The sequence below is a fragment of the Lactuca serriola genome, chromosome 4, assembly GCF_051521515.1.
Source record: "Lactuca serriola cultivar US96UC23 chromosome 4, Lser_US96UC23_V15, whole genome shotgun sequence".
Taxonomy (NCBI): Eukaryota; Viridiplantae; Streptophyta; class Magnoliopsida; order Asterales; family Asteraceae; genus Lactuca; species Lactuca serriola.
Window position 1 is genome coordinate 114,778,460 of NC_136411.1, and position 72,089 is coordinate 114,850,548.

The 72,089-nt window shown below is 35.7% G+C and overlaps 3 protein-coding genes and 1 long non-coding RNA gene across 4 annotated transcripts in view; 1 reads left to right on the plus strand and 3 right to left on the minus strand.

The window, feature by feature from the left end:
- Positions 1–28,025: 28,025 nt before the first annotated feature.
- On the plus strand, positions 28,026–29,928 carry LOC145100315 (uncharacterized). The gene is made up of 3 exons (XR_013704966.1): positions 28,026–28,125; positions 28,467–29,515; positions 29,606–29,928. It is a non-coding gene; the product is annotated as an uncharacterized LOC145100315 (long non-coding RNA).
- Positions 29,929–37,537: 7,609 nt separating this feature from the next.
- Positions 37,538–39,151, minus strand: LOC145100316 (uncharacterized). The gene is made up of 4 exons (XM_079037634.1): positions 38,966–39,151; positions 38,739–38,809; positions 38,434–38,514; positions 37,538–37,739 (listed from the first exon to the last, which is right to left on the minus strand). The coding sequence occupies exons 1-4, from the start codon at positions 39,078–39,080 to the stop codon at positions 37,722–37,724; spliced, it is 285 nt and encodes a 94-aa protein (XP_078893760.1). The 5' UTR covers positions 39,081–39,151; the 3' UTR covers positions 37,538–37,721.
- Positions 39,152–39,567: 416 nt separating this feature from the next.
- LOC145100317 (syntaxin-125-like) lies at positions 39,568–40,768 on the minus strand. Its single transcript, XM_079037635.1, has one exon. The coding sequence runs from the start codon at positions 40,623–40,625 to the stop codon at positions 39,726–39,728; it is 900 nt and encodes a 299-aa protein (XP_078893761.1). The 5' UTR covers positions 40,626–40,768; the 3' UTR covers positions 39,568–39,725.
- A 25,050-nt stretch (positions 40,769–65,818) lies between these two features.
- Positions 65,819–72,089, minus strand: part of LOC145098740 (QWRF motif-containing protein 3-like) — a 7,850-nt gene continuing 1,579 nt past the window's right edge. The window contains exons 2-7 of the mRNA XM_079036348.1: positions 69,075–69,589; positions 68,374–68,493; positions 68,154–68,270; positions 66,534–66,623; positions 66,334–66,441; positions 65,819–65,892 (exon numbers count right to left, since the gene is read on the minus strand). Of these exons, the coding sequence (XP_078892474.1) occupies positions 65,830–65,892; positions 66,334–66,441; positions 66,534–66,623; positions 68,154–68,270; positions 68,374–68,493; positions 69,075–69,589 (1,013 nt within the window). The 3' untranslated portion in view covers positions 65,819–65,829. The remainder of the gene's footprint in view (positions 65,893–66,333; positions 66,442–66,533; positions 66,624–68,153; positions 68,271–68,373; positions 68,494–69,074; positions 69,590–72,089) is intronic.

Below are 72,089 nucleotides of genomic sequence, written 5' to 3' on the forward strand. Positions count from 1 at the left end.
TCCCAAAACAACTTCATCAAATTAAAGATTAAGGTATTGTAGTTGACTATTTCCATTTGTGTTTTTTTTCTCTTGTTTAGTGAGGTTAATGGGAAGGGGCAAAATACAGACGATGTTTTAACTTCAGAACAAATGGCGCCACGTGGGCAACTTGTTTTTGCAGTAGGGATTGGGGCATTAGTGTTTGTTCCCGTGTTAAAAGCTTTAACTGGTTTACCTCCTTATTTGGGTATGCTATTTGGGCTTGGAGTTCTTTGGATTCTAATTGATGCTATCCACTATGGTGAATCCGAAAGACAACGGTTAAAAGTACCTCAAGCTTTATCACGCATTGATACTCAAGGAGCTCTTTTCTTCCTTGGGATCCTTTTGTTTGTTAGCAGGTATGCACTAAAATTGTTTTATCTGTATATTCAATGATATGAGAAGGACATTTTCGTCTTTTGGACAGACAAAAGAGTCTCTTTGACTCTGTCCCACCTTTTTGGGTGGGATAAAAAGTTGCAGCTTTTTATCCTATTAGTCCAACTCCAATGCATGCCACACATAATACAAGGCAGTTGTGAAAACCTGCCTTTATGAAATTAGGGTAAATTTCATTTTTCACCCATGAAGTTTACTACTTTTTATGGATTTTGTATATTTTTTTAAACAAAAATTCATCGTCACTACAAAGGTTTTTGTCATGCTTGGGTTTAACGGCCATAAGTAAATTTAAAAATAAGAGGAAAATGGTAATTTTGCATTGGTTTATCACCCTAAAAGTAAATTTAATAATAAATGAAAATGTAGTAATAAGGGCAATTACTAATTTTTCATGGCTTCAATGGCCAAAAAGTAAATTTAATACTAAATGTAAAAAGTAAGGGCAAAATATTAATTTTGCATGACCCTAAAAGTAAAATTAACACTAAATGTAAAAGCAAGGGTAAATTAGTAAATTTTAGATGACAAAAAAACCTTTGTGGGTTTGATCAACGTCAGAAACAAAATAAGAAAAGCTGGACCAAATCCATAATATTTAGTAAACCACAGGGACCGAAAATGTAAATACACTTCTGACTTGGATTTCTTTTTTCGTGGAAATCTTGAAAGTGTAGCCTTTCACATTGGTTTGCTTCATTAATGAAGTTTATTTTAATAATAATCTTTAATTAACTTTTTTGGCACTATATATTTGTTAACAGACACTTCATCAAATGTATATAATCAATGTTGGCCCTGGTTTTAGACTGCTTTGGAGTACTGTAAAGTCATTTCTAGATCCCAAAACAACTTCATCAAATGTATATAATCAATTCTGGCCTCGGTTCAAAGCGAACTTGGAGGGTAATCAAACTCTTTTTTGCTATTGTTATCTATTTATCTGTTCTGTTATATATTATCTAATGTTTGTTTCCTTATTTCACATTGCAATCTAGACATATGGTAGCCTTCGAGTCCCTATGAAGGATGAACTTCAGTTAGCTCCAGGTGGTAGTTTCACAAAGGTAACTATCATCTCTTCTCAAAGAAAATGATCCCAATTTGAACATATATGGTTATAATTGAACATGTTGATGTATTTGAGCCCAAGAAGCAAAATATAGACATAAGGCAACTCAAATGCAAATTGAAGGATATCTACTTTCCATATATCCAGGTTTGTTGGCTTATACATAACACATGGATGATATAATTTGTATTATTGGATTATAAAAATAACACCATTCCTGTTTACAGTGTGATGAATTGTTCAAGAAAGGAAGAAAAATAATGCCAATAGAATTTCAGGTTCCATTTTGTTTCTTGTACTTTAGTTGGTTCCTTTTTTTCTTTTGTTGCAAATACTTTACCTAATCGCGAACTACATTTGTTATTAATTCAAGTTTGTGAGACTTGTGCACTATTAATTTCACCTGGTGAAATTGATGTTAACTCTTTTTATCTTGGATTACTTGATTGGTAGTATAACAACCAAATGTCTCATTTTCATTAATTTGGCTAAAAAACTATTTTTATTGCCTATTAAGTCACTAAATTAACATTTTATGTTAAATATGTCACCATGCTTACAGTTTTTTCTAACTTCCATTTTTTTATAACATAATAAAACCTCACTCACTGATGTCATCTTTTCTGACTTCCATTTTTTTATATAATTTTTATTTGGGTCAGGAGGCTGCTGATGACAAAGCACCACACTCTGAAAGAGGCATCAAGTCACATGCAATTCTTGGTAGACAGGTCAAAGGAATTGTCACAGAGCAGATTGTTATAATGCTTCACATGTTTAAAATAGCAATTTACTTTCTTTATTTTGCTTCTTGTAACATTATATATTGTAAGAAATAGAATTGTATGACATTAAATTTTATGCAATGGATTGTATTTTTTTTTATATGGTATTTTATTTCTATTATGAGACAGTAAATGCAAATTTAATTTAAAAATTAATAAACATATAATTTTTTTTAAACATTTAAGTTTACAATACGCAAAAATGTGTGTCATCTTCATTTATGACATGGCCTTTCTTGACAGGGGTTTTAATGATACGCATTGTGTGTCATTAACACGCGCGTCGTAAGGTTACGACACGTGAATGCATGTCGTCTTCCTTTATGACAGGGCCTTCCTTGATACGCATTGCGTGTCGTAAACGCGCGTCGTAATTGCGTGTCGTAAATAAGCGTCATAAATGCGCGTCGTCTCTCTTTATGACAGGGCCTTCCTTGACGTGCATTTGCGCGTCGTCTGAGCCTTTTACGACGCGCAATGAGCGTCGTAAAAGGTTGTTTTTCTAGTAGTGTATATATGTGTAAGATGAAAGTAACTATGCACTCACCTGATTAGATGGTGACTCGGCACTAGGACAGCGCTTCGTTACTCTGAAAACAATTTTCCCTCGACAAAACCTAGTATAAAAACCACTAGGGTTTAGTCTGACGTTAACCACGACTAATTAATAATCTAACTATTATTATTATTATTATATAAGTGCGACACAATACTTTTCACCCACTATATACAGACGAGGTCAGACATGGAACACCGGAAGGCAGGATCATTTCGGCATAAAAGCACTTCTGAATCCAGCAACCTAAGCGGCCCTCCAAACTGGAACCCTCGTACCGCGAGTGGTTAAAAGATATTATAACAACGCTTAAATAACCCATAATAATAGCCTAAATAATTATTATAAGTTCCTAATAACGATACTATATTAAAACATAAGCTATACTAGAGGTAGGGTAGGTATAGTTCACTTACAGCGGGTTTCCTTGGAAACCGGGCTCCGCCAAAGCAGAGTTTCTGAGCCGAAGGCTCTTCTTTTCGGAGCCGCCAGGCACTCCGGTGCTTCCTCCTCATGCTAGGGGTTTCCCTAGGCTTTTTTTTTGGGGGGGGGGGGGGTTGGGAGGTTTAGAGAGAGTTTCTAGAGAGAGAAAGAAGGGGTGAAGGTTGAGGTTGAGGATTGCCCCGACACCTCTATTTATAGTGCTCCTGGAGCGTCACCATATCGTGGTGGCCCTCACCACGTCGTGGTGTTGCGTAGGCTCCAAGTTTTCACCTGGTGCTGACATGTGGCATTGCACACAGGGTGGAAATCAACCAATTTTCAAAAATTCATAACTTTTGCATACAAACTCCGTTTTCGACGTTTTATTTTTCCACACGTAGGTAAAAACAAGATCTACAACTTTCATTTAAACTCCGCCAGCTAGTTCTCGGCCGATCTTAAATTTAAAAGTAGGAGGAGATTAGACTGTTAAATGACCGCGGAGAATTCGTAACTCCTTCATACGTTCTCCGTTATCGTCTGTCTTTTTACCGTTGAGTTCCTATTAAGGAGATCTTCAACTCTCATTTAGGTCGCGTAAGCCAAAAACCGCTCAAACTAAAATTCAAGTTTCGGGTCGTGCACTGTTTTCGTCTGTCTTTTTATCGTTGAGTTCCTATTAAGGAGATCTTCAACTCTCATTTAGGTCGTGTAAGCCAAAAACCGATCGAACTAAAATTCGAGTTTTGGGTCCTGCACTGCTAAGCGAAATCTTAGAAAATTCATAACTTCCTCATACGAAGTCAGATTTGGGCGTTCTTTTTATGGACGCTCTCGGTTTAACATATACTATGACTTTTGTTTAGATTACTAAGGTTAAAATTTTCTCTATCGTAAATTCACTATTTACGCTTCCCGGTGTCATGTCGGTTTTGCCGTAAAACTTCGACGGGCCATAACTTCTTCGTTATAACTCGGATTTCGGCGTTCATTATATTTACGGAAACCTTGAGACTTTTTCTACAAATTTGTTAAGACTATTTATTCTAAATAATATTTTGCCAAAAATTCATTTTCGACACTTATTGCCTCTAAATTGACTAGCCCGGATCTACGAGCGTTACATTATCTTCACTTGATTTGGACCACGGTGTCCTACGTTTTCAGCTTATGAACCAAGATCATGCCTTGTCCTTAGAACAAATCAACGCCATAGTTGGGGCCCCCACAGAACACACCTTTGGCCCCAATGACCCAATCCCAGGATACAATGATCTTATATGGTGGACCGACCTTACGCGTCAGCTTCCCTATGTCTCAAGTTTATCTAAGGCCTCATCTCTCATCCACCCTGTGATGAAAGCGGCCCACAAGATTATTGTTTCACTTGTCGTCCCTAGAGAAGAAAGAAGCACCATTAGCACTCTTGATCTCAAAATACTCTATGCGATGGCCCACCCAGACGATAATCTCATTCCTCACTATGGCTCATTCCTTTGTAACAAACTCACCCGCCTTAGCACATCACGGTCCGGAAAAATATCTTGTGTTGGCATTGTCAGTTTATTTGCCAAAAGTGCTCCAGTCCGGGCCCCATATCCCGGAACTCACCAACCTCTGCCCGGTGAGACCTACCTTACCACGAGAGTTCTTGAGTCTACGAGAATGTTTCGGGCGGAGGAAGAGAACCATAATTGGACTGTGGGTCAAAACCATGATCCAAGGCTCCTCATCACCCCTGAGAACCGGGGCATCCTTGCCCTCAGGCGTCCTAACAACTTCATCGACTGGAAAATCACGCCATATCTCTTCCCCGAATCCTTCTTCGAGGAGGAAGATGAGGAAGGTGGAGAAAGTGACAAGGCTGACGAGAGTGACGGGGCGGCACCACAAAACTCTCCTCCCATGGGTGGTGCTAGCTCATCTCATCATGCTGCACACCCAACATATCACCATCAATATATGGATCAATTCCAATCGATCCATACTCGCCTCGACACTTACCATCAAGATGTCATGAACCTAACACAAAGTTTTTCCGCCTTCACCACTCAATACACTCGAGATCAAGAGCGTAAGCGCAAACATAAGGAGGACTTTTGGGCTTGGACCCGAAATCCCAGCTACTATCCTCCTCCTCCTCCGTAATAGGTTGTTTCGCCCTCTCCAAGCATCGGGGACAATGCTTATCTTTAAGCTTAGGGAGGGGTAGAGTTGTACATTAGGTGCATTTTCATGTTCATATCCATATTCATGCATGCATATTAAAAAAAAAGATTTTACCTTTCTTATTTTTATTTTCCTCGCATTCTGCATTTATAAAACCCAAAAAAAAAATTATCTCAAGTTTTTGCATTTCATCATTCTCATGCATCATCATCTTATAAAAAAAAAATAAAAAAAAATGTACGATATGATGACACACTTTACATACGATAGATCCATGAAGTGGGAAAACGAGAAATCAAATGAAAAACAAAATACTCAAAGCGACCAGATAGTTGCCAGAAGTGTAGAATCAGTTATCATAATTAGGGGACCCAAACACCGTAATTCGAGACCCCAGCCTTAGATAATAAAAAAAATGGCATACTGAAACGTTTTTGTAGGTGGAAATAACAACTTTAGGATGATTTGCTTCTGGATGTTTAAAGAGAATCTTTATCAGCAACTCTGGACCCACAGAACACTGACCTATTTGTTGACACGCGTTACCCTCGCGGTAATAGAGAGCTAAGTATCAGATCCACACAGTCAAGAAAGAAGAATGGGTATAGCTGTCATATCCAGTACCCAAATAAAAAAAATCAAGCACTTAATTGAAGAAACTTTTAGAAATTCAAAAGTTGATTGAAGAATTCAAAGCTCAAAATGAAGATACAAATCCAAGTTCAATCAAAATCAAAGCCATTTCAAAGTCAAATCTAGTGAATGAAGAACTGTGTGATATGATACTTGAGGCTCTCGAAAAAGTGAAAGCATAGGAGTTGGGCCCCTTCGGGTGGGCTCGCTGTTTCAGCGAAAGTTGATTCGCCGTGATGGGTTCTTAAGGATGCGTCAATTCTGATTCTTGGCCATCTAGTCTTAAGTACATGAGATCCAGACTGTGTTCTTTTCGCCCATAAATCTAATTAAGGTATGAAGTTTAGATAAAACTATGGTTGGATTATTGGGTTACATTGTTTAGGGTCTTCCTCACTTTAGGAGTTTGTGATATGTTGAAGGTAGCAGGATGGTCGCCTAGGTATTAATAAAAGGATTACTTGTGTTCTTAAATTTTTCTTTGGTTCATTTTTTTGTTCCTTAAGTATCTTTTGTACATATGTTTCTTTTTCATGGTTTTCATTGCATGAAATCATTCCTAGACTTTAGGATCTTTCTGTCCCTTTTTGTTCTACGTTTCTTTTTGCCATCTAGAAATCGTCATGTTTCGTCTGATTCTTGTTCTTCCTTAAGGACAAGAAAGGTCTAAGCTTGGGGAGATTTGTTAGGTGCATTTTGTGCACCTTTTTGCACACTTTTTAGTCCCTTTTCATACATCTATTTAGCATAATTGTTCTTCATTTGTCTTGTGTTTCATCATATTCATGTTAATCTCTAGAACAACCTTATTTGCACACTTTTATGTCTTTTTCAGATAAACCGGAGGTTGGAACGCGCTTTGGGAAGTGTCAGGAAGCATTTGTGAAGATTTCGGAATGATTGGGCGAAGAACGGAAAAGTTGAAAAAAAATCAAGTTTGAAATTGGAGTTGCGAAGGAACACGGGTCGTGTTGACCAGAAAAGAAGATGTTGTTAACCATGCTGAACATGGGCCGTGTCATTTTTGCCTTATGCTCAACACGGGTCGTGTTCGACCCAAAAAAAACCAACTTTTGGCAGTTTTTCCTATCTTTCATATTACGGGTTGAGGGTCATTTTTGGGGAGATACAACATATCAGAGCACATTTTAAGAGGGGATTTTGAAGGCTTTTGAAAGGGTTTGATCAGTAATCATTTGGAAACATTATTTCTAGTATTTGTAAGTTATAATTGCACATTATTTCCATCTTTTAAACTTGTGATCTTGTTCTAGCCATGTGTGGCTAGAACCCTAGTTTCTCCAATTTCATGTTTTGACTTCTTGGTAGTGACTTCAATCATATGACATGATGTTTGTTCTTAATTTCTATCTAATGAATTTGATTTAGCTTTAATCGAATGTTTGATTCTAATTGTGATTCTTATTGGCCATTTGAATTAGGGTTAGGTCATTCAAGTTATCTCTTTTACAAAATTTGTAATTGTATTGTGAAATTGAGCAAGTAACAAGCATTAAATTGATCTCTATTGAATGAATTTTGTGTAAATCTTATTCATACACTTTTACACTCCCGAGCTTGTGAGGAGTATTGAGTGTTGTTGGGAATATTAACACAAAGCTTCATGCAATCTTTTAATCTAATTCTAAGAGCTTGTTTAGATTAGGTTAGTAAGGTTAGGGTTAATCAAAGAGCTTGTTTTGGTTAATTAATGTGGTGAATGGGAAGTGTTAGAGCTTGTTAACACTTTCAAGTACCAACTTAGATAGAACTGAACAAATATTGTGTCATTTTTAAATCTCATTGCTAAGTTGTTATACATGAAGTTGGAGTCCTTACAAAATCTGAATTTAATTCACCCATTTAGCTGATTACTTGTGTTTTTAATTTTTTTGTTTAATCATTGCATTCACCCCCCCCCCCCTCTTTAATCTTTTGTGAACAAGTACCTTGCGCAAAGCGTTATTAGACCGATTGTCCCGTATCTCTGTGGATCGACCCTACTTGCCTTGTACCACCTTTTAGTGCAATATAGTGGGATTCTTTTGGAGTATATTGTACGCCTATTATTTGTTGGGTTTGACACACCTAACACGGTCCAGGACTTGTGCAACCCACAATTTTTGCTACTGCTACCTTTGAGCTTAAGGGACACATCATTTTCACACTAAAGGATATTCCATTTTCTGAAAAAGATCATGAAGCTGCATACAATAACGTCGATGAAGTCAATGACATTGTTGACTATTTCAACATTCCCAATGTACCACGAGAGACTGTCTTGTTAAGAATGCTTCCAGTTACTTTTAAAGAAGCAACAAAAGATTGGTCGAATGCACTTTCACCAGGTTCAATCACCACTTAGGCATTGATGCGTGAAGAATTCCTCCAACAATTGTGCCCACCATCAAAAGTTTCTAAACTCAAGAAGGCCATAGCTAATTTTGAGCAACAACTGAGGGAGTCTTTGTACGAGGCTAGAGAGCGATGCAAAGGGTTAATAAGAAATTGTCCCCAAAATGATCCAAATGAGCAACAATAAGTCTCGATCTTCTACGATGGGGTGAACGTCACGACATGGCAACTCCTTGATTCTCAAGGACCTTTAACAAAGAAGAATAATGCTTAAATTAAATAACTAATCGAATGATTTCAAAGAGTTCACGGGAATATCACAAATCTCCTAATGATGGAGCTAGAGGGATCGGGAATGGTGCTTCAGGAGATATGGCAGCAGTATTGGCAATGTTAAGTAGCATGGATAGAAGAATGACTCAGATGGACCAACAAATGCATGCAATACATGTGGGTTGTGAGAATTGCAATGGGCCACATTTGACAAAAGATTGCCATTTGGATGAAAATGGGAACAGGAAAGCTCAAGTTACTACTCAAGTGGAGACTGCTATGATGAAGATTGGAGGAAGCCGAAGGAAGAATGGTTGCCATATGATTAGTATAAAAAGCAAAAAAAAAGTATAAGCAAACCACCCGGGGCTTTTACCAGAAGGAGCAGCCTTAAACTTAGAAAAAAGTGGACTTGGAGTCAATGCTTCATATATTCATGGAAGCTTCTAAAAAATGCCATGATGCAGCTGATGCTACCATGAGAAATCACCAAGAATCCATTAAAAATATTGAAGCTCAACTCCAGAAATTATCTCCAATGGTTAACGAGCGGTTACCTTATAAAAATCCTGTAATAAACCGCAACCACATGTCATGGTCATCATTACTGAAGAAGACACTATTTCTAAGTTCTTAGAGGCCTTGGAAGAAGAGACAAAGCAATCCAAATCACAACCAAAGCGGATGAAAATTGAAGATTTTTTTTTTTGCTGAAATACCGTCATCATGACGTGAGGATTCAAACCTCACGACGAGGTCTCATTCTGGGCAGAAATTTTTTTCTGGTGCTCGAGCTTATCAACCTTCTTTACCATTTCCTTCTCGATTCAGAGTTGACCCGTTGGAGCAAGAGCATATCAAGTTTATGAATCAAGTTAAGGGAATTTTGATCAATACTCCTTTTATTGAATCTTTAGTGAAAGTTCCAGAATATGCCAAATTTCTTCAAGATTTATTCGACACTCGCCAACAACTGGAGAAGACCTCCAAGTGTAGTTTTGTTGATTATGAGGACAAATGCAGAATATGAAAGATCTAGTGAATCATCATAAAAATCATGAACACATGGAGTAAATAAATCTAGGTTTAGATCTCATTAGTATTGATAGAAAGAGTACAAATAGGTCTTGTAAAAATTCTCTCTCTAAACTAATGCTCTCATACTTGCTTACATAATGGGACTCACTCACTTTCTATTTATAGGAAAGACTCAACCCATTTACACATACCAGAGGGTAAGCACTAACACTCCACATCAAAGCGTGACTTTGCATACTAACATTCTCCCCCTCAAAGTTAGGATTGGATGTCCCGACTTCAATATCCAACGAGCTCGCACGATCAAGACCAAACTCCCCATCGAAATGATACTGGTCTTCAAATCCGCAAATGAATACCCGAAGCTTCGAATACCCACTCTTCATTCTCCCCCTTTTTATAATAAAAAATGATTATAAAACCCGTTAAGGGTGAGAAGCGTTCAAGGATTAATCTTCACATAACTGCCCCTTGATGTGTGCCAAAAATGAAACACCAAAAAACTTGCATGGAAAAACAATCACGAAAAAGCCTTGAAAATATCCAATTTGTGAAAATTTTCGACTTTTGAGAGAAATGTAAATTCCACCATTTCTCATAATTGTTACCCCAATTTCGATGTTGGGTTATTTTTGCCAACATTTCGAAACATCAAGGACTCACTTTGAAACTTCTACATTCTTCACAGTTTTTGTCACCATTTCGAATCTGGACCAATTGTTCCATTTCGTGAAAAGATTAGGGGTCCAATTCGAAACTTGCTTGGTTTCTTCTTCAATTCGTTAGACAAGTAACGAAGTCTACTGAGACAACCCTTCGCAACCTTTATAAAAAAACGAATCCATCAACCCTTCGTAAATGAATCCCTCATTATCAACCCTTCTTTACTAACTGCACACCTTCCATTCGCTATTAGACAAAACATCTTCCCAATTGAATCTACCAATTTCGAAATCAAAAACCAACCCTTCAAAATTGATTCTCATCGACCATATAACCAAGGCTTCGAAACATCAATTGACAATCTCTTTGATTTCATAGCCTTCGCAAACAATCGACTTCCAATAACATCAATCGACATCAGAATAACGAATGTCAAACCAAATACCATCGAACCACAAATTTGTTCGTCATTGAACAACTCTTCCCCAGTTCGTTCGCAAATCCAACCAAAGTCTTCGAAATCAACCTCTCAGCCTTCGCTGTGGACAAACCCAATCATCAACATCAACCCAAACTTTCCCATAGCTAAACTCCAAACCCAATCACATGTTGCGAACTTAAGAAACTGTTCGCATCGACCGATCACATCGACAATCCAAACCTCACGTTCTTTGACTCTGATGAGTTATAAGAACTCTTTGATCGATTAGATCTTTGTAACAGGTAAATAAAGAACGTAAAAAAAAGTGAGATAAAACACAAGTATGGATCTGAATGAGTCGAATGATTAGATTAACTCAATCCTCAGCAGTGCTCGATTAAGAACTTCCACCGTAGAGGATTCTAGGGTTACAAAACAAGAACGATGAATACGCTTGAAAATACTTATCTAATCATTTTTTTCTAGAATGCATGCAAGCATCTATTTATAAAAAAAACCCTACATTAAAACTCACGGATGGACAGACCCATATCGGAGACAAAACTTGGACTAGCTAACGAGCCCAATAGACGCAACACTAAGCTGGACCTAACAATCTCCCCCTTTGCGTCAATTTGGAGCGAGACTATCATTTCTTCTTGCTTGGACCAGCTGCTGGAACTTTCTTGGTTGTATCAAACAGTCGCGAGATCAGGGCGAGGATTTTCTGTCTGATGCGAATGTACCATTGAATCATATCATCAAAGTACTTCTAGTCATCCGCCGAATTCTGCTTGCATCGATGGATGATCCCTAAGACATGTTCCAGACATGCAATGGTATAGAGATGTTTGTCTGCCAAAGCGAAAAGACATTTCTGGCCTTCGTTTCTGGTAAACATAACGGAGTTTCTCTTTGGGTCTATCTTCCCCATCTGCATCATGTTTAGGTCACTTGCTGAGCCAACGGGAGATATGGTAGGCTTTTTCTTGAATACAGTCGCTATCTCCTGATCCATCTTGGCGACTTCCATAATGTAACAAACAAGCATCCTCTTGATGTGGTCGATGATTGGACTATATTCTGCTTCATTAGTAAGAAGCATGTTGTGCAAAATAATCCAGTCGTATGGATTCAAGTTTGGAAGATCAGCAAGCGAGATGGCATGTTCGGTCTTGGCAGATCCTCTCAGCACCTTAAACCGAACGTTGTTGAAGTTTCCTTCCTTGTACGGCTTTAGAACCCGAACATTGATAATCTTCTGAGCGCTCCATGTTTGGTACTGTGGTTGAGCGGCCCTCAGATAGAATTCGACTAAGTCCCTGTCAACCTTTGGACGAGGATGAGGGAACTCAGCAACGTTGTCAAAGGCATGGAAGACAAACGCCTTTCGGGTCAATGGCATGTCGAACTGAGAATCGATAGTATTAGAACGATCTAAAGAGATCACCGGTTCTAGCCACAAGATGTTGGGTGTTTCGATGGCTTCTTTCAGCAGCTTCTCAAGAGTCCAAGGAGGAAAAAGAGTTTTCCTGCTCTCGAGAAGGTCGTGAGCTTCTTTCTGTCTTCTTTCGGCTTCTTCAGCCTCCCTAGCTACACGAGCACTGAGATCAGCATCTTTATCTCGACCATGCTTCTTCAGAAGGTCGGCAATGGTCTCCTTATCTTCATCATCGCTCTCCTCAGCAATTTGATTGCCCTTGTCTTTAACACCCGAACCTGAGGCTTGGCCTGTAGGAGGAGGTTCGGTTGTGTGAGTTGTTGTTCAAGAAGGAGGCGGTTAAGACACATTTTCTTTTTCTCCCCCTTGTTTCGGAATGGACACGAAATCAAGGAGCCCTTCAATCTTGCTCAGGAGAGAGAGGGTAGGAGCAAGTTTTTCAGCAAGAGTTCGCCTGACAGAATAGTTGAGTATCGGGTCATGTGCTTCCAGGATGTTGGATATAGCTGAGTGGACATCCGAAACACACGAAGAAATTATCTCTCTTTCAGATCGAAGAGACTTAATCTCCTTTTGTGAGTTGGAGAGTTGAATACTCTTGACCTTAAGAGCGGTGGTCTTCCGAGCAAGAGCATCCATGAGGGAGTTCTCAGCAGCTAGATCTTCTTGAAGCTTGGCGAGGCGCTCCTCAATGGTTGTCTTGAAAGCTGAGTTGTCGTCTGAGAGAGTTTGACGAAGAGAAGCAAACGATTTCAGCTCTGATGCAATTGATGTAGCCAGCTAGTTGATAATGGGTTCCAGCTTTGTTTTGGTGGATTCAGCATTTTCCTGTAATGATTGTAATAAAGAAGACGCATCAGTGAATAGTTTATCGACTTTTTCGGTCGCTGCCTCACAGGCTTTGGTTGAGGCATCAATGGCTGCAGTAGTGGAGTCTAGAGAGACTTGATGAGCTTTGGAAAAAGCATCAACAATCTTCTGAATGGCAGCTTCAGAGATGGAGGACTGGGATGAAGAAGAGGAGGCGATGAGCGAATCGATCTTGTCGTGAAGCTCCTTGAGATGCCTCTTTGTGACAGGAGCACCATCATCGTCATCACTTTGAACTTGAAACAGACTGTAATAGACCGAATCGAAGGTCATGTCCTCTCCGCCGAGGAATGGTTATTCACTCTCTGCCGCATGAGCAGGAGATGAGGGTGGTGGTGCGGGTGGAGGCTCGGTAGTTGTAGTAGGTTCGAGTTGGGTGGTATGTTCGGTAGTTGGTGTGGGTTCGGGGGCTGAAGTGGCTTTGGGTGCGTCAGTATGAGCCCCCGTATCAGATACGTTGGTTCTTACTTCTGTAGTGGTGGTGGTTGCATCGGTAAAGATGGGTGGGGGTATTAGGATGGAGGTGGATGGTATTTGAGTGGTGGAGGTTATGGGGGGGGGGGGGGGGAATGGAAATGGGAATGGTAATAGGTGGAGAAGAGATTGGAGAAGTGGAAAAGTGAGCTTCAGGGGTAGGCGATCGTGGTGGAGTGTTACCACAAGGAGATCCGTCAAAGGCAGAATTCTCTTCCTCAGATTTGCTTGAGGAGGAAGCGATTATCAGCTTTCGCCTTGGTTGAGTTTTTCTCTTCTTCGGCGGAGGAGACTGAACAGTCTGTGTAGTTTTACGCTTCTTGGGAGAAGGGCCTTTCGCTCCCTTACCAACGTGCTTGTCTTTGCCTTTGTCAGTTTTCTTTCCCCTTGGCGCAGGCTTGTCAGCGTCATGGATGGACTTGAGCATTTCAGGAGTAAGCTCTCTCGGACCAGAGCGTCGAAACTCCTTGTAGGTCCAAATAATCCGGCTGTCAGCAGGAACATCTCCATACATCGTCTCTGGAATAGAGCCAATGAATTGAAATTTTGAGGCATCGGAGACAATGATCTTCGTGGTATGGAAAGTACCAATCGAAGACATTGGAGAACCAGCAACAATGGGGACTTGGTACTTGTCCATCACCCATTTTGTAATGAGAGTCCAAAATCGAGCATAGGAAATCTCGGAATGCCGAGAAGTAGAAGACAGACTCTGAATGAGCTGTTGCCATAGGACCGACCCATAGTCCAAGGTGATACCGTTGTAGATCCCGTACAGAATCGTGATGAACAGACGGCTTGCTCCTTCTGATTCAGCACTGCGTTCAGATAGCCCCTTGAACAGCACTGTAAATAACCCATTCCACTGAGGAGGCAGGCACGATTTCTTGAACTTCGTAACTGTTGTCAGCACCTCAGTATACCCCATGTTGTAGAACATAGAGAACATGTGACCCACCGGAATCGATTCAGGGTTAACCCTAGCTGAATCAGGTTCAAACCCTAAAATTGAGCAAAACCTCTGCTTGGAGATGGACGCCTTGTGATCAAGCACGTCAAAGAAGATCCTGTCGACTGCCTTGTCGTAATGAGCAGTGGCGAAAATTTGAGACAAGAACTCCATAGGAACTGCTTCAACTTTGGTGAGAGCAGGAGCAATAAGCGAGTACTTGAGACATTCGATGATCGGGAACATGAAAGCGTCATAGACCTGAGGAGTAAGATCTATGATCAAACTCTGTTGGGACGAATCGGCAAGATGTAAGAAGTGGCATGAACTGATGAGGAATCCGCCATTGTTGTGAAGAAGATGGGAGAGATGATGAACAGTATAATTCTTGAAGGTTTTCTTGCTCTCTGAAATATGGATGCAGTAAAGAGGTAAACAATGGTTTACGTTACCTTTTATACTGTGGGTAGAGGAGAGAGAAGAATCTGTCCCAAATCTTCGAGGGAAATGTGAAGGGTTTTCCGGAAGTGATGGATGTGTGACAGTTATGAGCACCGATGATCACGCATGAGAGAGAGTGTCAGTCCCGATTAACACGCCTTCCCATCAGGCACCGTTTAGAAATGAAACGGTTCCACTTCACACGCCTGGCTGTCAAGCGCCGTTTGCAATTCAAATCGATTGGACTCCCGCCTGAGTCAGCATATTATCATCTTATCCTTTTAGAGTTAACGTCATCTTAAAGCAAAGTTGCCCGCGTGGATCAATATTAACCACAACCCTTTTATTACTTCAAATCCCATTTAAAAATGATGCCATGTAATTAATGAAACCAGAATTGTGGAAAATCAAAAAGATTTTCGTGCTTAGTGTGTAAAAGAAAAAGAAATAAAGCAACACATATGAGGGATTTTGTGATGTAAATAAAGACACAAAACAATGGATCCCGGGCACGAATCTCTTCCTTCAAAGTCAAGAGAGACCTTAAAGTGTTTGTGTGGTTTCCCGTTGAATAACGATCAGACGCTTATTAAGAAGTGTTGAAAGGCTTCTTTTAATTAGGCTTATTTGGGTGGCTTTCGCTTCAGTTCAGAATTCCTGATCTTGATATAAGACAGAAATCGAACGAAGTACTTGTGAGACCAATGTAGTCTGTTGAACAAGTAGGTTTGAAATAATTTAAGTGGCTAGATAAAATAGTTTATGTAAAATCTCAAACAAAATTTAAAACTGGATTCCAAGGGAAGAAATGTTATAGGACGTAACAATTTCATAGGAATCACTCAAAAGAAAATTAGAGATTTGACTTTCCATCCTCATAGATAAATCCGTCAATTCGTTAGTGATAGCTAGAGCAAAATTGATTGATCACCGTCAATTCATAGTAGGTATTGAATTGTGGGTTTCACTTAGTTCGTAGTGACACGAAGCTAAGATCATAAACACAAAAATTATGTAACCATAAACCTCAGTGGTAATTTCTGAGAGTCTCAAGGGTTACGTTTATGAAGCGAATGAGATGGAGAAAATCAGAGTAGATGGTGTAGAGAAACGAAAGTACCTCTGCTGTTAAAATAAGGACCAAGCAGAAAACTCTTATCTCATGTGAGAAGAGAGTCAGGTAGCTCATGATTAGAATAAATATGGAAGCCTAATTGGGTAGACAAGTTTTGTATGTACCAAGTCAGTAAGGCTATTATTCAGAATCAGGGGAGGCTTTGGACACATACAACAGCATACTTCTAGGGACACTTAACTAGTGAAATGATTTCCCCACAAATAGACACACAAAAAGATAAGACACAAAACAAAACAAAATAATAGAATAAATAAAAAAAAATTGGAGTTTTTGAATTCACGAATAAAAAAAATTATTTTTGGAATTTTTGGTTTAAAGAAATAAGACACACAAAAAAAAAATTTGGAACCAAACCCGAGCGTTCGGTCTATTTCGGCTAAAAAAATGTGGAATCGAACCCGAGCGTTTGGTCTATTTCGGTTAGAAAAAAATAAGTTTGAAAAAAAGAAAAGATCTTTGAAAATAAGTGAAATGAATTTGAGAAAATGATACAAAAGGTTTACAACCAAAGAAACTACCTTAGAGTGATAAGCGACGATCAGATAATACGACCGAACCCGAGCGTTCGGTTCATTTCGGTATACCAGAACAAGATGCGAACCCGAGCGTTCGGTTCATTTCGGCACACATGAGACCCGAACCCAAACGTTCGGTCTATTTCGCTTCCAACGTTTAATTTTGAGAAGTAGTCTTTGGTACTGAATTTGATTCCATCATTCCTAGCCCTTGTAGAATTTTGTTGAAAGATGCTTCAGGAAGAGCTTTGGTGAAGATGTCAGCCAGTTGATCAGTGGTTCGAACAAAGTGAATTTCGACGTTCCCATCTTCCACATGATCTTTAATGAAGTGATACCTCAGTGCTATATGCTTTGTCTTGGAATATTGCACTGGGTTATGATAGATCCTAATTGCACTTTCTGAATCGCAATATAGAGGGATATTTTTCATATTGAGACCATAGTCCCGGAGCTGGCTTTGGATCCAAATCACTTGAGATATACAGGAGGCAGCTGCGATGTACTCTGCTTAGGCTGTAGACAGAGATACACATGTTTGTTTCTTTGATTGCCAGCTAACCAACTTCCCGTCTAGGAATTAGCAGCCTCCAGTGGTGCTTTTCCTGTCTAAACCACAACCTCCAAGGTCTGCATCTGAGTAGGCTTGAACGAAGAAACCTGAGTTTGATGGATACCATAAACCGAGAGAGGTGGTTCGTTTCAGATACCGGAGAATATTTTTCACTGCAAGCATATGTGGTTCATGAGGATTCGCCTGAAATCTAGCACAGTAACACACAGAAAACATTATATCAGGCCTGCTAGCAGTGAGGTACATCAAAGAACCAATCATCTGGCGATATAACGTAATATCGACTGCCGGTTTTTCCAAGGATGGTGTGAGCTTGGTGCTGAATGCCATTGGAACTTTAACCTTTGAGTCTCCCATCATGCCAAATTTAGCAAGAAGAGTCTTGGTGTAAGCTTCCTGGTTGATAAAGATGCCTTCGGGTCCCTGTCTAATATTTAAACCAAGGAAAAAGTTAATCGGACCCATTGAGCTCATTTCAAATTTAGTCTCCATCAACTTTCTGAATTCAGCTGTTAAGCTAGGATTCGTTGAGCCAAAGATGATATCATCGACATAGATTTGAACAATCATAAGGTGGTTACCTTCCTTCTTACGAAAGAAGGTTGGGTCAACCGAACCTTGTTTGAATTTTGACATCTTTAAAAACTAGGTTAGCGTTTCATACCATGCCCTAGGTGCTTGTTTCAGACCGTAAACCACCTTGTCCAGAATATAACAGTGATTGGGGTACTTTTCATTAACAAATCCAGGAGGTTGATCCACGTAGACCGTTTCTTCAAGTTCTCCATTCAGAAAGGCGCATTTCACGTCCATTTGGTAGACCTCGAAGTTCTTGTGTGCAGCATAGGCTAGAAATATTCGAACAGATTCCAGCCTTGCTACCGGAGCAAAAGTTTCCTCATAATCAATACCTTCCCCCTGGCAGTATCCTTTCACCACGAGACGAGCTTTGTTTCGAATCACATTGCCTTCCTTATCCATTTTATTTCTGAATACCCATTTGAGACCAACAACTGAGGCATCTTTAGGAGTTGGAATGAGGCGCCAAACCTTATTTCTTTCAAACTCGTTGAGTTCATCTTGCATAGCTTGAACCCAGTCAGAGTGATCAAGAGCAGTATTGACTGTCTTCGGTTCAACTTTTTAGATGAAAGAATTATACATGTAGAACTCTACTTTGGAGAATAAAGATGTTTGCTTTGCCTTCAATTGAGATCATGTCAAGACCTTTTCAGAGACATTACCGACTACCTGGGATACATGATGATCTCTGGTCCATTTAACAAGAGGAGGGTAATTTGGATCATAGGATGGATCCAATTCAGTATTCACCATTTCTTCCAATTCAGATTGACTATCGTCATCGTAGAACATATCGGCATTCTCCCCCTCGACTGATGAGCTTTCCAGTGTAGCTGGACTTTCTGGTGCTACAGGACTTTCGGGTATTGATGAGCTTTCCGGTGTAGAAGGGATTTCGGGTGCAGAAGGGCTTTCGGGTGCAGTTGAGCTTTCGGGTGGAACTGGAATAGAGTTCTCCCCCTCAATTTGTGAGCTCGATTGTTTTGAAGGAGGTGGATTCTCCCCCTTAACTGAAGCGCCATGCTTTGGAGGTTCGTTTAGAACATGTTCTCCTTCACCCATTCGTTTGGAACAATTGAGGCCGTGACTTGACCTGTTTGAGTGAAAATCTCTCCAATTGCTTCTTCAGTGGCCTTTAGCTTCTTGACGTAGCTGTCATCGAAAGTCACATAATACGTTTCTTCAATCTTCCTCGAACGCTTATTTAAGACCCGGTATGCTTTTGAAGTAAGTGAGTATCCCAAAAAAATTCCTTCATCAGCTTTAACGTCGAACTTGTTACGATGTTCTTTGGAGTTGAAGATGAAGCATCGTGAGCCAAATACATGGAAGAATTTTACGTTCGGCTTCCTGTTGTTCATGATCTCATAAGGAGTAAGAGAAAAACGCTTGTTGAGATAGGACCTGTTTTGCGTAAAACATGCTGCAGCAATAGCATCAGCCCAGAAATATAAAGGTAGAGAAGCGAAACTTAGCATTGTTCGGGCCGCCTCACACAAGGACCGGTTTCGTCTTTCGACAATACCGTTCTATTGAGGGGTGTAGGGGGCTAAGAAGTTGTGACTGGTTCCTTTTTCTGCCAAAAAGTCTTCAAATTCTTTGTTTTTGAACTCCAGTCCATTGTCGCTCCTGATGTTGCGAACAACTTTTCTCAGTTGCACTTCAACCTGCTTAATAAACATCTTTAGCTTGAGAGTGACCTCAGATTTGTGCTTCAGAAAGAACACCCATGTAAAACGTGAAAAGTCATCAACAATAACAAGAATATACTTGCTACCGCCAATGCTTTCGATAGATGATGGACCACATAAGTCAATGTGAAGTAACCCAAGTGGTTCAACAACTTTAGTGTTTATAATGGATGGGTGACTTTGACGACTTTGCTTCCCCATTTCACACGCAGCACACAAATGTTCTCGATCAAACTTGAGCAATAAGAGACCCCTAACATGACCTCATGTGACAAGCTTGTTGATGTCTTTGAAGTTAAGGTGTGAGAGCCTTCGGTGCCACAACCAGCTTTCGTCAGAATGTGCTTTGGATAAAAGACATATAGTTGGGTTTCCTTTGATAGGTTTGAGATTAAGAGGAAACATTTCGCCTTTGTGTTCCGATTTGAGAATAACCCTTTTTGATTCCTTCTCTATGATTTCTGAACCTTCATCATCAAATGAAACTTTAAGACCGGTGCCTCCTACCAGCTGAGACACACTGATAAGATTATGCTGTAGACCTTCAACATACGCCACCTTTCTTATTGTGAAGTCTCCATTGGTTATCATCCCATAACCCTTTATCGTTCCATATGAGTTGTTCCCGAACTTGACATTCCCACCATTCTGAAGAGATCGAAACTCCCTCAGCTCCTCCTTCCTCCCTGTCATGTGACATGAGCAGCCACTGTCAATGTACCATTCTTCGTCGAACTGCTCATCACTAATAACCTGCAAAAATTAAGCAGATCTAGGAACCCAAAGTTTCTTGGGTCCACGTGAGCCTTTCACAGGAACAGGAATAGTAAGAGAAACATCAACGAGACACGTTCTTTTTATTAATGTTGTTTGATCTTTCTTCTTAATGGTGTATACTTTGATTTTGTTAGAATTAGCTACAGTCGTTTTGGTTTCAGGTTTTGGCGTTTGGGCCTTAGACTGCTTTTGGTCATCCTTGATAGAGGAAAGCTTCGCTTTTCCTTTCAAATCCTTTGATGATTTTGAACTTTGAGCAGGAACAAAATTAGATTTAAAAGAGGATCAAGAATGAGAAGAATTAGAATGGGAATTTCTTCTGACTTGCGGTTCGTTATGACCCTTTTGTTTTTGGTCATTGGGAGGACCGAACCTGGACGTTCGGTAGCTATTGCTTTCGGGACCGAATCTGTCCTTTCGGTTGCTTATGCTCTTTGAACCGAACCTGTCCTTTCGGTTCCGTTCCTCATGTGGCCTGAAATCCTTTTTCTCTTGCTTTGAATTCTTATCGTGATAAGAGAAATGATTGTTTTGAGAGCGCCAAAACTGCTTTCGCTCAGAGAGATTCTTTTTGTATCGTTGATTCCTTTGCTGCTTTTGATCCTTCACTTGTTTCGGCTGTTTGTGGATGTTAGCCTTTTGCTTCTTCTTCTTGTCAGCCGGTTCACTTTTCACAGATGATGTTTCGCTTGTGGAAGTGACTTCTTCTACAGGAACTTCTTTTGTACCACTAGTGCTTGGCACGTCGAAGTTGTCAGGCTTGTTTAGTGGCTCTGGTACATATCTGCCTTTGGTTTTCCAGGACGTTCGTTCTGACAGACCAACAGTTTCGTCGGCATTATCTATAGGAGCAGACCAAAAGAACTCATCACAGCCATCTGCGTTATCTTCGTTCACTATAGCAGTGAGTTTGGCTGTTTGATGTTCGGTTACTCCTGTGACCTTATACACTTGATTTGGTGTTGTTCTCACCTTTTGGTACACAACAGCCTTTTCTTCTAGAATCGGGGACTTATTTTGGGACAATCGAGCAAACTCCACAGAATTTTCAGAAATAAGATTTTTGTGGTTTTCGGGTTCGCTCTTGACAAACTTAGAACAGTCGACTTCATCCTCTACAAAAATTACACTCATATCGTCGTCCTCATTTAGTTCAGACGCGTTTTCAACATCAATTTTATTTTCTGAACTTAAATTGGCATTCAATAAGTCAAATTTTTGTATGGTTTCGGTCCTTAGTTTCAGCTTATCGTTTTCATCCAAAAGGTTTTTCAGCATGTCCTTATGGTCTTTGGACTTTATGAAAGATTCTATTTTGTCCAGACCATACATGTAAGTGGGATTCACATCATCAGACGAAACAATACTTTCGCAGTTATATGCTTCAGCATCGATTTCATCCTCCTTAAACTCAAGGAAGGGCAAAATCATGCGATGAATTTTCTGTCCTATTTCACAATTCAGATGCAGTTGAGTGATGTTAGCATAAAGACATTTAGCAATCAAACAAAAAACATTTCTCTGTTTTAAAAGTTTTAAATTGTCTCTTTGTAAATAAATGTTTTCATCCTTAGATTTTATCAGCTCCGACTCTTTTTGCTCTATCCACATCCTTCGCTCCTCACTCTTGGATGACACCCTGCTTATTTGGTCAGTTAGGTTAGAATTGGTGACCCGTGTTTGAGTTAAACAACTATCCAGATTTGAGATTCTTGAATTTAAGCTATTTAATTCTTTTTCATATGATTTCTGTGGGACTTTGAATGAAATAAAAAGAGATTGTACCTTTTTGATCAATTCGTCAAGCTCATTGATCTGCACACTGAGAGGTTTTGCTGTGAAGCATAAGTCCTCTCGCTCCTTGGTGTCCTCTTTTCCACCATCAATATTGTATCCCCTCATGTGAGATACATCAGTCACCATCAAACACTTCCCGTTGCTTTCGTCACCTCTTGCAACATATGCATTTCCATGTGAAGGCTTTCTCACCTCATCATCCTCTGAGTCGGTTGACCATACCTGCACGCCACCGAACTCGTCATCCTTTGCCGAACCCTGTACAATAAGAGCATTCATAGAAGGGTTAGTAGCAGCTTTCTTCCTCTTGATCTCTTCCAGCTTTTTCATCAAGACGGACTCTTCGTCTTTCTCCTCATCCTTCTCTGCCATTTTCTTCAAAACACAATCTTTGGCATAATGGTTCTTTCCTCCACAGTAGTAGCAGTTCACACCAGAATCTCCATCAACCTTTGCCTCTTTCTTTGGTTCCTCAGTCTTTGGCTCCTCCCTAACCTTTTCAGAACTATAGCTTCCCTGCCAATTTCGGTTCTTATTGGTAGGGAACCTTTTCTTGATGAACCTTTTTGGATTAGACACCATCATTGCATAATCTTCAGAAGTAAGATCATAGTCTTCTAGGTTCAGATCTTTATCTTCTACCACATTTTTGCTTTTAGACAGGAGGGCCAAGGACCCCAAACTTGAGACCACATTCTTCTCTTGCATGACAATCTTTTCTTGAGATTTCAAAATTCCCACCAGCTTTGCCAACGAATAAGACTTGAACTGCTCATGAGCTTTGACTGTAGACACAACAACTCTCCATTCAGATCTTAGGCCATTCAAAAAGGTGATCTTTTGTTCAATCAGCTTCCTTTCTATATCATGTTTGATCATCTTGCTAAGAAGATGATTGAAGCGATCGAACGTCTGAGTGACAGTTTCATCAGAATTCTGCTTAAATTCACCAAACTCAGACAATAGCAATGTCTGAATGGAATGCTCCAAATCTTTATCTGTGGAATATAGCTCTCGCAACCTATCCCAGATTTCTTTGGCGGTACTGCAGGAACTCACCAACCTAAATGTATCAGATTGAAGAGCGAATCGGATCAGTCTCAATGCTTTGATATTGCACTGAAACTTCTCCTTTTCGTCTTGAGCAACGTCTTTTACATCTTTTAACAGATCATTATATTCTTTCTGAGTTTTAATGATCTTTGATGTTCCTGAGTGAGCAAATGGTCCAGACACAATTGCTTCCCAAATAAGATACCCATTATCTTCAGATCCGATGACATAGTCTTCAAAATGATGTGCCCAAACTTCGTAATCCTGGGTGTAAAGAATAGGAATCTTTGTCGTTGATCCAATGTTGTTTGAGATGTTGATAGGATTAGATTGAGACTCGTCCATGCTTGATCGTTTAACCTGTTTGAAAGATCAGACTTGTAATATGTAATATTAGGGCAAAACAAATAAATGCTGAGTTACGTCAATTATGGAATGACGGCTCAATAAATATCAGTTAATGCGGAATAACCCTAATCGCTTCTTTCACAGAAGAGATGTGTATGAATTACACAGCCTCTTGCTCTGATACCAATTAATGAGTTATAAAAACTCTTTGATCGATTAGATCTTTGTAACAGGTAAATAAAGAACGTAAAAAACAGTGAGATAAAACACAATTATGGATCTGAATGAGTCGAATGATTAGATTAACTCAATCCTCAGCAGAGCTCGATTAAGAACTTCCACTGTAGAGGATTCTAGGGTTACAAAACAAGAACGATGAATACGCTTGAAAATACTTATCTAATCGTTTTTTCTAGGATGCATGCAAGCATCTATTTATAAAAAAACCCTACATTAAAACTCACGGATGGACAGGCCCATATCGGAGACAAAACTTGGACTAGCTAACGAGCCCAATAGACGCAACACTAAGCTGGACCTAACAGACTCAAAAATATCCCAATCGACATCACCAGTTGACATCGACATCTAAACAGCCTATCTACTTTCGAAATCAATTCAAAGTCATGCTTGTTCATCTTGTCAAAATTGATTACTGTGTTTCGATTCCAATACCCGGCATCAACCAAAATCGACATCAAACCATGTACATAATATCGATACCCAACACCATCGATATCTGACTTTCTGAATCATTCGACTTCAATAAACGAATTCCAATCCTTCGAAATCAATCCATTAACCAAGATCAGTCTTCGATTTCCATTAACTATTTGGTTTTCCAAAATCAATCTTCGTCATCAAGAATACATCACCTCCAAGTTCGAAATTAGACTCAAATTAGACTAGATTTCGACTCTCACAGCTTCAAAACAACTTGTAACTATCAATTTCAGTGTACAATTCACCGATTCATCTCTTGAATCTAGATTTTGACTTTTTCACAGTTTGACTTTTCGAAGTCAAAGATCAAAAACACCAAATTGATGATTCTAATGTCCTATTTCAGATCAAAAATGTGATAAACCAACTGTTCTTCACAAAAATTTCGAAGTTCTTGATCAATTTCATCAAAATCAAGAGATCAATTTCCGACTTCTTAGTTCTTACTTGATCATAATCGATCTCTGTGATAAAACTCAATACATATGATCGATTCACAAGTACATCTCTATAATCAAAACTCGTCAATTGTTCAAAATGATTAGAAGAAATCGAGACTCAAAAACTCGAAAACAAAAATCGAGTTGCAAACATCAAGTATGTACACAATAAGACGTATGATAAAAGGACGACGCAAGTAGATATATCCAACTGATTTTGATGAATCTTTGTGCTAAATTAAGGATATTGAATCATTAAACATTTATGGGCTTAATTTGTATGAATAGTAACAGAACTTGTCAAAATGGGCTTTATGAACAGTAGAGGATTATGTGTTTCGAAAAAGGATCAATTAATTTCGAAATAATACAAAAAACTATGAACAGTAAATTTTGAATGTGATTTTAATTTTTGGAATTTTGATCTAAACAAAAATAATTGGATCAATTAATGTGGTTGAAACGGATTTTATCCAATGAGGCAAATCGATCAAAAATGAAAAACATAAAATACGAATCGAAATCATGGACATTTTAGAATCCATTTAAGAATTTGTGATACTTTTTTGACAATCCGAGATCCATTTGCAACGAATGAATCAAATTTAGAAGATCTTGGTATTTTTTTTGGAACGAGAAAATCTTCAATTTGAACATTAATGCGTGTTGTACAACTCGTTCTTCGTGTTCTTCAACGATTTAAGAACATCTTCATAAGAATCATCAACACTTTTGGGTTTTGACTTCAAATTCAATGGAACACTTGGAGATTGTTGCTTTGGAACCCAAATTTGCTTCATGGATTTCGAATTCACAACAACATTTGACGATTTTTGTGAGTAAACCTGCTTGTTTTTACATTTGATCTGCTTCTTCTTTTTCTTCCTCATCTTTTTGCATCTTGAAGATTTGATTTCAAGAACCACTTCATTCTTGACAACTTCAACTTTGCAAGTTTGAATCAAATCTTTTGGAGTTTGATACTTGTGAATTTCTTGGATTATGGACTTTCAACAAGGAATCATTCCTTCAAACGAATCACAAGAACACAAAATATCATCGGTTTGAACTCTAATCGAGCAAAAAACTTTTTCATGTTCAAGAGAATCAACTTGAATCTTTTTTTCATGAACTTCAAGAACATCAAGAACATCACATTGAACTCCATAGTCTTGAACTTCAACAAATTTAAGAGCATGAAGATCATTTGGGTCTTCAATAAGAGAAACGTATTTCTTTTTAAACGATTCTCTTTCTTCTCCATCCTTTTTATCACAACTACATGTTATGGACAAGGTAATTTCATCCGACCATTCAATCTTACAAAGTGGTTGAAATATCAAACTTCAATGATCATCCTTCAAGCCTCCATAAGAAAGCATAGTTCCCCATTTAATCAACCCACCTTTCAATACCAATCCATAGTATTGATATTGGTTGACTTTGTATTTGAAATCTTCAATGATTATAATCCAAGAATCATAAGCCAAATACCCCATGATCATAAAAACTTGAAAATTTTCTAGAGAGAGAAGGTGAACAAAAAAAGTATTATGGAGAGAGAAAATAGAATTATGGATCAAACCAAGGAAAAAATCGATTTCTAGAACACAAAACACTCTCTAAACATGAAGATCAAAAACAATTGAAGAATCACCAAATCTAGAATGCCATCATGGATCAATTCTTGATCAAGTCAAGAACACCCATTTTGATACCAATTGTAGTGGTGTTGATTATGATGACAAATGCAGAATATGAAAGATCTAGTGAATCATCATACAAATCATGAACACATAGAGTAAATAAATCTGGGATTAGCTCTGATTAGTATTGATAAAAAGAGTACAAATGGGTTTTGTAAAAATTCTCTATCTAAACTAACGCTCTCACACTTGCTTACATAACGGGAGTCACTCACTTCCTATTTATAGGAAAGACTTAACCCATTTACACATACAAGAGGGTAAGCACTAACACTCCACATCGAAGCATAACTTTGCATCCTAACACCAAGGTAGTACTAAGTGAGCAAAGTTTCATGGTCATTATGGAGGGGATACCAAGAAAAATGGGAGATCCTGGACGCATTACACTTCCATGTGAATTCGGAAACAACATGAATACATATGCTTTAGCTGATTCTAGAGCTAGTATAAATGTGATGTCATATTCATTTTACCAAAAGCTCAACCTTCTAGAATTGAAGGCTACTAGGATGAAAATTCATATGGCCAATCGTTCGGTGACTCATAATCGAAGCATAATTGAGGACATTTTGGTAAAAAATGGAAAATTTATTTTTCCAATCGATTTTGTGGCACTGGAAATGAAGGAGGATCAAGATGTCCTAATTATCCTTGGACGCACTTTACTTAATACTGCACGAGCCTTGGTGGATATTCGCGAGTCAAATCTTACCTTAGGAGTGGGGAATGATGAAATAACATTTGGAGTGGAAGATGCATTCAACAATGATTGTACTCAAAATGAAGTATTCTTTATGGATGAAGAAAACGAGCTTAAGGAGTTAGAGAAATTGATGGAAAAAGAAATTCAAACAAGAGAACAAGTCAAGCGTACTAAGCCTAGAGCTTCAATTCCAATGTTCTTTTAGGTCTTAGCTTTCAAAACTCCAAAGTCACCTAGTTAGTAAAGAAAGTGAAGAAAGTTTGGAATCAAGTGATGAAGAAGAAGAGATTACACAAGAATTAAGCAAGCCAACTATGGATAAGGAGGATGTTGAAGCTAGGGAGATACGAAAAGAAAAAGGAGAACCTGGACTTGTTGTAAAGAATAAAGGGGTGAGACGAAAACATGAGGAAGGCGATTCTAAAGTGAAGAAGGAAAATTCTAAGAAAGCGTATTTAAGAAGGATGCAAGTGTACAAGAAAAGGTGGAGGGAACAGAAGCTGCATATGGAGATCGTATGTCCAACCAATACCACGTAGGGCATACGGAGTCCGACTCATAACTCCATAAAAAAAATGCTTCTCGAGAGGCAACCCGAGCTCGGTTTGAATTTTCTTTTCTTCTCTTCTTTAATTTGGTTTGCATTTTCTTTTATTTTATTCTTTTATTTGTTTTGCATTTTTAGGATAAATTTACTTGGTCACTCTCCATATATTTTCAAAATCGACTGTGGGGTCCTTATGGTAGAAGAAAAATATTTTTGTGAACAACATTTTTTTAAAACAAATAATAATGATTTCATAAATAAATAAATAAATAAGAGGAAAAAGACTAGTTTCTTTATGGACTAAACAATTCAGTCCAATAGTAACAACCCATAGAATTCGGCCCATTCAAGTCCACAACGTGAGCCCAAGCCCACGACGTGAAGCAGTCAAACTCACAGACGTATAACAGATCATCAGTCACTTTTTTGTGAACTCTTTTAATATAATATTACATCGTGAAGTTGCTTCTGGTCCCCCCTCACTTCGATTTCGGCCGTAAATCTTGTTTTTCCTAGCTCTATATTACGTTTAATCATCGAAGGTATGTGTTTTAAGTTCATTAATCTTTGATTTCCTTTGATTTTTGGTAACTAGAAGTTAGGGTTTGTTCTTGAAGCATTCTTGCCAAAATTGGGTCAATTTTCAAATGAAATTATTGTTGCATGCATGTTTAAAAGCCTTAGGATAGTAGCCTAAACAAACGCCAAACATGGATTTGAGTTTGATTTGCCCTGAAAATGACCGATAAACAGATTGAGTTTGCCTCAACTTCAGAACGTGGTTTTCAACACCACGATGTGAAAACTGGGTTTCTAGTTTCTTGTTTTGTTTTAATTGCTTAATTTGTATTATGTTTGTGGTGTTGCTTGTTAATTTTTTTAGGTGCCATGAGACCAAGACGTGCATTTCCTGAAGAACAAGAACATATTGATGTTCGTAGTGTACATCCACTATATTGATTCCCACAGAATATTTCGCAATCCATGCTCAACAACTATTCAAATAAACTGGGATAGTTATATAATTAGGAGTTCATGTTAGCACTCATGATTGATTGGTCTTGGCTGAATTGGAGCGATATTGGAAAAATCTATATGTAGGAGATGGGTTCACTTTCCAATGCAATGGGTAGCGTACTCTATTTTCCATTCAAGAACTGGTTTATAGATAGTTGTCCGTGGAGTTTTTTGCCACAATTAGTTTTGAAAACATTCAACTGAACCCTTACAATTATATTAGGAGGTGTCTATCGAGAATGTAGCATGCATGAGTTTTATTGGCGAATGGGATTGTATACAGAAGCGGAAACACAATCACTACATTTCATCTTATTTTTACAGGGTTGTGTTTGAGACTTCACTACGGGATTGCTTGATGTGCAGTTTTGGAGATTAATTTCCAATCACGAGTATAGTTCGTGGAATTCTTGCGAAGGATAGGTTCGGTCACCCATCTATCGGTTCTTGCATCGGTTGATCGCTTTCACCATAAATCAAAAACATCACGATGACAAGGTGCCTTCCCATAATCTTTTCTATCTTTGGAGCATCATCACGTCAGGAGTCTTTTGTGATCTTCCTTATATGCTAGCGAGATTTTTGGGGACGAAGGTGGTAAATTCTCGTCCTAATAGTCATATTACGGTGGACATTTGGTTACACGACTCGCTCGTTCATATGAGATTTTGAGTTCTAACTTTGTTCGGAATTTGACACGTTTCTAGGATTTGTTTCGATCGTGTAAATTTGTTTGTTCTTGATGTAAACTAGTGTCTCAACCAAAAAATCGCAGCCAATCATGAATTTTTTTTGTCAGAATCGTTCATCGTCGTCCAAGATTCAGATCGTGTAGGGTTATTTCCTAAAATTTCAACTCATTGGAATCATTAAATCGATTAAGCTTCTTTAATCTCGTAATGATTTGTGAAACAGGTATGATTTCTCTAATTGATTACATATGTGATTGATTTTGCCCTAGTTTCTAGTTCAACTTCTAAAATCTCTCATCTCCTTTTACCTTAGATTTTTGTCTTTCGTTCCCCCACACTACCACCATTCGAAGATCATTGGGAAGTATAATTGGCTCTCGATTGGTCAATTTTACTCTTTCTTTACTTCCTCATCGTAGAGTTTGTAGCAATCAGAGAGGTGTTCGACCCTTCGTCTCTTTTTCTGGTTTGTGGCTAATGTACACATAACCTGACATCTCACTTTTTGAAGTTCAGTTTTCCATTGACTGAAGAGTCAATTTCTAGTTTCTCGATTGTTCATTGTCAAGACTCGAATTACATGGAATTCTAGATAAATGTTGTTGCTTGTTAAAGTTTAGTGATCATTTTATTTAGTGAGGCTTACCAATTTCTAGATTTCACAAATTTCTTGATTTTGTTTTAAGTTAGATTTGGGATTTCATTGATTTCTCGATTTTGACTTAAGCTCTAGTTTCTTTTCTAATTTGTTAATTAAGTTCTAGCTGTTTTTTTTTTTTTGCCGAATTTCAGGAATTCTTGATTTCTAACGGTTTTTTATTGGTTTTAGAACTGAATTCTCGTTTTCTATTGTGTAAGTTTTGGTGAAGCTAATTTTTAATTTCCTAGATTAATGTTTCTTATTCTGTGGCTAAAGATAGTGAGTAAAAAAAACAGATTACATTGAAGTATTTATGTCCTACATATCAGTATGAGGCAACTTTTCATTCAGTTGTATCGTGCTTTAATAAGTCAAATGGTTCACATTTAGGTTTGATTAGAAAACTAGGATCTTTTAGTACACATAATGGTGAACCAACTATGAACAAGTCATATCACTTTTTGACATAAATAATTTACATTGTTATTTATTTTTGGGGATCTTTTGAGGCTGCTTACTTGTATTTTCTATCACATGTTAAAAGAAGATGAAATTTGACATGCCTCTTGATTACGCATCATTCCAACTCTCAACAAAACATTCAAGATAATTTTTAACATTACAATTCGCTTTGATTTTATCTAAGTTCACTTAATATTTTTATCCACTTTTTATACATATGTTGATTGTTTTCGGTAATAGAAAAATTGAAAAACTTGAATCGAGTTTGGCGAAGCCTTTTTTATTTGAAGGTTATTTGAGTAATAAAATGGATCCTCAATTCAGCCCATTAAGCTTGAAGTTGATAAATGTAAAAGTATGGACTCATGGTTCATAAAGGGAACACTTGAGAAGTTGAAATATGTGATTATTCAAAATATGAATGATCCAAAATTTTATGTATCTAACATTTTGTGATTCCTCATTTGTTATAATTGAAATATATTTTGATTCAATAATGTTATGATCCTTAATAGTATATATATAGCCTATAAAAATCATACTTTATGACATATTTTATAAATTGTTATTTCTCCGATAAGTATTATTTCCATAAATAATAATTTTTCAATTTGTAAAATATTATTTTCATAAAATAATATTTTTCCAATTAAATAAAAGTGTAGATTATATTTATTAATAATCAAATTATACTAATAAATAATCAATTAGTCGTAACTTACTATAAGGTATGACCATATAAGATCATATGTCATTAACAATATCATTTTATAATGACTTTTGAGCAAATAAGATATTTCAAACCATTTTTCACTTCTACACTGGTACACGTTTACATTGATGTTAAACTTCTATGAAATTTGTGTTTTCATTTATCTTAATTAAGTTTAGGTCTATCTATTATATCACTCAAAAAATATTTATTTATCCATCTTTTTAAGACAAAATTGAACCCATCTTAAAACGTCCTAGAGAAATTATCTTTATCATTAAGGGCACTTAATTTGAAATATTATCTCTTTACCCATCCAAGAGGCCCAAATCCTAAAAGTATATGTTGGGTTTTTGTTGCGTTTGCAACACCTCACTAAGAATCTCACGAAATCATTTTCTTTGATACTAAAGATCATAGCCATGGGCAACTGCACAATTACTTAGACAATCCATAAGCTCATTGGGATTAAAAAACTATTAGACTAGCAACTCAATTAGGTAATCTATGTGGTACCAAAGTGTAAATATTGTATCTATATATATCTGCCAATGTAATACAAGGAAAACGATTTTGGCCCTATTCCATTATGGTATCAGAGCGCGCATAATACTCTGATTACCCTAGCCGCTTCTTCTTCTAAACCTTTCATCGGCAATCTCTCCTTGCCTTCAGTTGCCTCTTCTTCTTCTTTGCCGCATCTTCTTCTTTTCTCCCCTACTCGACCCAAACCATCTTCCTTCCAGGTTAATCTTCTTCATCTTTTTTTTTTATTATTATCCTAATCTGATCGATGGCTTCCTTACATCCTGCTGCTACCGTCACCAATATTTGAAACTTCATTCCCATCATTCTTGAGATGGATGACGGCCAATACACATCTTGGGTGGAACTATTCAAGATTCATTGTCGTGCCTACGACGTTATTCATCATATTTTACCAGAGGAAGGTCCTACTCCTAAACCTGCAACTGAAAAAGATAAGGAAAACGCAGATGCAGTGGCTCTTTACAAACGATTGGATTATATTGTTCTCCAATGAATTTATAGTACGATTTCCAAAGATCTCTTAATCACCATTCTGAAACCCGATTCCACAGCTGCCCAGGCTTGGAAATCACTGGAAAATATTTTTATTGACAGCAAACCAACAAGGGCTATGTACCTAGAAAACAAGTTCAACAATGTCAAATTGGAATCCTTTTCTAATGTATCTTCTTATTGTCAAGAACTTAAAACCTTGTCTGATCAACTCACTAATGTTGATGCACCGGTTACCAATGATCGCTTGGTCCTTCAGTTAATTAATGGCCTTGGAGATAAGTATGACAGTCTCGCCACCAGGCTCCAACAGTCCACTCCTCTACCGGATTTTTACACAGCCAGGTCAAAACTAATCTTGGAAGAAACTCGCAAGAACCATACCTCGAGTACCAGCACCAACCTTGTTACCACCTCCAGTACAGTCAACAATCTGGCAGCCTTGAACATACAGATCACCACCAACACCAACGATCACCGTCTCCAACAACAGCCGAATGACCAACAATACCGCAGGACTGGTGGACGCGGTTAACCTGATCAATCAGATTACAACAGCAACAGGGGGCGAGGCCGTGGGGGTCGAGGTCGTGGTCGAGGTCGGGGTCGAGGACGCTCCTACCAACATAACTACTACCCACAACAACCACCATACGGGTGGAATACATCTTGGCAGGCACCTCAATGGAATTTTCCACCTGCTCCATTCCCCACTGCCCCGGTTCACAGACCACAAAACAATAATACATCCGCAGGCATCCTTGGCGCTAATCCATACAACTACGCAGCCTCCCACACTCCAACCAACATTGAGCAGGCCATGCACACTATGACGTTAAACCCAGACCAAAATTGGTATCTTGACTCCGGCGCCACAAACCACATGTCTAACATGTCTGGTAATATTTCCAATTATTTCAATAATGGCATAAAAAATAATATTGTTGTTGGCAATGGTTCTAAAATACCCATCCATGGCACCGGTCACACAAAACTACCACCACCCTACCCACCTTTACAACTTAATCATATTCTCCATGCACCTAAACTAATCAAAAACCTTCTTTCTGTTCGTCGTTTAACTACCGATAATCCTATCTCTATTGAATTTGATCGTTTTGGTTTTCTTGTGAAGGATTATCAGACGCGGATTCCTATCCTTCGATGTAACAGCAGTGGAGATCTCTATCCCCTCTCACTTTCTTCTGCACAAGTCAATCCTCCTTCCACCTTTGTTGCCCTGACACAAGATCTATGGCACAAACGCCTAGGCCACCCTAGCTCATCTTTATTACGTGTCTTAAATAAACGCAATTTCATTTCTGTTAAGACTTTTTCAGAAAAACATTTATGTCAATCGTGTGTTTTTGGTAAACATGTCAAACTACCATTTTATGATTCCTCATCTGTTACATGTTTGCCATTTGATATTATACACAGTGATCTATGGACCTCCTCGGTTCTCAGCTCGGGGGGTCACCACTATTATATCTTATTTTTAGATGATTACACAAATTATCTATGGACATATCCTCTCACAAATAAATCCCATGCATATCCTACCTTCTTAAACTTCTACAAACTCATTAACACACAATTTGAAAGAGAAATTAAAAGTTTTCAGTGTGATAATGGTACCGAGTACAACAATCAATCATTTCATAATTTTTGTACTCAACACGGGATGGTTTTTAGATTTTCCTGCCTTCACACTTCCTCTTAAAATGGGAAGGCCGAACGAAAAATTAGATCCATAAACAACATTGTGCGCACCCTCCTCACCCACGCCTCTCTCCCCCCCTAATTTCTGGCATCATGCCCTTCAAATGGCCACCTATATTTTAAACATCCTACCATCCAAAACCAAGAACAACAACACCGCCACACTCCTTCTATACAACAAACATCCCACCTACACCCACCTTCGTACTTTTGGTTGTCTTTGCTATCCTCTTATCCCATCCACCTCTATCCACAAACTCGAAAACAGATCCACCCCATGTGTTTTTCTCGGGTATCCCTCCAACCATAGGGGTTATAAATGCTATGAACTCTCCACGAAAAAGATAATCAGTTCTCGTCACGTCATCTTTGACAAAAATGTCTTCCCATTTGCTAACACTCATTCTCTCTCTCTCCCTCCTATGACTTCCTTCACTCAGACCAATCGGGTGATCTACATCCATCTATCTGGGAATCTACCACAACCACATCTCCACCCACACCTCAAAACCCAAATCCTCATCTGTCAAACCCCATTCCTCAAACCATTACCACATCACCAACACCTCCCACCACACAACCTCAACCAAAATCCACTCTCAAAACTTACATCCGCCGAAATAAACCAGCAACACCTCAAACACAACAGTCACTACCGGAACAACCAAGCAACACACCCACCCCACCTATTTCTAATCCAACACCCCCACCCACATGTACCACATCTATCCCTCATCCGCCACCCCCACCCACCCATACCATGCGCACAAGAAGCATGACCGGCTCCTCCAAACCTAAACAATTATTAAATCTCCACACCTCTATTCCCGTCGAACCTCTTCCCCACACCCCTACCGAAGCCCTTAACAATCCCGTTTGGAACCATGCCATGATAGATGGATTTAATGTCCTTATTGATAATAATACATGGGAATTAGTACCAAGACGTTCCGACATGAACATCATCCGATGCATGTGGATTTTTAAACATAAAACAAAATCTAACGGATCTCTTGAGTGCTACAAAGCGCGTTTGGTTTGTGATGGCAGGTCACAACAAGTTGGAGTCGATTGCGAAGAGACATTCAGCCCAGTTGTTAAACCAGCGACGCACGGTCTTTAGCATTGCATTGACAAATCAGTGGGCCATAAATCAGTTGGACGTCAAAAACGCCTTCTTACATGGGGATTTAGCAGAAACAGTGTATATGCATCAACCCATGGGCTTCCGACATCCTTCCTTTCCACATCATGTATGTCGTCTAAAGAAGTCCCTCTACGGCTTGAAACAAGCACCTCGCGCGTGGTTCCAACGATTCACTGATTATGTCACCACGCTAGGCTTTCATCACAGTGCGTCCGATTACTCATTATTTATCTACAAACAGGGCAATGATACAGCTTATCTCCTATTATATGTCGACGATATTGTTCTCACCACATCCTCACCAACTCTTCGCCAACAACTCTTAACCCGTCTATCTACTGAGTTTGCCATGAAGGACTTGGGCAACCTCAGCTACTTCGTGGGAATTTCCGTCAAACGTGACCCAAAAGGGTTATTTTTATCACAAGAGAAATATGCATCTGATATACTTCGACGAGCAAACATGGCTCACTGTAACCCTGCACATACCCCTGTGGACACTGAAGGGAAGCTCAGTAGCTCTTCAGGGGAACTAATTGACGATCCTACAACATATCGCAGGCTCGTCGGGGCCTTACAGTATCTCACATTCACATGTCCGTATATCTCGTATGCCGTCCAACAAGTTTGCATGCACATGCATGCTCCTCGGATGTCTCACTTACATGCTCTAAAACGTATTCTTAGGTACGTTAAAGGAACCATTGACATGGGCTTATACTTACAACGCAACTCGGTTTCCACTCTCACCGCATATACCGACGCCGATTGGGCCGGATGTCCAGACACACGCAGATCTACATCGGGCTATTGTGTGTTTTTAGGTGATAATCTAATCTCATGGTCAGCTAAACGTCAAACGACCGTGTCTCGTTCTAGTGCAGAGGCGGAGTATAGAGGCATCGCGAACGTGGTTGCAGAAATTCGTTGGCTCAGAAACCTCCTTCTCGAGCTTGGTCACCATCCACTACGCACATCTCTCGTTTATTGTGACAACTTCAGCGCCATCTACATGTCAGAAAACCCAATTCAGCATCAGCGGACCAAACACATTGAAATCGACATTCACTTCGTGCGTGAAAAGGTTCAACATGGCCAAATCCGGGTCTTACATGTCGCATCACGTTACCAAATTGCTGACATCTTCACCAAAGGTCTCCCACGAGCTCTATTTTTGGATTTTAGATCTAGTCTAAGCATCTGTCATCCTCCTCCTTAGACTAAGGGGGTATATTAAACTAGCAACTCAATTAGGTAATCTATGTGGTACCAAAGTGTAAATATTGTATCTATATATATCTGCCAATGTAATACAAGGAAAATGATTTTGGCCCTATTCCATTAAAAACTTCATTCGTTGGATTGGAACCATCGTATCTCATTGTTATGTTTCATCATGTACATGATACAAGGGTTCATCCTTGGTATCATCTCCTTGGTCAGAATCACTTTCCTTGTTCTTCGCAACAAGACAAAGTAAATTCAAGAATATATTCCCTAATGTTTTATTGTTTGACACCACCACTTCATTATCTTTGTGTTCATAAGAAATATTGTCTAACATGATAGAGTCAACATTATTTTCACGGTTTTGATCTTCATCCCCATATGTTTCATCTTTAATTTCTTCATCCCCAATGCAAGCAAAAAGTAGTTCGTTCATGTGGCTGACATAAGAATGATTTTCCTATCATTTTTGTTGGCAAAGTCAATAAATTATTTGTAGTCCCCATCGTTATGCAAAATTTTCAATCTCTCAAACAATCTTTCTTGGGGAATGAATAATATACATCCTTGCATTTCTCTCTTGTGAGATTTTCAAGGAATGTGGTGAACTCTAAGTAGCACATGCAACTAAAATCAATGACACGCACACATGTTCTATCTGAATCGAAGTAGAGTAATGACTTTGGGGTGAATATTCCATGACAGTAAACACAAACTGTTAATAGCTTATCTTCGTTAGACATCAAACTCATCGTTGAAGGTTGTTCATTTTGTTTATGGAGGGAAGAAAGAGTTAGGGAATAATCGGATTGTAGTTATAGGGAAGAAATGAGATTGGGCTCTAAATTATTGAGGGTAAATGGGTAATGACGTGCAATGCTCAATAGTTTTCATGTAATCCCTTTCGATTGAGGTGTAATATACGTGTAATAAGATTTTAATTACTTATTTCCGTATCGACTTTGTAACCGATAACTCCACTATAGATAGTCATATTGGTCTTTTGAAAATAATTTGTACAAATTCAATGGTAAATCACATACAAAAAGAAAGTTTAGAGAGTAAATGTGTATAATTACAAAAAATCATTACCTTACCAGTCATTAACCCAGATTAATTAGAAACACAAAAGTTTTTTAAACAATAAAGTATGACCATATTTTGTTGTTAAAAAGGGAGGAATTTCATGGATATATGTATGTAAGTATTTAATTTTATGATGATAAGTATTTAAACATATTTAGTTTCTAAAGTGTATTACCAAAAAGACCCGTCACATCTTACAATCATCACAAGAACAAATTAAACTTGTTGTCTATATCAACCAATTTTAAAAATGCACAAAATACGACTATAATAATTCTTAAGGAATTTATGATCAAGATTCATACATATTCAAGGACAATTCATAATTCTTATAGAATACAGGAAATCATAAACGATTTATTAGCTTCCGAAAAAATTGCAACTTCTTTGTTTTATGCTTCCACCGATTTCTACAATACACAAACAAGCCAATGACAACAAAGTCAACAAAGTAGTTATATTTTCTTACCCATAACAGAAACATACTTACATTTTTTTTACCTGATGATAGTAACGTTACTTTATTTTTTTTTACCAACAATAGAAACATATTTGTATTTCGCTAACTTAAATGTAAGTAATGTTGTTATTATGATAAAAGAATTGTAAGTATGTTGATATTTATGTCTATTAAAATGTAATTGTGTCGCAATCATGGGTTACATATTCCTATTATGGGTTAAAATGTAAGTATATTGCTATTATTGTGAAAAATAAAGTACATTATAATATAATAAAAATAGTAAATATGTTGATATTTCTCATTATGTACCCTAGATCAACCACTAAGCTTGTGAAATTCTTAAAAGGTTAAAAACCCTTTAACTCAAAACTGTAAAGAGTTGAACTTCAAAACCTCATATATCAATAGTTATTGCTTGTGATAAGAGAAAGACATGATTAATAAATTTCGTATTTACAAAAACAAAAAAGTCAACGTAATAAAACTTCATTAATTGAACCCAAGAAACACATTAACTTAGATTAGTAGAAAGACTGGTCAAAACTGATTCATAATAGAAAAATTATATCATGTTGGCAGATTCTAATGAAGTTTTTTCACACATTAGTAATGAAGCTATGATTTCAAGTAAAAAAAGATACCTTATCTTTCTTGCCTCTGGTGAAGAACTTGTATCCACTAAAGATAAGCAATCCCCATCCAGATAAAGAGAGAATAACAAACTACAAACAGAAATATAATAATCATCATCATAGGTACAAGTTCATCAAAAGATTTATGGATTATCAAAAAAAGATTTCTGAAAAAGTTTTAAAATTCATATCAATCTCAAATGTAAAAACCACCATATCAAATGTGAAAGATTATAATTTTTAAAATTCATGTGAAATTCCCAAGACCTTCAATTATGTAATCCAACATTCATAGAAAAAGATAGAGCACTCACATGCTCTTCCTTCCACCTGGACGGACTCATTGGATCTTTCCAGAAGGCCACTTTTGGAGGTCCATGAGGATCTAAAAATAAACACAATCATTCAAATCAAAAAATATGTGTGAGCGTGTTAAAACCACAATGCACATCGATATTTAGAGACGATTAGGTCACACATTATTAGTGTGTGTGTGTGAGAGAGAGAGAGAGAGAGAGAGAGAGAGAGAGATGTACAGTACCGGCGGCGCCGGCGAGGCCGCGTCGCTGGATAAATGAAGCGGTGTGAGAAACTGATCTAGGAGAGGAGATACGAAGTACGTTAGCAGCTTGACGAGCAACCATTGATGACGCCATTTTGGTAGCTCCGAATAGTTTTTCTTTAATTGATCGTCGTTCTATGAATCACAAAATGAAATTTAGATGTAGGAAAAGAAGATACCTTCTAAAAAGTAAAAAGGCATAGAATTTGGTAAAACGTCGTCGTATGTCTAAATTTTTATTTTTTCATAAATGACCTTTTGTTATTTACAGTTGCTATTTTAAGGCCTAAAACAAACAGGCTACAGACTCGCTCAAGACTAGGACTTCCCCTTTTATGTCGTTTAGGAGCTGATGTGTTTGATTCATTTTTTGAAGTAGATTTCTTCCTATGAATAGGAAATTTATATTAATTAAAAGAACGAAAGGTAAAAAGATAAATATCATCTTTCACCTATAAATAGGTTTGATTGTTTTAAGAGTAAAGACAATTGAAGATATGAAATCTGATTTATTCAATGACACAAAAAGATACGTAATGAATCATCTTCAAATTGTGAAAACTGATTAATTGATTGTATAATGTAACTTGTTTCTCATTTCTAATAACATTGTACATCTTTTAAATATTTTTACATACTAATTTACATTTTCTACAATCATTTAAAAAAGAAAAAGAATCTAAAAAAATAAATACACCTCTAAGAAGAAAATTGGGATGGAAACTTGGAACACATCATTTTATCCTGCCATCAACATGGGGAACCAAACGGGGTAAAGTGCAACGATTATTAGCACAAGGATAAGGGCAATAGCAATGAAAGTACATTTTCTTGAACTCTTTTGCAACTCTCGGGATTCCACCAATTGCTCGGTCCCACGATGAACAAATGAACTCGCATGGGCCACATTGCTCTCGATGTCGTTTAATTGTTGTCCTTGGGCTTCTACTAATGCGGCCATATCCAAAAATATTTGGTGGAGTTCTATCAAGTTTTTCTCTATATCTTTTACAGCGTCATGCCTTTCTTGAATTTCTGAAATTGTATCCATGATTTGACCCCTACCCTGCTCTTGGATTGCTTTTTGAAGAAAATCTTCGCCTTCTCCACTAGATATTAAACTATCAATTAATTCATCGTTTGCTTGTTCACCCGTAATTGTAAAGTATCTTCTCCCGACTGTCTCCTTGTACTCATCATTCATCCGGGCCCGCAATGCCTGAAAACTGTCCATCATGGTTTTAAGTTTTTTTCCCAAACCACTAACAACAGAAGTGCGTGTTCGGTCCGTAGACGAGCCTAGTTCACAACCAGGAATCTTTCGATTCTCCACATTTGATTTGTCAAGGGCCACTAGCTTCCCCTTGATGACCTTCACGCGTTTTAATACTTGCTCCACATCCGAGTCCATCTTGGCCCGGAGTTGCTTCATTGTTTTTGCATTATGAACCGTTTTACTCTCCTCATTTGATTCTTGTAGCTTTTTGTACAATTTCTCCACTCCAACCATGTCTTCTTTCACATTTTCCACATCTTGGAAAAACTGATCAAGATCGACGGTGTCGTTCATGGCACTGCCACCACCGGCCTCCATGTCGTCAAGATTTTTTTTAAAAGAACTTGAGAACAAATCATTCATCTTGGCTGTTTTTTAATTATATCAAGTTTCCAACTATAAAATTCTTAAGAGATGAGAGATAGAATTAAGAAAAAGAAAAAAAAAGGAAAAGGAAACGACCTTTTCTTCTTCTTCCCTCCTGGCAAAACAAGAGAGAATCATAACAATTGGAAGAAAAGGTGAAAACAGAACAAAGAAAAAAATTGATCAACTAATAAATGTTAGCATTTTCAATAACTATTTTTTATGGGGTCAATATTTAAAGTAGGAGAAATTTTGTGGTCGAATGTTGAGAACATAAAATCAATTTTATCACACTTTTGATGGTAAACGAGACTGTGAGTCCTAATCGTGTCTATTCATCTAAAGAAATGAGTGGGTATGTTTTTTTGCAATTTATTTTTATCAAAACGGTGGTGGATTTTTGAAATTATCTCCAACTTTTTAGAATCTTCCTGCAAAGGGTAAATTTTTTGAGTACATGATCCTCAATTGCAATATAGAAAATCCTCACTCCATTTCCCCCTTATTCATCCTTCTTCTACGTTGTTTCTTACCGTATCAGTAAGCTATCGATTGTTTAATCCTTCATTTGAGTTCAAAATATTGTTCAAATCTTCGTTGTTAATCTTCATCGTTATCTTCTTGCAGTTATGGAAGCAGATAATTTTCTGTTTTTTAGTTTTTATGTTTTTAAGTTCGTATTCACTCTGTTTTTGCTTAATCGAAGTTCTTAATGCTTCGTTTTGTTGTCATTGTTGTCCAGATTATTCGATTTCTTCTCATTGTTTTATTATTTATGAAACCCTAGTTCATTGTATATTCGATATTCATGTTTTTCTGTTTGCTTTGGTTCGATTTTGTGTTAATCAAAGTATTTTAAGTGTTGTTTCTTGTTTTATGTTGCAGAAATTATTAGATTACTTAATATTCGCACTTTTAGATATAGTTTTTTTTTGTTTATATAAACCTAATTTTATCAAATTTGTATGTTTATCTGTTTATTTCTAATATAAAATGTTAGTTTTTTATCTTAATATTTTGTTTAAGTTGATTATTTACTGTGTTTCAATCGATTGGTTTTCATATATTGATTCATGTTTGTAGTTTCTATGTAGGCATGGTGATGTTATTACCTATTTTATGTTTTTATTTAAAAATGATTCAAAAAAATGTAGCTGTTATCTATGTTTATATAACGAATTCATAGTATTGTATTACATTTTGGTTTTCTTAATTCTTATCTATAAGATTTTTTTTGATTCCTTGATGTTGTTTTGATATTATTCTTTTTTAACATAGTTTCTGTTGTGTTGTATTTATATGTAGTTGAATCAAAGAAAATGAAGAGATTATCTCTTCCAAAAGATGCAAAATAAAATTTTGTTGATCTTTCTTTTAACAAAAAGGCTTCATTAAGGTCTAATTCTTTGGTAGATACTTCAACTTCTTCCAAAGGAGCTTCATCAGTCAAACTTGTTAAAGTTAAAAAATTTACCAAAGTCATTACAAGAATGGATGAGGATAATTTTGTTTATGCTCATGTTGTTGGTCAAGTAAATATTAAGAAGACTGAAATTACATATAGGAATCCATCAGGTTTAATCTCTACTATTTATAGAAGCGTTAATGATAATCATAAAGTTGCAGTTACAGAAATAGGGTTTGGATTTCTTGAAGAATTTGTGGTTAAAAAGTTTAGTAGGGAAATTTGTTTGTGGGTTCTTGAGAGATATGATGAAAAGAGAATGTTCTTCATATCAAGACGAATGAGATTCATATTGCTAGGAGAGGTGTTCATGATATGTATGGTCTTTCAATTGGTGATATTCCTATGAATTTACCTAAGAAAGTCGTTTTGGGATTGCTGTAATTAGAAACTGGAGGAATTAGCTTTCTATGACTAGGATTAGACTTGTTAATCTCAGAGAAGTTTTATAAAAAAAATATTGATTCGGTTTTTATGTTTATATTGAAATTTTTGGTTACATATGTGACCATCATGGTTGATGGTTCAAGTATGGGTACATGGAACAAAAAAAATTTAGAAATTTTTGAAGAAGTGTCCATTAAAGATCTTGATAGGTGTGGCTTTTTGATTGATTGTTTAAATTAGAGCAAAAAGTTGTTGATACTTGAATCAAATGCAAAAGATATCAAGAGTCCTCAATATACTGGACTAGTTGCATTTATGTGGTAAGTTTAAATTCTATGCTTTTTTCAATTATTTTTTAAAATTAATTATTAATTATATACTTTTTTCATGTTATGTTGTTATTGTATCTTCATTGCACAAAGACATATTTCATAATCATTGGATAGGGTATATCCTACCTCGTCTTATTGGTCTCCAACAAAAGTTAAAGATATATTGAAAGAAGCTTTTAGTAATGGAGGTTATGAAAATGTTGAAGTCATAAAAACATATGAAGAATTTGTTGATGATGCAAAAGTTAAAGATTCAGAAACAGAAACAAGTTTGTCTTTTTTTTTTCTTGTCATTTTTATAAAATATTTAATTTTTATAACTTTATTTAATTTTTTTTAATACTTTAATTTTTAGATGAACACATTAATCTTGTTATTGTTATGAGAAGAAAATTGCAAAAGAAAAAGAAAAAAGAGAATGAAGAAAACAAATCTCTTTCTAATGTTATGAGGAAAAAAATGGATAAGAAAAAAAAATGAAAATGAATATTTCTTTGAAAAAATGAATAACATTTCAAAGAAAAAATCTAATGTTTAACAAGTTTAAGGTATATTTTTATTTTTTTAATTAATTTTTTTTATGTTTGTTTACCTTTATAATTTATAATAGTTTCTATTATTTTGGATTATTTTATAAAAGAAAACATTATGGGTCAAGAGAAAACAATTGAGAATGAAGTTAGAGACCAGGATAAGTTTTTTTTTTTTAAATTGATTTGTTTATTGACTTTTATAATTTAAAACAGTTGCTATTCTTTTGGATCATATCGACAAAGAAAAAAAATTGTTGAAGAGAAAATAAATGAGAATCAAGTGACAAATTATGGTAAGTTTTTTTTGTATATATATATATATATATATATATATATATATATATATATATATATATATATATATATATATTTAAATTGATTTTTTATGGTTATTGACTTTTATAAGCTGAAAAGTTCTTATTTTTGTGGAGAACGCCGATAAAGGAAATAAATTTGTTCAAGATAACATAAATGATAATGAAATGAGAGATGATGATAATGTGTATTTTTAAATAATTTTTTAATAAAAATTTTGTTATCTAATATGTAATTTTAATGTAATTGATTTTGATTAATTTGATAATGTCAATGAAGATTGGATGGATAGCGGTCCTTCTGTTCCTCGATTTGATATTATTCTTGATGGTTCAAAGTCTTTAGAGATATATATGTTTTTGCATCATCGTTTTGAATCAACAATCTATTTGGATATTTTTTAATCATTTATTGAATTTAATGTTATTTTTCAGGATTTTAAGGAGAAGATAGATTTTATGTTTAAAAGTTATAGTTGATTGAAGCATAGTATTGATTATGGGATCAATCACGCTTAGAATCAGTTCCCAGACAACCAATAGATTTTGAAGTATGTTGTGAAATGTAATGTTGAATTTAACCAAGTTCATCAAAATCTTGTGTTATTTTTTGGTCTAGAAGTAAATCAACATGTTGAAGTTTCTAAAGAGTTGTCAAATGTTGAAAAAAAAAAGATGTTCAAGTTTCTGAGGAACTAAGAGATGTTCAACTTGATCAACTGTCAATGACATTATTTTTTGATCATCCTAGGGTTCAGGAATAGTGGGAGGTGTTAATGAAAACAAATGAAACTTTGGAAAATGATAATATTGAGCCAAATAAAATATTGAGCCATCCAATTATTTCAAATAAGTTTCATGATATTGATGCTATTATTTCAAACCCTTCAGGAAAGCCTTCTCCTGTTTTTTAGATCATGCTTTGGTTATTAGTGAATCTTCTACAAGCAATGTAGGTCAAGTTGTTGGATTAAAAAATATAGAGGTAGTTGAAAATTTGACTACGGGGAATTTGTTAGATTCAAAAATAGGTTTAAATAAAGGTTTTAGAACTCGAAATGATCCAATTCCTCTTAATAGTTCCGCAGAGAATATTAAGAAATCAATCATATTTTTCTCCAATACCAATATAGTCTTATAACATCAATGCTAAGCCAAATAGACGAAAAAGAGATTTACAACCTTCTATAGCACTTTGTTCACCTTATCGTAAAAAATAAGTAGATACAACTGAACGTGTTTCAGGTTTGGAAGAAAGGGTTGCGGGTTCTCTGTTTTTGGTTATACATAATCCCAAGTATTTCCTTACTGATGTTTTTTTTTTTTTTAAATTAGTATATTTTTTTTTATAATGTTAAGATTTTTTTAAGGAAAAAATTTATGAATCTGCCATGTTCACTTATGGTATGATCCATATATGTGTTATTTTTTATTTATATTTTATATTTTTAACTCTTTTCATTTTATTAGACAAATATTTTTCAAGAAGACGAATAGTATTAATGCACGATTTGTCGATAAAATTAGAAGTCATGTGGAAAATTTTCCCCGTGTTACAAGTTTATGTGTTTGTAACATCATGTTTCGAGAAGTTTCTTATTTCGGGACTGTGGACAATAAATGGATCTAGTAAAGGCCTTGGGCTATAAGGGGATATAGTTTAGACCCTATTAGATGTTGATAATATTGGTTATGTGATCTATGCCCTTAGTTTGTGTTTTGGAGTCAAAGGGTAAAATGGGAAAATGATGTTCCAGACTTCTTTCAAGAATTAAGGATTTTAGTTCGGTATGTGTTAAGCCAAAGTTAAATAGATAGAAATGTGGGGCTCATCAATACTTTTCTGTGGATATAAAGATCGCCACAAACGGAATTGAAACGAAGAAGTTATGGTTGTTTGAAGTTGAGGTGGATTTGTCCTTACAAAGCATAAAATGAAAAACTACATTTCTAGACATCTCTGAAGAGTGATAACAATCTGTTAAATTATCCTAACGCCTTATTAGCAGCTCCAAAATCCAATCATCGAACCATGTGATCGAAGTCCATTTCTTTGATCAGATTTAGCACACTCTACTTAAGCTTTCTTCTTTCTCTTAGATCCTACAATAACATCAAATGATTATATGATGTGATGTAATCATCACATCATGTATTAAGAGTATATGAATAGGAATTTGTTAGATAATGGATGTACCTGAAGTAGAGTCACATAACTTGACTTCACTATCTCCGAGATCTTTCAAATATTTTGGGCAGCTTCACAACCAATGTCCCTTCAATTGGCAATAGAAACATACAGACTCCTTAGGGTTAACACATGGAACTATTTTAGAACTAGCCTTTCTCTTTACCATACGATCAAATAGTTTGACCTTGGCTAATCCATTTCCATTGGGAAGAGAAATCTATTCTGGATCACCATTTTCACCGTTCTCAATGTCCATGGAAACTTTGAAATTAGACCCTTTAATCACTTCTGCTTCATATGTGCTCTTAAGCATTTCTACTTCGGCAACAATAAACATATGGGTTAGATCAATAAGGGGCACGTCGATGTTCATCATATGAAAGTTCTCAATGAACTATTAATATGACTTTGGAAGCGAAATTGGAACCAAATCAACGGCTTGCTCCATTGGGAAAATGACACCCATTCTATCCAACTTGTCAATGTACGACTTCTTTTTCAGAACATGAGCACACACAGAATTTCCATCTTGATGTCTACATGCCAATAGAGCTTGAGTAATTTTGTATCTTTCAATTCGAGGAAAATGTGACGTTGGGAGAGTCACTAGAGGAGGATGAGGAAGAGTTGAAGAAGCATGACATCCAGTTCCACCATTTCCCGAACAAGAGAAAACATTTTTGTCTTGATTAGAAAGTGGAAAATCATCTTCAGATAAAAGAGGAAACCCATTTCTAAAAGAATAAGGAAGACCATTATTGTCTTGACTTCACATTTATAATGGGAGAAAAGAGAATTCAATTTAGTTGATTTTAATCCTTAATCATAAACCCATAAATTTTAAATTAAGGCTAGTATCCATATTTTCGATTCGAACTTTGAAGAGGGATGTCATAATCAAATTCAGAACTATTTTAGGTAGGTAAGTCTTTTACCAATTTTAGTCTTATGAAACTCCTAGATCTTTTTAGATTCATTGAATCTAATCAATGACATGTTGAATCTTGGATTATGCTCTCACTTTTGTGATTGGGATGCCAAGGATCAATAACGAGATGTGAATAACCATGCAAACCCACTTGACAACATCGATTTCATTTAGCATCTCACATTGATGTGTCGGTTAAGCACACACACTCCATCAACAACGATAATTTTTCGAGATGTGCATCATATCTCTTTATAGTCCCTATTAGTGTGCTGATTAATCACACACGCTCCACTTACGACATATAAAGTATGATGTGCGTTTCATGGATTAGCATACATTTCACATTCTTCCTAAAGCAACTAAGAGTGGGATTTTAAAAAATAGTTTAATTAATTTATGTCATTATACTTATTAATGATATTATGTCATATCAAATCCGTTCGGCTAACAACCCCCACCACACAGGAGATCGGTGGGTGAGAGTGGACACCCATTCAACGACCATTTTATAGGCTGCTTCCTTATACCCTCTTTATATCATGGTTTCGTTAATGAGGCGTACTAACAATTTTATAGGCTGACTATTCTTTTAATTGTATATACATAGTATAAGGTGTATTTTAAAATATTTTAAAATTGAAAGGTTTAATCTTTTAATAAATTAAACTTTTAATTTAATTAAATTTAAACCATTTTATGGATTCATTAATTATATTTTAAATAATCATTTAATTAAATTAATAATAATATCCATAAGGATAATATTAATCTTATAATTAATCATTATCTTGTCTATGATTATCTCCTAACATTTAGGGTTTTATTTAATTATCTGATATCAGATTTTATAAGATTTGACAGATTTTATAAGAGATAATTACCATATAACAACCATATAAATCAAATTAGGCAAGAAATTCAAAATTCGAAATTTACTGTTCTCACGACGTGAGCATTAATTCTCACATCGTGAGATCAGTCTGATAGAAAAAATTTGATGGTTAGAAATTTACTGTGCTTACGTCGCGAGCATCCAATCTCACGTCGTGAGATCATTCTGAAAGAAATTTTTTGATTTGTTCAGGTTCAAACAATGTATATTCAATGGTTAGACAATCATACGCTTTGATACCACTGATGGGATTTACATGCAATAACACGGATAAATCCTTAACACTTAAGGGTAGATGCAACCTATTAGATCTATGTCAAAAAATTATTGAAGTAACATTCTATTGAGCAACAAGAAACCTATGAACCCTATGAATTTTTGAAATTGACAAACAAAACACAAATTACATACCTTTTTTATTGTTGTAGTAAGCAACCAAACCTATCCTTCTTGAAATACTCTTGGAAGCAAGCACCACAAGCATCGTGCCTCTCATGGTTCACACCCAAACCCTAGCAACCAAGAAAACTTGAAGAGAGATAGGAGAGAGATCCGAATTTCGGCTATCCTTAGGTCTAGAAGACATGGCCGAAATTGCTTGGTATAGGGATCCTTATATAGTGCAACTTGGAAACCCTAGATAACCCTAAAAGGAACAAAATAATATTATTTTCTTCTAGTAATTATCCAGCTTTATAATTATCCTATAAGGATAATTCTAGAAACCCTAGACCCTCCTAAAACCGTCCAAGGCCATAGGAAGGTTCTGGAATGCTTCTTGTTCAACTATTGAACAATTACACTTTAACCCTTATACTTTTAACTAATCCAATTAACCCTAAAATTAATTCCAATTAATTTCTGACTAATTCTTAATTAAATAATAATATTTCTAATTAATATATTATTATCATAATATATTAACAAATCATTTATTTTGATTTCTAATTAATTTATAAATCATATAATAAATTAATAAATTAGTCTCTTTGTCCCTCTAAAAGTTATCCTATTCAATTACTAGGTTTGATGGCAACCCAAAAGGACTATGCTACCATCAATTTAAGTATATGCCAATTATAGTAATGGGCTTAGACACCTAATCCAACAAGTTATTTGAAGAGCGGATATCAGAGCAACGATGTTCAGTATTAGGTATCATCGTGGTTACATAAAGTTTGATTTTTGTAGGTCGTGAAGACTAGGTTGGTATTTGGATTGATTCGATCAAGATTATTGCAATATTTTTGGATAATTTTGGAGTTCTTCTCTGAGATTGAAATTTTTATCGACCTTTTTCTCATTGATAGGATCTGTTCATCGTCCTCGAGGTATGAGATCCTGTTGTGGTTGTTAGAAGAATGTGATCGGTAGCGGTTGAGATCCGTCGTTTCGTTCGATTCCTTGGTATGTTACCTTTTTGGGTAAGGCCTCTATTAAGAAGGAACACAATTGGTTGGGGAGTGATGTGTTTCCTCCTGGAGGGTGTGAAATTTTGTGATTTCAAGTTTGAAGCAAAGGTTTGATTATCTAGCTTGTTCTGGTGGTATCCAGTCATGTTTCATTGTCAATGTGTCAGTGGCAACTGGTTTGCGGAAGAGTACGTGTCTTAGAAGGGTATGGCTCATGTACTTTGGCAGAGTGTTGAGTGTGTTGTTGTCCAGGTTCTTACCAGTAGGTGGGATGATGGCAGTGTGTGTTTCAGCCCGTTGGATGTTGGTCATGAGTCTTCATGTTTATGGTTGGGTGATGATAAGAACAATTGGGAGCTATGAGCTCCTTACCTAACGGCTAGATGGAGACAGAACATACCGTGAGCCATCGTGGTTTTCAAGTTTGTGAGTGGAGCTGGCAGTTGTGTAGCAGGGACCCGTGTGTTGGTTTGTTAATCGTGTGACATTGATGGGTGCTTGAGCAATATAGTGTTGTCGCTAATGGCCTAGTGACTGATAGGTTGGGTTGAACATTTGTAAGGTGTTGACTTGTTGGAAAAGTCATGGTGGTGTACTAGCATTCTGTTATTTAGATTCTTCTTAGTGGATTCATGTTCGTTTTATGATACGGTTTCGTGTGAAATCTCTCACTATTTTACCTATGTCATAGTTGGGCACATGCTAGACTAGTTGAGTTTTAGTAGATGATGGGTTTTATGAGTATTTACAGAGTTATCGATGACTCTAGGATCGCTAATAGTCCATAGGACTGATGGTAGTCCCAGGGTTACCGATAACCTGTAGTTGTTCGGATTGACATAGGGGTGGTAGTATGTTGGTTAGAATACCATGAGGCTAGTGATACAAGTGTTTATAAGTCTCTTGGGTGTGTTGTATGATGATTGTGCACCTGAGCTGTTTTGGGAGCTTGGATGTCACACATGTTTGGTTTTAACCATGGTTTCACTTTGTGGGAGTAGTGTGTTAGTGATGACTTGTCAGGGAGTCAAGTGCGTATTTCAGGTTTTTAGGTACAATTTCTAGATTGGGATTGGTTGAAATCCATGATCGGGATGTTTTAAGTATTCTTATTGTACGGTTTGAGTTGTTTTCACTAGGAGTTAGGTCTTTCACTCATGGAGAGAAAGATAGTTGTTGTGGTTGAGTATTTTCAAGTTATTGGGTTGTTTTTCGGCAGCTATGGATTTCCGAGTGGTCTCTCGAGTTTTCTTTATAGACGCCTTAATTTCGAAATTGTTAGAGGGAACTTATAGAATATGTTGGCGTTGTTTTTAGATATTCTAACCAAGACGGATTTTGAGGACGAAATCCAGTTTAAGTGGGGGAGAGTTGTAACATCTCATTTTGAGAAGTTTCTTATTTCGGGATTGTGGAAAATAAATGGATCATGTATATGACATCCCCATTATCACGGCCAGAAAAGACCGATTTTGTTTATGCTTTATAAAAGTCAGAGTACTTCTTTTCATAAGAATGTTGCGGAATTTGTTCCCAGAAAAACACGATAAATATGTTATTAAAACATTTTCGAAGAAACGTATTTTATTCATTTTAAAACATTTGGGATGTCATTGTCAATACAGAAACATAAGCATAAACAGAACTTACATTTATTTACACTAGTGATCTACATCTCTTTAATCTCTCAGTGTAATGTGACTTCATATCAACACCTGTGATATAAATAAACTGAGTGGGTCATGTTGGGAAACCTGGTGAGTACATAGGGTTTTCAACCCACAATAATATTATTATTATGTTTAAACAATCAAGCAATTAAACCCAATTACCCATCCCTATTATCTTCTTTACTCTTAAGGATCTACCCTAAGAATCAGCTATTTCTCGTTCATTCATTCCTAAGGATTATCCTAAGGAATCGGCACGAAGTCCATCGTTACCAAAGCTTATAGATTACAATTGGTGAACACGTAGTCTAAAACATCTGGTAAACACTTAGTTCAAAAGTAACTAGTGAACACACTTAGTTCAAAATACCTAGTGAACACACTCAGTTCAAAGATACGTAGTGAACACACTCAGTTCAAAATACCTAATGAGCACCTAGTTCAAAAACACCTACAGGTTACGAGCTTACTAGCGTTCCACCGGACCGTCTAGTATCGCCCATGGTCATCATCTATACTCCACTAGATGACTGGATCACTGACAACATTGATGTCTCCCATTGTGTTATCACAAAACAACTATTTCATCTACCCATGTTTTACCCAACACATTTTGTAGATATAAAATACATATACAGTTTAAATCATTTAAAACATGTATAAAAATCTTTCACCCAGCATAGACAGCAAGTATTCAGACAATATGCACACACAGCACGTAATTTATATTAAAATACTTCATATCTATTGTAACATCCCCCTCTGGCACGTATCACAATATTGTCCGCTTTGGGCCACTCAGCACGAGGACTTCCCAGGGGGTCACCCATCCTGGTACTACTCCCGCCCGAGCACGCTTAACTGCAGAGTTCTTATGGGATCTGCTGCCCTCACGGCTTTAAAACGCGTTGTGACAAGGAAGGTATCCACACCCCTTATATGGAGATGTTTCGTTCTCCTTCCAAGCCGATGTGGGATCAGATCTAACCCACTTTCACCCCCCATTATAGGGTTCGACGTCCCCGTCGAACACATCGACCCGTGCCCTGGCTCTGATACCATTTGTAACATCCCCCTCTGGCACGTATCACAATATGGTCCGCTTTGGGCCACTCAGCACGAGGACTTCCCAAGGGGTCACCCATCCTGGTACTACTCCCGCCCGAGCACGCTTAACTGCAGAGTTCTTATGGGATCTGCTGCCCTCACGACTTTAAAACGCGTTGTGACAAGGAAGGTATCCACACCCCTTATATGGTGATGTTTCGTTCTCCTTCCAAGCCGATGTGGGATCAGATCTAACCCACTTTGTGAAAGTGGGTTAGATCTGATCCCACATCGGCTTGGAAGGAGAACTAAACACTCCTTATATGGGGTGTGGATACCTTCCTTGTCACAACGCGTTTTAAAGCCGTGAGGGCAGCAGATCCCATAAAAACTCTGCAGTTAAGCGTGCTCGGGCGGGAGTAGTACCAGGATGGGTGACCCCCTGGGAAGTCCTCGTGCCGAGTGGCCCAAAGCGGACAATATTGTGATACGTGCCAGAGGGGGATGTTACAAATGGTATCAGAGCCAGGGCACGGGTCGATGTGTTCGACGGGGACGTCGAACCCTATAATGGGGGGGTGAAAGTGGGTTAGATCTGATCCCACATCGGCTTGGAAGGATAACTAAACACTCCTTATATGGGGTGTGGATACCTTCCTTGTCACAACGCGTTTTAAAACCGTGAGGGCAGCAGATCCCATAAGAACTCTGCAGTTAAGCGTGCTCGGGCGGGAGTAGTACCAGGATGGGTGACCCCCTGGGAAGTCCTCGTGCCGAGTGGCCCAAAGCGGACAATATTGTGATACGTGCCAGAGGGGGATGTTACATCTATGTGTAAGATGAAAGGGACTATGCATTCACCTCAGAAGGTGGTGACTCGGTACTCGGACAGCGCTTCGTTTACTTTAAAATAATTTCCTTCGACGAAACCTAGTATTATTACCACTAGATTTTAGTCTAATATTTACCGTGACTAATTATTAGTCTTATTATTATTATATAAGCGTTTAAACAATACTTTCCAACCACTATGTAAAGACAGGGGCCAGACATAAAACACCGGAGGGCAGGACCATTTTGGCATATAGAACTTCTGAAATCCAACAACCCTATGCGGCCCTTTAAACCAGATTCCCCGTACCGCGAGTAGTTAAAAAGATATTATAACGACACTTATATAAGTCATAATAATAGCTCAAATATTTATTATAAATTTAAAATAACAATACTAATTTTAAATATAAACTATATTTAAAATAGGGTAAGCATAACTTACTTACAAGGGGATTTTAGCTAGGAGTCGGGCTCTGTAGGGGCAGAACTTCGTCGCTGAATCTTTCTAAGAAAGATTCGTGCAGCGCTTCAGCGCTCACCTTACTATATTAAAACTACAGAAGGAGAAGTCGAATCACGAGGGACCGAAATGCTCGGGGGATAAGGAGAGAAAGACTCTTGAATCAAGAGAATGGTGCAAGAAATATGAGAGCCCAAGCCTCTTATTTATAGTAATTGAATTTACAAAAACTACCCTCCATAATTACTTAATGACCTTATAGTTATATAAACGACTAAACACCCCTTCGTAGTACTATTTTAAATAGATTTAATGATTTTTGTACTAAACTAATATCGAAAATACTCAACCATAGTCTTATAATGACCGCATCGTCGATACCTTTCTAATGATATATAAATTTGTATATATATATATATATATATATATATATATATATATATATATATATATATATATATATATATATATATATATATATATATACACTTTATTTTAATACGTAAATATGTTATTATATTTTATAACTCGTTCATACGAACTCCGTTTTTGACGTTCTTTATATCCACGCGTAGGAGGGAACGTACCCTACAACTTTTGTTTAGACTCCGTCGGCTAATTTTGACTTTATTTTTAAAGTTATATTTTTAACAGGACGGGACAGGATTGGTCCGTTAAATCCTCATAACTTCTTCATCCGACGTCCGTTTTCGCCCATCTTTTTCTCGTTATGCTACTCTTAACGAGATCTTCGATTCTTGTTCAGGTCGTGTCGGCTAAAAATCGCTCGATCTAATATTCAAATTTCGGGTTGTACACTGCTAATCTGAAACTTCGAAAAATCATAACTTCTTCATACGAAGTCAGATTTGGGCGTTCTTTTTATCGAAGTTCTTAGTTTAACATATTCTATGACTTTCGTTTAGAGCGCCAATGCTAAATCTCGCTCTATCGTAAATTCACTATTTACGCCTCCCGGTATCGAGCCGGTTCCGTCGCGAAACTTCGACGGGTCATAACTTCTTCGTTATAACTCGGATTTCGGTGTTCTTTATATGTACGGAAACCTAATGACATATACTACAACCTGGTTCAAATTATTTATAAGCTTCTATCGAAAAGTCTTTTTCGACACTTATTGCCTCTAATTTGACTAGCCCGGATCTGCGGGCGTTACAATGTAAATGCCTTGGGCTCTAGGGTATTAGATTTTAAACTGTATTGGATGTTGATAATATTGGTTATGTGATCTATGCCCTTGGTTTGTGTTTTCGAGTCAAAGGATAAAATGGGAAAATGATGTTCTAGACTTTATTGAAATAAGGATTTTAGTTTGGCATGTGTTAATCCAAAATTAACTAGAGAGAAGTGTGGTCTCTTCAATACCTTTATGTAGATATAGAGATCGCCAAAATGAAGTTGAAATGAATAAGTTATGGTTGTTTAGAGTTAAAATGGATTTGGGTGAAAAGAGTGGCCACGAAGTGGGGATCAAAGCCCACGACGTCGCAACAGGCCATGGAGTGGGGATCAAAGCCTACAACATGGAATTCTGTCAGGCCCAAGCCCATCATTTTAGAGTTTTCAATGTATTTAAGCATAAGGTTTTGCATTTTGGGCACTTTAATAGCCACCATCATGTCTAGAACCACTAGGGAGAAACCATAGCCTCTATCTTCAAGATTTGAGCTCGTTCCCTCTCCTCTCTGATCTTTTGGATTCTTTTTATGATATTTTGATGAATCTTAGAGACCAACAAGGTTCTTTTGGTTGCAAGGCATGATGCTTCAAGCTTGGATCCATTAAAGGCATTACATTTCTAGACTTTTGTAAGTATAAAGCTCCAATATTGCTATCTAGTTCTTAAGATCTTTTCATTTAGGGTTTTTAGCACTTTTGGTCCATTTCAATAGTGATCTTGGAGTTGAGTGGACTCCAACATATTTTGATCAGTATGGAATGTTTCTTGGACCTCATGGACTAGGAAGGTTATGATCTTTTGCCTTCCCTTTAAGCCATGAAAGTTATCTTGGTCCTTTTGGGCATTTTGGTGTATTAAAGTTTAGATCTTGAAAGATTGTGACATTATTCTGGATAAATTTTGAAACTTAAACATCTTGTTGATTCAGATTTAAATGTGGGAGACTTGCACTTAATGGATTAGATTGAGAAAGATGAATGTGTGGATCCTTTTGAAACTTGAAGTCTAGATCTTTGTGATTTGGACCATCGTAATGGATAAAGTTGGAAACTTTATCCAATATGAAGTTATTAGTATTCATATCTGATGATTTTAGCTTTGGTCCTTATGGATTAAGCCATTATTGAAAAAAATCCTTTAAAATGGAAGACCACGGCTGAAACATCCCTAAAATCATAGGGTAAAATTTTCATTTTTATTATAATCAAAACACTCATATAGCCTTTATTCAAACATTGAAAAGCATTCCAAGATAAAACAATTATCAGAGTTCATTCCCAAAATCACGTATTGTGGAAAACACGGGCGTGTGCGTTGCGATCAAGTCGGGCCCTTCCCTTTCAAACTAGAAGTACCTGAAATCATAAACCACAAAATATAAGCATAAAGCTTAGTGAGTTCTCCAAATACCACATACCACACATATCATATAACGAGCCCCGTGCAAATGAGGTACGGGCCCCGCCTACACTTGCATAACGGGCCCCACCCAATGAGATACAAGACCCGCCCACACTCGAATAACGGGCCCCACCCAATGAGATATGGGCCCCAACCACACTTGAATAATGGGCCCTGTCCAATGAGATACGATCCCCACCCACACTCAAATAACGATGAGATACGGACCCCGCCCACACTCGAATAACCATATAATCATATAAACAATCAAACACATGCGAAAATCACAAAGATAATAACATATTGTACAATCATTGAGCCTCGCCGCATACAATCATATATGCATAACCAGATACAGAATAACCATCGAGCCACACCCAGTAACCATATAAACAAATACACATGCAAGAGCCATAGAAACATCTAGCACCCTACATAGCAAACCATGGGTCGACATTGGTGCCTTTGACCTGCTAAACATAGTGAGGAAACTCACCTCGACAACTAAACCCACGAATAAATCTTTGACCGCTGATCCGCTAGAAACCTCAAGCTATCAAACAAATAACACCCAATTAACAATTAGGTTCCAAACGAAAACCAATAATCCACATATATGGGGTAAAAAGACCATTTACCGCTCACCTAGTTTGGTCCAAGACTAAGGCCTAAACTCACAATCAAAGGCCCTCAAACCAAATAATTAACCAAGGTCCACTTATGGCCCAATTTTCCAAATTGGGACCAAACCCTTATATGGGCCTTACCCTAAAGCCCATCAACTTTTCCCTAATCCAAAACACTTAAGCTCAGATGGCCCAACAATTTCCCAAACAACCAAGCCCAAAAGATAGACCAAACCCAAAATACCCAATGGTCAACCCTGATCAACTGCAAAAAGTCAAGGTCAAGGTAAACAGTCTATGTTGACCCAACACTCCGTGTCGCCTCTTGGAAACGTCGTGTTCTTCCATCATCCAGATAATCGGGAAGTCCCTAGCCAACACACCATGTTTGCTCGGGTTTCAACAACTTAACCAATAAGCACTTAATCCTTAAAGACATGTCCCAAAAACATATATCTGACCTCCTTGATTTGGATTATCATGTAAAGTTGCCAACTTTACGTCCATATATGACTAAATAAAGATCTTAAGCTAAAAAGGGACTTAATAGGGGACTTGAAACATTCATGACATCATTCCTCACATAAAGCTTGCACCTTTTTGCTCAAGGATACCAAAATAAACCCAGATCCGAAGGAACAAGCCCTTAAACAACTTAACTCATCCAAAGAACCAAAAAGAAGACCAAAATCATAACACACTATCGATAAAGAGATCTAATCATACACAAGCCAAGATGTAAACTTGATACCTCAAAGAGACTATAAGAAGTGGAGAGATTCAGGATCTATAATCTTCCTTCCAAGCTAAGCACCTTCAATCTTTAAATCTTCCTTTGGAAATGAGCAAAATAATCACAAGAATCCACTCAAGGCTCAAGAACACCACCAAGAAAGCTTAAGGTAAGAATTAGGGTTTAAGTAGCAATGGAAGATGGTAAGGAGACCAGCCCTTGGGGCTTAAGGAGATTATATAAGGTGTAATTTAGGGTTTCCTTCCCAGCTATCAACATGCCGTGTTTAGACACCAACACGTCGTGTTTGTCTTAATGAAAATCGCGCTTGTCCTTAACTAGACCCGCCGTGTTGGTTCCACCAACCCGCCATGTTCTAATCCCCAAAATGGGATTCATTCCTTACAATTTCTCCTCAAGATTCCGGATGTTACAACGGTGTGACAAAGGAATGCCATGGTGTGGTGGTTGGACTTATGATGTCTACTTTGTCTTTTCGTTCCCACGACTTGGCCTATGGATGGCCACAACATAGATTCCTGCTGAGGTTGACTTTGACCTTGATCATTGACTTTGAGCATTGTTGACTTTGGTCAAATTTGGGGATTTAGGGTGTAGATTGAAAGGTTACTTCTTTATTGATGTGAGGTGTCTCTTTGGACCTGTTTACCCAGTATGCGAGTTGTTGTGTGGCAGCTTCTATTCGCAAAGTAAGTCCTCTAACTATACTTGCATGTGTGGTAGTATGTACATGTTGACCAGCTATACGTGAACTGAGTTGCTGATAACTCTTGGACTGCTGAAAGTTTATAGGACTGTTGATAGTCCCCATGCTTGCTGATAACCACGGGTGGCGTGTTGTTAATCCATAAGGCATGTTGTTAGCTCACTAGGGTTGTTTATAGTCCCGAGGGTTGCTGATAACCCATAACTAATTGTTAGCCCTGATTTTTGGGATGTTTTAGTGTTAATTTGGTATGTTAATTATTTATATTTCTATTTTATTAATTAAATTATATATATATATATATGTGTGTGTGTGTGTGTGCGTGTGTGTGTGTGTATATATATATATATATATATATAATTACTTTTTAGTATTTTATTTTTTCAACATGTATTGTTTTTTATTTAGTCAATGGAATGATGGAAATGATTGATATCGACATGACTGCATGAGGGATCCCTTCAAAATATCGGGTTTTTCTTGATAATTTGATAATTATTTTTTGTCAAATATTTACTTTTTTATTTTGTCTTTTAAACTAATAAAAAAACTTTTTATCTAGAAAACAATGTTTAAACAATATTTGACGATTACGAATCACCATCAAGTCAATTCATTCAAAATAATGAAGATAGAAATGTTTGAGATGGAGTGGCATACCAAAAACAATGATGTTGCTTGCGTGTTATTTCTCATGAGACACATGGAAGTATATCGTGGTGGTGGAGTGGAGAAGATTAATGTTGATTTAGTTTTTAAGTGTAACAGTCAAAAGATTTTGTTGTCAAATTTGAATTTGTGCAAACCTTCTTTTGTTACTACTGTAGAGGATTATGATAAACTGACATGCTATAAGAGGAAGAAAATTTACTCTTAAGGTCATTTGCATGAAGTTGAAGTAAGGGTTCAGTCAACATGTGTTATTTGATCGGTGGTTGTTTCTCGTTTTGAAACTATTTTTTTATTTGTGATTTGCTAATGAAGATTATATAAGTATCCTTGTTTGTTTTGTGTTTAGAATTCTTATGTAAGTTTTTTTTTGTTTTTTGTTTTTTTGTTTTTTGTTTTGGATGATCACCAATATATGGTAAGCTATGATCCACTTATGTTATGATACTAATGGTACGATTTTCTGACGAATACTATAAATATCCTTGTTTGTTTTGTATTTAGAAGTTATATGTATGTTTTTTTAGGATCACCATTATATGGTAAACTATGATCTACTTATCTTATGATACAAATGGTTGTTTATAATGTTTTTTATTCAATTTTTTCACAAAAAAGACAAATATTTTCTTAGTTAAAGAAAATTAAAATAAATAAATGTTATGTATTTAGTGTGTCACCTAACATGTTTTTAAACCTTGTCTAAATATAAAAGTGACAGGGTATCTAAGTTTAATTTGTGGTCCAATGGTTTTTTAAGACAACTATTATTATATATAAATCTTTAATTCAAAATTATATATATATTTTTAAACCAAATTCTATTCATAGTTTAATGATGCAATTTTATATTCCCAATTTTAATGTGATTTTATAAATTGAGTTCCTTATATTATATAAAAATTTCATGTATAAAGTCATGAACCAAAATTGTTCTTATTCCATTAATATTTTTTAATCTTTAATAAATTTTATCTTAAATTGTGAATAAATTTTAAATCTTATTAAAAATTTATAAATCTTATTTTGGATCAAATTTTTTGCATCAAAAATATATTTATATAGAAAGAATAAAAAAGAACTTACCATTTAGAACATAATTTTAATTAAATTATCAAACAATTTTATTAAAAGCATTGATACATAAATTAATGAACCAAAATTATTTATTTTTGTGAATCGAATTTCAAATCTTATTAAAAACTTGTAAATTATATTTACGGATCGAAATTTATGCATCAAAAATATAAATATAGAAAGAATCAGAAAGAACTTACCATTTAGAACGCAATTTCATTTAAACATTCAAACAAATGTTATTAACTACGTTATAAGTTATAACTCATATGTGCATCAAATTGTTAGCATCAAAAGTTTAAGCGGAAAATCAGTAAGAACTTCATATTTAGAACATCATTTTATTTAAAATATCATTTTATTTAAAACATCAAACAAATTTATTAATGAGTATATAGTTCTTTTGTTAAAAATATGGCAAACAAATTTAAATCTATCAAACATTAGACCTCGCTTTTTCTGTTGCAAATTTATGGCAATTACGTGCATCATGTTTTACACTTGTCCTGTATTTTATATATTTACCACATATATGACATTTTCTTCCATCCTTCTTTGCCTTTTCAGCAGCAATCTCCTTATTTCCCTTCATTTTTTTTCTTCGTTTTTCGACCACCTTTGTTATTGATTAACGTAGAAGGTAATGTATTTATTTTCTCTTTTTGTTTAACTCCCATTAAAGTCTCAATAACTTCATTGTTATTCATTGATTTTAAATTTTTTTTGTTTCTTTGTCAATATTTGTTATCTTCTCATTCACTTCATCTCTCCACAAGACCAGTTTGTTAAAAACATTTACTAACCTATCAATGTAGAACTCCATTGCAAATTCTAATTCCCGTATAACAGATTGAATTTCTTATTTCTTTTCGCTTGTATGGACATTTGATAGATTATAAGTATGCATGTATCGTGGTACCACATCTTTTGTCCATCTCTTTGTCAAATATTCTTTTGGATAACTTTCCACACCTTCCATTCTTAAAACATAGAAATAGTGTCTGCATAAAATTCCCGCCAATTCAAATCTGAAGCAAGAACAAAGAAGTTTTTGGATCTGATTTAAAAATTTTAACCTATAAAAAAATAGTAAATAGTCCATATAAGTTAATTTAATAAGAGTAATATAATTGTAATTTATAATGTACCTCAAATTGTTCATGATGTTTTCGATGTTTGTCTGTATGTTTTATAATAAATCTTTTCAATTCTTCTTATTCTTCTAGTGTTATTGACATGCAACTAACCATTGATGCAAGAATCTCTGATTAAATATCAAAGAAAATATTTCTTGTGAAGAATTTAGCTACTTCAACTTCAAGTTTCAATCCGGTTTTAAAATCTGGTTTTGTGTATCTTGAATCATTATCATTTTGTCTTTGAACGCATCTTTTTCCTTTTAATGCAATATCAAAATGAGTTGAAAATTCAATCAAATGCAAATATGAGTTAGACTGTAGCCCGTAAAAATAATTTTCAACTTTAGATCTTGATGTAGTCCTCATCAATCCAAAGAATGAGCATTCTTTGAAAAAAGCGGGAATCCATAGATCTGTCATTTTGTACATCTCGTTAAACCAATTGTTTTCATTTAAGTGAGGCTCATCCATTATAATTCTGGCAATTCTTGACACGACACGCGACACGACCCACGACACGTAACGAAATAAATGAGTTTGGGTTAAGTTTTTCAACCCGCCAACCTGTTTATTAAATGGGTCATATATGGGTTTCTCAAAAAATAAACGAGTTGACCCGCCAACCCGTTTATATTTTTAATAAAAAAAATATTTTATTTTTAAATGTATTTATGTATCAAGTGTTAATATTTAATAAGTATTATAAAATATATACCATTGATTCATAGCCCATTTGACTGTTTTGACATTTTGACTAGTGATGGATGACCTAAGGTCGGAAGTCGTAACATGTAAGGCTAAGTCTGTAACCATTTTGCGCATTTGCCCTAAATAATAATCTCAAAATCAAATTGTGTATGAGCGTATCTCCATCTTCCAGACTTCCAGTCTCCCAGTCTCCCACAGTCCCACTCTCCCCTCTGTTACTATGTGATCGAAATCAGGTATCGAAATGGTGTTGGAGAATTGACTTTGTTTTTTGGGAGAAAAAATGGGAATGATGACTATTACTTTAGCACTTGAATTATCTATGTTTATATTAATGTTTAGTTTGAACATGTTTCTATGAATGTTTTAAAACTTCATTAGGATGTTTAAGACTTAAGTGTCTAAAATTCGGATATGTTTGCATCAACCATCAAGAATTTATTCATGTTTAATTGTCAATTTTATTTATGAAATCTAACCCACGAACCCGCCGACCTGTGAACTCGTATAAATAAATGGGTTGGCGGGTCATATATAGGTTTAGGTTCCAAACCCACCAACCTGTGACCTGTATATTTAAATGGGTCGTGTTTGGGTTGACATATTTTGACCCGCCCACCCACCAACCCGCGATACGCCAACCCGAACACGACACGATTGTCAGGCCTAATCCATTATGTTTTCCATGTTGATCAAAATCTTATTTTAGTATTGTGTCATTCCAAATGACATTACTCAACTTTTTCAAAACATCTGTTTTTTGCCATATGACTTCCTAATTACATATATATACATACATACATATATATATATATATATATATATATATATATATATATATATATATATATATATAATGAAAAAAACATTGTATTAAATAAAAACATTTTATAATATTGTACTAACCTTGTCAGTAAATTTTTGAGATATGTGCCACATACACAATCTATGTCTTGCACTCTTTAATACCGTCGGTACTGCTTGTAAAATTGCAGCGTCTTGATCTGTTACAATTACATTTGGCTCTTTGAGAAATGTTTTTTTTGAAAGCATGTAGTATTCATGAGTAAGATTCAATGCTTTCACGTGAATGTTACACGACTCCAAAAGTTATGCATCGTTTATGATTATCTATACCGGTAAATGGTACAAAAATCATCTTATATATGTAAAACAAAAAACAAAAATTATACTATTATGCAAATATCATCCTATATTAGTAATGATGCAACTCATATTTTGATTGATTCAAAATTTTAGCAACGATGCCGATATATGTATTTAACATTTTAATATTATTAAATTATCCAACTCATATTTTTATTGATTCAAATATAATTATTATTGTTGATAGATTAAATTCGTAAAATTAATGATTCACATACTAATAATTTAAATTTGCCTTAATTAATGATAATCATTAAGGATTCACTTACTTTTTGAATCTTTTATTTTATAATTTAGATTCAAAAAATGATATGATTCATAAATTTTGTTTTATTTTTTTTTGTAAAAATTTAAAAATATAATTCTTATTTTACTATTAATTCAAAAATTAATGATACAAAATTGCTCAAATTAAAAATAATGATTCACTATTCTAATATTTGTAAATATAATAATTCAAAAATATAAGTAAATTATATCGTCACTTACTTGTTTGTTCGGTAAGTTGCATCAAAAGCAACAAGATCTCTAAATGAAACATAGTTTCGTTTTGCTTCTTCATTCGTCCAAAAAAATCCAGTTAATTCTTGATTACTTCTAACACTAAAAGTAAAACGAAAAAATCTTGCAAATAATCATTTTTCTTCATCAACTTGTTTATCACAAAATCTTCATCTCTTTCTCCAATAAATTCAATCTAATCCCTTTTGAATTTTTTTTTGTATCTGTTCTTATAGCTCCGGTATTCCCAAAACCACACATGGATTCTTTCATGTATTTATATGCAGTAGTTGGTCCCATGTTCACATTTGACATATTATATATCATTTTCTTTTGTGAAAATGTGAGTCTTCTTTTACAATTTAGAAAACTTTTTATCTTCTTGATGAGCAAATATATGCGTGTGTGTTCTTCTGTAAGCTTATATATTTGCCATACTTTATCCTTATTGACCTTCATTCTCAGATATGCTTCACACTTTTCTCTAATAGAAGCTCGTCTGTGTTTTTTGTTGTTTGGATCTTTTAGAGTATCATATGCAACTTTCTTTTTGGATCATTGCCTATTACATACCATGTATCTTCTTCCATAACCTTGTACTACTTTTATTGTCTTTGTAGATGTTATTCTTGTTTCAAAACCACTTTATATAAATTGTTAAACCATCTTCAAATGTTGGAAACATTTGTCCCTTATAAGGTCGGATATCTACATCTGGAGTCTAGTAAGTGTTACCATCAATTATGCTAACAATTGGATCACGTTAGAAGATGATGAAGATGCAACATTTTCTGATAAAGATCCAATATTTGTTGTCATAGAAGCATTGTTTTCTGTTCAAAAAACATTGTTTTTATAATATATGATGTAAAAAGAATATTTTTAATAATAAAATTACCTTGATCATTAAACATTGTATCATAATATATGATGTACCAAAAAAACAATATTTTTATTAATAAAATTATCTTGATCATTACTTTCTGAATATGTTGTTTTCTTGTTTCCACTTTCTACATCATCAATATGCATTGTAGATTCTATATTCACTTAATGTTGATCTATAATTGATGTTTCAGTTAAAAAATCAACAATTATAGCATGTTTTTGACCTAAATATTAACATAGAAAATTATATTAACATGTTTCTTCTATATAATGTTGTTGATTTTTGATTAGCGTTTAGTATTAGTCAATTTTTGATGTCAATCAACATATTATCGATAAAAAATTGAAAACAAATGTTTTTCATACACTAGTTATGATGATTTTAAAATTTTTTATGAATAAAAATTTGATTTTTAACCTAATCCTAAAACAGAGTCATATATGAACAATTTTTGTTATAAATCATGTGTATTCAATCGTAATAACGATGAATATAGTTTCAAATAGAAGTTTTGAACATAAATTATAGTTAAACATGTCAATCATAAATGATTTCATTAAAATCGTAACTGATTTTTCGTGATTTGATACAAAGCATGACAATCGAGAGTAAAATATCCTTTTTGAGTTATAATCTAACCTAAATTTTGAGTTATTTGAAACAAAATTGTAATTTTTTTTTCAATTTTACTAATGATCGAAATAAATTTCAATTTGTTTCAGTTTTCTTCTAATTTTATTGATAATTGAAGCAAATTTTACGTTTTTAAAATATAAATTTATGATTAACAATAAAAGATAAGTTTTTTATCCGAATCTAACTTGATTTCGTATGAGCTAAATCGAATATTAAAGATTTTAGTAGAAACAAACTTGATTTTGGCATTATTCTTCATACTTGTGTGATGATCGGAGAAGTCAACAATGAGTACAGAGAAGTCGTGAATGACATCGGAATAAAATTGCTTCAGCCTAATTGGTGTGGAGGAATGTGGTGTGTGCCACGGCAAACCACACAACTTCTCTCTCTCTCTCTCTCTCTCTCTCTCTTGTAATTCTTGCTTCATTTTTCTTCATTCTTCCTTATGTTCTTTGACAACCAACACCCTATGGCATGGTGTGAAGACGTAGAGGCGGAGTGTGGATGCAAGAGGCGTTGTTGGTTAATGGGGGAAAATTGGACAAACATATTATTGTTTTAGCTGACACGACCTGATATGATATTTCTTTATATAACACGAACACAACATTAAACAATGTCGTGTAATTCTTTACTAACATGGAAACAACCAATTAAAACACGATAAAAACAACCAACATGACAATATGAAAAAGATAAAATAAAACAAATATTTAGTTCATTTGATTCCTAGCAAATCATACAAAACATGACAAATACATTTTAATATCATGTTGAATTTTAACCACGCACGACATCATGTTATTTACACTTAACACGAACACAAATTTGAAATTTAATTTCGTCCCAGTTTTATTTTGTGTCGTTTATTTTAGATGTGTCATGCATAGATTTCCACTCTTATTGCTGGTATACCTCACAACCTAAGGCCTATTATATGGATTGTAGATCGCGTGATACTATCATTATTTTGGACATGTCAATGATAATATTTTGTATGAAATTAAACGTCAACCACTAAGCTCTCGTAGGAGGACTTGGGATTGTCATAGAAAATAAAATCTCGCTAACATTATGAATGAGTAATGTATTTTATATTTTATACTTCATGGAATAACTACCAACAAACATCAATTATTCTATATATATCTCAAAGAAAAAAAACACATTTCACTACAATTTATGGATTATCATATGTATTTTCCGTCTATATATGCATGGCTATATTTGTGTTGGTGTGGTTGCCATTTTCATAGTCATTGTTGATCAGCGAATGAAGCAACTTCGATAACGTTACACCTTAGACTCCTCTCTTCAATCTGTCATGCACAATAAACAAACAATGTATTATATGCTAAATTGTAGATTAAATTTTAATAATAGAATAAGGATACGACTATTGAACTTATTGTAGAACATAGTAAATTGAGATAAACGATCAAAATAAATGATAACAAATTAAGAACACGAATACTTTTAGCTTGGCCTCTACAGAAAAACCATTCCCATGGCCCAACATGGGGAAGTAAATCATAATCATCAATACTTGGAAGTTAATATCCAAGTTTGAAGATGAGACGTTACCTAGCTAGGGACTCAATAATTAAAAATGTTGTTCACTTTTTAAGTTTGTTAGAAAAGTACCCTGTTCTAGAAAAATGCACATGCTTTATCAAAATTTCTGTAGTAAGTTGAGAATAATATTGACTGACTATAATAATTGATGTTAAAAACAACGAAATTCGGTTATAAATAATTACCTCTAATGTTGAAATTACTCTGAAATGTTCAAAGCACTCTTCAAGCAACAGTTTCTCCTGGCTTGCAACCTTTGCAAGCTCCTTAAACGTTGAAACAGTCTCATGAGCCTGTAAAAGTGTCAACAGTGCTCTCAATAAGTAACTCACGAAATTAAATTTGATATTTTTTGTTCTTATATATAAAAGTGTACATATGGTACCGTGGGCTCTAGAAATGACATCATAGATATGACTGAGACAACCGAATCTGTTGCATGTCTAAGTGCAATCGAAGATATTTGAGGATCCATCTACACACATAAACAGATGATAAATTAATCTAAAATTTTGTCATCAAAATTCTAGCTATTCAAGTTCAAAACTTACTACAAGAAAATTTTCTGTGAGTATTTCAAGTAAGTAACATTTATCATTGTGTTGAATGCTAAGTTGCATGGAAACGGATACGGAACGGAAACGGGAAATGGCAAAACTCAAAAATTCAAGATACGGATACAGCAGAGATACGGCAATATAAAAACATAAAAAAAAACATATATTATAAAAAAAATCATGGTTACAAAATTGAAAATTCTTAATAATAGACTGATAACTAAACATTTAAAGTTTAAGGATTATATTTATGAAATCTGTAAAACCACAAGGGTGTTACTGCAAATTATTTGAACAATTTATATTGTCGTGTATCCATTAACCAATAGGATGATAGCATTTAGTCACGTCTCCAATCAAAAGGCTCCACGTACGAAAAGTTAACGTGGATTCTAGAATATATATACGCTACTCGAAGACTCTTTCTAGTTTCTACTGCCGCACCATTCGGAAGCATTTCGTCCGATCTCTCATTCTGGAGAATCAAATGGAGTCACACGGCGTCGGTCTCCGCCGTGTTTTGGAGCTCGCATTTTGGGTCGCCGGTATTTGGACAATTTATATATACGAAGGCGTTCTTCAAGAGACTTTGTAACTAAGGCTTTTTCCTGAACTAATTCATACTCTTCTTTTTTTCGTTTTAACCCTTAATATCTGTAATGATCATTAAATTGATTTCATATCTATCCGTCCAATACAAGTTTCGAATTTTGGATTTAATTAGAGCAAACAACTGTGTAAAAAAAATGGAAACTTTTGCAGAAACTTCACAGAAACGTTTCTTGGATACCCGATACGTCACGGAAACGTTTCCATGGCGTATCCGTTTCCTGGCCGTTTCAGATACGGGAACGCCACCCAAAATGGAGTTTCCGTGCTTCTTAGGTTGAATGTGATATAGGGTTTAATATAACGTCACTTGGGGAGAGTATCATCATATTTTACTCTTGATTCTAATATAGGCATTGTACTTTCTTTTTTTACCTATATTAGTAACATATTTTATACCCATAATACCAACACACTTTTCTACCTATAATAGCAGTATACTTTTATTTTTCTTATCCATTATAGAAACATAGTTATATTTTTTATCCATAATAGTGACTAATGCTATCAATATGATCAAATTATTTTATTTGTTAATTGTTACATATTACTATTAATCGGTAAAAAAAACTGTGTAATCATGTTGCCATTATAGCCTTTATATGCAAGTACATTGTTATTTTGGGTTACAAAATGCTACTATCTTAAAAGTGTAAGTGTGCTTCTACATATTATGGATAAAGAAATATTGTAAGTACACTATTATTAAAAAACAAAGTATATTATCTATATTAACAGAAAGAGTATAATATGTTATTATTTCTTGCAATTTTTCTTTATATATTCCCAATTTCTTTCTTGAAAGTTTTTTTGGTTCATGATTATATAAGGGCAATTACCTTAGCGCCTTCGATGAGGGGTACCTTACATGCAACACCCTCTAAACAATCTTTTGTCATCGAAACATCCGATATGTGTTTCCTTTCCATGTCTCTCCATGCTTCCAACATCTTCATCTACATGATCACGATGCATATTACATGAGACTAGTAATTAGGATGCATGGTTAAATTAATAGTATTATTATATAATTTATTCTTAAACACGTAAAATACTGACTTGGGAATGAAGTATGAAGTTGAGCTTCATTTCTAACTTCTCTCTCTCCAATCGTAATCTCTTTTGTAACACGGATTGTTGCAACTTCGTGATGTTTTCCCATGCGTGTAGTAAATCCTTCTGTGATCAATCATATCGTAAATTATAAGATCCAAAACAGCTAACATGTTAATTAGAATATATAAATACTAATAATAAGAATATAACTCAGTTAACGTATATAGAACTTCAATATCTCTATATTATAGCCTTTTCATTTGAAGCCCTGTCTATAAGTTAAAAATACGTTCACATCGACAATTAATATTATGGGCCGTGTAGATAAAATTTATGTTGACCATATGGAAAACTTTTTTTAAACTTTATTTATCACTTTAATAAAAATATAATATAAGTAAGTTAACTTGAATGACAATACTATACAATTTCATTCTTTTGCGTGTTACATTTGTCCTTGATTAACACATTTCAGTTGTTAGTACCTATGGCAAACGATTTACCTTAAAATAACGATCCAATTCTAATTATGACTAAATTTGAATATGTCATGACCCATTTTACCTGCTTTATTACCAACTGAATTTTCAACGTTTTATTAATTTGACTCGTTACCAATAAAAACCACCTAAATAAATAAAAATTTACTATAATAATATGTTGACATTGATATTTGATAATGTCAAAGTTTGTAACATACGTACCTTAGCCTTATCATCTAGGGTTTCATTAACAACATTTGCTCTAGCATTGGCATACCTCCACCTCATCCAACTTCCATGCATGATTCTTAACTGATGGACAGTCTCCACCATTCCCATACCCGAACCAATTGGTGACAAACAACCCGGCCCGTTTTTCTTGCTTTTGATCAAATCAAGACCCATATGCAAAAAGTTCTTTTTTCCTGTTTTCGAGGGACTTGTTGGAGGCTTCGAGCTTGAAAACGACGTGCTTGTTGGCGTAGGGGGTGATTCAGGTCGGCCTGGTGATGATCCCCATTTCGATAATGAATTTGCCTTTTTCATCACCTTTTTCATTGCTGATTTTCTAGAGCTCAATGTGGGTGCCATGTATGATGTCAGAGAGTTTGAGATGAACGAAGAGTCCATATCACTACACTCCGAGTCGTCAGAGAAAGAATGATCTGATTTTGGTCGGGAGTATGATCTTCGACGAAGTGCGTTTTCATCTACTGATAATCTTCCAGGCATTATATCTGCATCACAGTCCAGAAAACAATTACGTGACGATTGCTTCCATATAACGTTTTTTTTAAAGGAATGTAATTTATCAAAAAAAATTAGAATTTGAATAAGTAGTATTTTGTCACAATTTTAGTCAGCATTAAAAGGAACCAAACTCAATAATAAATATTAAATATATCCACAATTCATTCAACACTATAAAATTTAATGATTTGGCATATCAACACTCAATACAACATACGATTTTGACATTTAATTTCTATAATCCATCAACTCATTAAAATATGCTTAATTGTCGAATCAATATACAATTTCGATCATTTATTTCGAAATAAGGACCCACTTTTTTTCATTTCGTTGTTTAACGGGGGTTCACGTCATCAACTTAGAATACATTGGAATAGTAGCATGTGTTAACATTTTTATGTATGCCAAATAAGCAAGACATGGAGTGGTGGTATGCTAAGAATGTTTTTAAAAGAATAAAAAAATATATATAAAAAAAAATAAAAACAACCAATCACAACCCTCACGTAAACTCTCTCTCCACCTTTTCCCGTACTCTTTTTGCTCTCTCATCTCGCTATTTGAGATGCTAAGGCTTTGGCGAGGATGATGGCTTATGCCACTCTCCTTAGTCTTATTAAGCTACCAGGAGTAACTCTACCATAAGGTGCAATTGGGTTGACGTGACATTATTTTTGATGGATGTTGGAAGACCACACCGACAAGTTAATACCCCATGCAGTGAGGCTTCGCACAAGAGATACTTACCACATCTCTCTCCTACTTCTTCTAGTTCTTGCCTCAATTTACATGCATGTTTGAAACCATATCTAAATAAAAATGGGCCATTTCGGGTAGATCCATATTTGAATCCAGAGGCAAAAGATGAATCCACAACCAGAAGTGATGGATCTGAATTCCTTCAATATTATCTTTATTAATTGTAAAATTAGTTAATATAATCAATAGAAAATAATTAAAATAACCTTTCCATAAATTAAATTACTTATTAATTTCAAATTTGTCTATAATAAATTATATTTTTTTATACATATTATTTAAAAAAAAAAGTACATTACACTGATCGTCTATCATCCAAGTGGCAAAAAACACGTTCAAACTCTAATTTCATAAATTAACCCGGACCGTCCTTTGTTTGGTTAAAATTTGCACGTTGCATCCATCGTTAGTTTAAATATACACGTTTTATCCCTTGTGAGACATGAAAATACTATATTACCATTGTTTTTTTTTTTTGATTGTTTATTTTTTTTATTAATTATAATATTTAAAAAATTAAGTAGGCCTTCTTTCTCTCTCTAAAAAACAAAACCCTATATCTCGGTCTCTACCATTTCCCACTGTCATCTCCCTCATATACCCGATTTTCCGACAACGAAGCAGACCTAAGAATTGGTGCTCCGTTCTTCTTCTCCCCCACAACCATATCAGTTGAGACCGGAGACCTTTCTCTTTGATCTATCTTGCCCTCTCTCAATCTGCAATTATTTGCTTCAATTTATATATCTTTAGAGTAACTTATATTTTGGTCCTTGTGGTCAATTTGGTACTTATTTCCATTGATATGCATTTCGAGGCTGTGATGTAATTGTTCTGCATCTAACTTCTCCGAGCATCGGTTTTCGGTGAAGGGTGATCCCCTTTGTCCGGTTCCAATCTTGCAGAACTAGGCCAATTATATTATCAAAATTTACAACCTTTTTATAAGTATTATATTAATTTTGTAATGTAAAAAATTCCACACAAATAAGATGTGCAATTTCAAAGGGGGAGATTTGATTTCCGGCGGGTTCTTTTCATCTCATAACCCTAGCAGCCACTACACACCAGCGGAGCAGGTTTTGTCAGGATTCCAATTGGGGAGTTGTAGATCTAGAAGCCAACGAGGTGTAGTACTTGGGTGAGGGGTTTCTTGGAGTTCACATGGAACGACATCAGTGGTTTGTATGGGACGACGACAATAGTTTGAAGGGGACGACGACCGACTCTCTTAATCGTGCCATTTTTTGTCGCTCTTGCCCTCTCTCTTTAGTATCACATATGTACACATACATAGACTTGTGACTTGGTCCAGTGACACTAGTGGAGAGGAGATGTGGCTGGAGTCGTCGGAGATGCACCGACACATTGAAGAAGAAATAGGGGAGAGAGAGAGAGACGACGTTCTTAGGGACTAAGGGTTGGCCTATTTGTTTTATTCGATAAAGGCAATAAATATTAATTTTTATAACAAACAAACTAATAAATATAAAATAAATCAAGAAAAAATATAAATAAGAAAAATTTTGTCTTTTTATGTTCAGAGAAATAAAGCGTGCAACTTTTAATGAAACGAGAGACGGTCCGAGTTAATTTTTCAAATTAAGAACTAAACGTACCTTTTGGCACCTGTACGAGGGACGAATCATGTAATTTACTCTTTAAAAACTAAAAAAGAAAGTTAGGAAAATGAGTATGACTATTTTATAGGTGAGAAGATAATAA

Bases quoted from the DNA above. Each gene is read 5' to 3' on its own strand.
- LOC145100316 (XM_079037634.1), bottom strand. From the start codon at position 39,080: ATGGCGTCATCAATGGTTGCTCGTCAAGCTGCTAACGTACTTCGTATC. The intron at 38,810-38,965 runs GTACTGTACATC...GTTTATTTTTAG, and splicing joins CGGCCTCGCCGGCGCCGCCG to ATCCTCATGGACCTCCAAAA. The intron at 38,515-38,738 runs GTGAGTGCTCTA...TTCTGTTTGTAG, and splicing joins CCAGGTGGAAGGAAGAGCAT to TTTGTTATTCTCTCTTTATC.
- LOC145100317 (XM_079037635.1), bottom strand. From the start codon at position 40,625: ATGAATGATTTGTTCTCAAGTTCTTTTAAAAAAAATCTTGACGACATG.